The following is a 72089-nucleotide window of genomic DNA, read 5'->3' as shown; positions in this document are numbered from 1 at the left end:
TTACTACTGGTTTCGGAGACCCAAAAAAACTTCTGTCCTGGAAGGAGTGCCATTTGAAAGGGTCAGGCTCTCCCTGAGCTGCCACTGGCTGTGCTCTCTAAGGGGACACTTCATGCACAGAGCCCTGGGAGATGGAAATGGAGTTCCATCATACAATTTTTATGGAGTACATCTATATTTTAATATGCTTACACTGTTATGCAGCAGTCTACAATGTTTGTTTACCCAGTCTGTTGCTTGATATGAAACTTTTCTTGTTTTAGTGAGACTCCTGGCTTTTTTTGTGGATTAAAACAGTGTGTGCTGTGTGCCAAATCTTTCTTCTGCTCTTAGAGGATACTTCATCTGAACTAATACTCAGTTCTATTTGCAAGGTGCAGTTAACAGCAGAATAGAAAATTTTATCTCAGCTCATATTTACTGGGACCTGGCAACTTTCCTCTTATTTTGCCTTAAAATTCCGTTTTCAGTTACAAGTGCTCTATCAAGCTTTATTTTAGCTCGGAAGCTGCTTTTCACAGCTTATCAGCTACAGTCAAAAGAGAAGGAAACAGCTCAAGTCTTTGCATTTACAACTGCACATTTGAAGTGCTCTTTTGCACCTTTACTATTATTCCTACTTCTTGTTCTATTTTAAGAACTCTTCCCCAGAAAAATATGAGATATGAGGGAAGTGATCCTTCCGCTCTACTCAGCACTGGTAAGGTCATACCTGGAACTCTGTATCCATTTCTGAATTCATCAGTACAGGAGAGACATGGACATAATGAAGAGAGCCCAATCAAGGGTCATAAGATGATGAAGGGACTAAGTCATCTCTCCCCTGACAAAAGACTGAGAGAGCTGGGCCTGCTTATCCTAGAGAAGACTCAGGGATGTTTTTATTAATGGATAAAAATTGTTGATGGAACAGTGTAGAGGACAGAGAGAAGCTCTTTTCAGTGGTCTCCAGAGACAGGACCAAGGGGAACAAACACAAACTGAAAGACAGGAAGTTCCATGTGAACATAAGGAAACACTTCCCTGCTATGAGAGTGACCAAGCACTGGCACAGTTTTCCCAGAAAGATTGTGGAGTTTCCATTACTGGAGATATTCAAAAGCCATCTGAACATGGTCCAGGGCAGCCTGTTTTAGATGGCACTGCTTGAGCTGAGAGGTTGGACAAGATGACCTTGGATTCCTTTTCAATCTTAACCATTCTGTTGTTCTGTGCAATTCTGCACCCCATAACAAAGCAAAACCAGTTGCATTTGGTGGAGGCAGGGTCAACCAGATATGAGATCCAGGTGTGCAGGTGGTTTCTCCATGACATGCTCAGTGAGCCTTACATACCTAAAAATACTGTAGTAGTTGTAGTAGATGCAACCTGTGTAACACACTTTTATGCAGTAAAGCTAAACCTGCAAAAACATGCACTTTTCATATGGGAAAGAAAAACAAGGAAGGCACGACCCTATGAAAAATCCATAATCCAGAACTATTCATAAAACTTGGCATTTGAAAGTAATCTATAGGTCAAAGCAGACATTAATTAATTTTCAGCACTCCTTTGAGCAGTAGATGAGAAAATATTAGTTAAGGTGAAGAAAATAAACCAGTTAAATATTTCATCGCCTGAGGCTAAAGCATGAAATCTTATGCCCTGATATTTTTTTCTATTAGTATTTCTTCTAGGTTTATGTTAATCACATTAATTTACTATCAGTTCTGATTTCAGTACATCTGCTTATTTCTAAGCTATATTTCAGTTATAGCTGTGGGCCCACTGTAGAACTGCACAAAAAAGGCAGTATAACAATTTTTGCTCTGAAATGACAGCAGTAGGCAACAGTTGCTTACTTTGTGTGTTCTTTCCTTCCTGCTCCCATATTATTCATTAGATGTTATAACAGTGTCAGATGTAAGTCCCATTTAACTGGGTAGTATTTCACAAGCATCAACCATTTGGTAACCACACTAACCAGAAAATTGTAGTGATGAGGAATATCTTCTGCTCTACAAACCAATAGCTCTGTTACTCAGAACTGGCCTAGTCTGACAAGTGTCTTGCACATCCACATTAGCATCTGATACTCTTCCAGGGCTCAAGGAGTGGACATTCCACCCAATTTTTGAGCAGCCTGTCAGGATACGCCACACTACCCTCTCTATTATGGTACTCTTGTCTAAATCTTCTGCGTCAAGAGCTGTGAAAGTACAGAGGAATAATAAAATGCTGGCTTGCTAGCATTCTTCTCAGGCAAGCTTTAAAACAGGACCTCAGGTCCAATAAGAAAATCAGACAGGCTTTCAGACTGATGGAAAATTTTGTGATGGCACAGATCAAGTGGGTTGTCATCTGAATGCATAGCAGGCACAAGCCGTATTTTTAAAATTCCTTTGTTAGAAAAGGCTCTGGGGACATAATGACAGCTTTCTATTTGCACATGGACTCAAGGAATGCAAGAGTTGTGTTCTGTCCTGGCTGTGGTGGTAGTCCCTGCAGGCACATCCTCTAGAACAGGAAGGTGGGGGTCTCTGGATCCCACCCACACACCAACTGGCAGAGTTGGCAAGCTGGAGAGGAATCATTGCTGCCAGCCTTTGCAATTTTGTCTTGATCTTGATATATTTGATATTTTTCCTTAATCCCCCACACAGAGTTGAATGATTATCAGTAAATTTCCACTGTTTCTAGAAAAATAAAAAAGTCGTCTTGCTTGTGGAGGAAAGATGAAAGGTATGACCTAGAGATTAAGAAAAAAAAAAAAAGAGAAAAAATGTTTTATTGATCACAATATTTTGGGAGAGCTATCATGTTAAATGGTTGTATTGTCTGATATTAGAAGACTGCAACGTTCCATGAAGGGGAAAAGGTGCATTGTCCTGGACCCAGTGGTCTCAATGTTTTGATTATTGTGGGTTTTAACCCAGTACTCTCTTTATTACACAAAAATACTTTTCTTCCTACTGACTTCTAGTTTCAGAATAAAACACATCTCATTTTGAGTCTCTTCTTGTAACACAGAACTTGCAGCACTCAGTGTCAGAAATGAAAGTCATCCACAGAAACATTGCAAAGCCTCATTTCAGTGAACTGTAGCTAAAAATGTCGATTGGCTTTAGTCAAACCTTTCTCATTTGTGTCTAGCACCAGTTTGAGCAGTCATTTTAATCTGCTGCTCTTCTCATGCACAGAGTGAATATGGTGAAATGATTTAGAAGAGAATTGCTAGAAAGAGTTGAACTTTGCTAACATAGGCAGAAGGACAAGGGTTTAACATTAACAACTGGAGATGCATGCCTATGGATGTGGAAGGGGGGAAAATGCTTCATTTTATTAGAAATATAGTCAGCAAACACTGAGCACGGGAGTTTATATGTAATGCTCTAGACACAGAAAATCAGCAGTGAATTGTGCAAGAGCATGGCTCCAACAAGAGCTTAAAATTAAGTCAATCCCCTGGTTAGATATGTGCTTGTTACTTGTGCAATTAGCCTTGCAGTAGTACTAAGATGAGCTGAGAAGGATTTACTGACTGAGGCCAAACCTTATCAGAGCAGCCTTTTTGGGCCTAGATTAATGTGGAAATGACTTTTGCATGCCTCAGTAAACTGGTGCATTAGTAGTAAAGACTTTGCTAAAATGCATTACAAAGGCCATTTTGCCCTGTACTAGACAGAACAGTTTGCCCTTTCTGCAGCAGATGTTGTTGCAGATTGCCCCTGCTGACTGACTGCACTGGGATTTAAAAAGTGGAGGATTTAATAAAAATCTGCCTTTTAAAAAATTATTTCAGTTTTTATTAGGTAAAAGAAATGGAGTCTTGAAAAAAATCAGTTCCTGGTGATTGATAATATAATGTAAATAAATACTACCTGAAAAAGGAATGCACACAAGTTAAAGTATAGAATATTTATCAAAATGGGAGACCCAACTCTTAAACAGACAGAAAGTTGTGGGCAAGAACTGATAAAACAAGGACAGGCTAACAAATGAGAAAAGAAAGGGACAAATAAGTCATTAAACAGGGATGGCTAGCCACAGTCCAATGCTATGATAAAGAGTAAGGCATAATATATTTGGGCAGGGTTTTTGATGAAGTAGTTCAGGAAACACCGGTTGTGTTCATATTCCTATCCAATTTTTGACCAACTAAAAAGATGGTGAACAAGATTTTGAAATCTTAAACTAAATAATTTAAGAAGTTGTGAAGTAAATCACTTCAAAGTAAAAAGAAATATGATTTCTGTACCTTTGTATAGAATAGCCAGCACACCCACCATGGTGCTTCAGGAAAATGCCCACTTAATCTGTCAAATGCAAAAAAGAGATTTGAATTGCAGGTTCTTCTGAGGTGGGCAGCATGGCCTAAGCTATTACCTGTTTCTGGGAAATGCTCTCTGGCACCTGCTTGGTTATTCAGTTTTGAATACCAACATGTGCATTAAACAGTTGCTCAGCCCACATGAGTGATAGAAAATATAGGTTTGATCTGGTGGTGAAAACATCATGGAGAGGAGTAGCATTGATGTACTTGTGTGACCATGTAACACTTTGAGTCACAGATTTGTACAGGTTTCAGTAAAGAGTGAGTGAGCTCATGGAAAAGAAATCTTTAGAGAATTCTGTAACACATTGATGAGGGGGAATCTTAAATTGGAGTGGTTTCCAGAGCCTGGGGAAAAGGTATCACATATTTTTGCCTCATTCCTAGACTGCAACAATGTATGGACTGGGGTGCATTTACATGGCACTCCTCCACCATCTGTCCCTAGCCAGCCCTGTATGGACTCTGGCAGAGTATTGGGACAGAACTTTTACAGGAAAACCTTTTGTCTGTACTACGGTAGACTAGTCCATCTATCTCCAGTTCTAATGAAGATATCTGGGGACAAAAAAAAAAAAAATAAAATCAAGGATGGTGTTGATTTGTGCAAGGAAGAATGAAAAGGCATAAGAATTTCAAAGTCATGAACTATATATGAAAAATTCTTGCCTGACAGCCTCATAGTTAAAAATCGTTGAAAATTAGGTGCCATGCAGGTTTTTGCTCAGACAAGGGGAAGAAATGCCTTATTTCAGTGACCTCACCTTTTTTTTGACCTGAATGGGAAAGCAGCCTTAGAGCTTTAACATTTTTTTTTTCTAGAGATATCATTGCTGCTACTACTAAGAGCACTGAAAAGGCTGGCAAGTTTAAGAACAAGAAGAATTCTTCAGAAAAGTAAAGAATACATGCAGGAAATACCTCAATACAAGATCAGAATAACAAACATATAAATCAACTCCTTCTCATATTTCCACATGAAGGAAGCTGGATCAGCTGGATAAACTGAATTTGATTTGCTGACTATTCTACAGGAGAAATTTTGTTGCATGGGAATATAGCAGCAAAATACAGTGCCTAAATGCCACAAGGAGGCCCAGGTATTACCCAGGTATCCCAGATAATAGACTGCATCATGATTTGATAAGATAATCAGTTAATAAAATTGTCTGTTTCTATTAATAATATATAATTTAATAATAATAATAAAATAATATATAATAATAAAATAGCTGTTTCCAGCTATTAGACAGTGGGAATTGAGTGAGACTGTCCCATGGAATCTGGAGCCATCAGGGCAGATCAGAAAAGACATTCAGTAAAAGAGACCAGCATGAAAGCTTCTCATATGTTGTGTTCTCCAGAACTCACCCAGCCTCTTGATTATCTCCCTTGGAGCATGTTGCCTCTTCCTATAGACTGTACACGAAATCCATGATCTAGGAAGCTGATATGAATCACTGTCTCCTCTCTCTCTGCACTTATTTAGAAGAGAGGTCAGAAAAAACTGTAAAAATCAGTCTTATCGAATATTCATAGACCACAGATAAGCGACATTCATCTAAAACTGGAGTTTCACAAGCGCTTTAAGCTCAAGGCAACACTGTCAACACAAGGAACTGCACAAGGAGCTCCTTTTCACAATGACAGAACTGCTTGGCTCAGGCATGTCTGTCAGATGAAGAAAAAAGACAGGGAGGAAAAACAACACGTCTGAAGATGTAGTTTCATTTCCCAGCAGGGTCCATAGCTCATTCACACTTGCTAAATCACACCCTGTGCCTCCTTTCCCTGACTCATTCCTGTAGCTCTGGGTCCTGTTGGGAGACCCTGCAGAAGCAGAATAATTTCCTGGTTCAAAGCAGTAAAAGTTTCTGTTTCCTATGAACAGGGATCCTAACCCTCCCTCTTCCACTCTAGATTCACTCTAGATTTCTGATACATAGACCTGTTAAACAAGATTTCATTTAGTCCCCTCATTTGTCTGTAAATCTGGTGCATGTATTTCTTCTGTGTATAAAGCAAATTAAAATCATCTGACTAGCTACATTTGGTTACTGAACAGCAGTTAACTTTTTCCTTCTAAACAATGGGAATAGCAAAATTAATTAGAGAGGCCAAAGAATAGTTCCAAAGGGACCATTTCTCTGCTTAACAAAACTAATACTAAGGAAGAGTAAATATTTTTACTATAAACACTGGTTTTCAAGTACTCTTTTTCATTACTTTTATTCTAATACTTAATCTTTTATACCAAGGTATATGTAAATAATTTCTTTGTTTTTTCTTACATAAAGAAAAGCAGTATAACCATGTGACTTCAATTCTGATCTTAGTGGATAAATCATTTGATTGAAGACAGTAGGTTTGTTTTCTTTTACATTTTAAGAGCCAATAGCCATGGGACTTTGAGCACTTTGGCTTTTCAAATTCATCTGAAAAAAAATTTAAAACACGGAGAGCTTACTGACTGAAGAGATGCAACTTTGGTTGGGTTGCTGGTTTGTTTTTGTTGGTTGGTTGGTTGGTTGGTTGGTTTGGTTTTCATGCAGCATTGTAACACTTGCCATTTGAAATAGATGCATATCTTCTAGGTCACTCAAAAATATTTAACATCATTTTCATAGTTCTTTGCTATTTTTCATGTTCTGTAAAGGTTTACAGAGCAGTTTCTGGCTGGCTGGGGAGAGCATGGTGGTAAAGTGGTATTCCTGCTTCTTTTCAGCTGTTCTAAGAGCTGGAAAAGACTTCTGAAAAGAAAAAGTCAGCTTCTTCCTTTGTCTGTGACAAAGAATAAAAAGAAGAAGGCATCAAAAAAAATTTTAAGGAACAAAAACACTCTGGGGGGAGAGGACCAAAACTAAAAAAAAAAAAAAAAAAAAAAAAAGTTAATACCTGGAAACACAAAGGCAAATGAAAGTGCTTATGTGGGAAGAGATTGTACATTTTTGCTCATATGCTTAAATTTGACAATCCTCATAAACTCAGGAAGTTCAGTAAGATTATTCAAATGTTTAAGATCTCTCATTAAATTACAGTTTTGATATAGTTTTTGTGCTGTTAGTGGGATATACTTACATATAATTTATGGTATTATGAATAAAGCTTAATGGGAGATGAATTATAAAGATGAGTTAATGGACTTCTTTCCCACAGGATTAGAAATCCCACTGTGTATCCGTTAACGCCCCCTCCACACTGAATATCCCCTCATTACCAGTAGATTATAACTCTTCATGATGCACCTGGCTAACTAATATTTTCCAGCTTAATTCTAAAGAGAGAGTAGTCCTCCTTCAAATTTCTCATCAGTTGGTTAATCATTAGTCACTTGCACTAGAATTCTAATTTCACGGAGAACAACTCCATCCATCTCAAGTGGACTAAATCCCCCTCTACATGAGCTTGCTTCCATGGTGCATCTCTCAGACAACTCTTCAAGACTTAAAGACTCAGTAAATTTAGCTGTTTGTTCCTGAAATCTAGTGATTTCCCCATGCTTTCCTTACCTAGCTCAATTAGAATCTTTTTTTTTTTTGAGATCCAGCATGGACACTGCTGTTCAGTGAAAAAAAAAAAACAAAAACCATAAAATATTAATATTGTAATTAATAAAGCTGTATTTCAAGCTTGAGTGCAGCTCTGATCAAAATACTAGTTTCAGTTGCAAAGGAAAGTCTTTACTCTGAGTTCAAAATTGGTCAAAAACCAGTACTGTGAATGGAAAAAACCTTAAAATTTAAAACTAAATGTTTAAAGTCATGTTGCTTACATTATTAAATCATCCTTTTCCAAAATCAGTTGTAGAGTTCCATCAGAGAAAATTTGTTTTGAATCAAATCCAGAACCACAGACACACAACTCTAAGTATAGCAGCTCATTGTTAAACTTCATATAGACTTTGTGTGCATGTTGTTTCAATATTGCTTGTAGACTCTAAGTGGGGAATGATCCATGGAAAACAGTTTGTCTTCATATCAAAATGATAGTACCATAAACTTCAACCCATTTGTTTCTGATGTTCATATTCATTTTGGCCATTAAACCTTATCTTTCATTGCTCAGGGTTGGCTTCATTTTTCTTCTGTCCTTGCACTCTGCTTAAGTGATAACTCACCAACCATAAAACAATGACTGAGATATGGAACCTAGGGCAAATACTGTATAAAATTGTCATCAAAACCATGTCCTAAGGCACATCATCAGTGATTTAGGGACCATTTGCTTGTTAGATTTCAAGAATAAATTGTTGCTTCTTCATTAAACCATTAAGTTCCTACATATACATTTCCAAAGGGTCAGTACCACACCTGTCACAACACGCCCCTGTACGTGATGCAGCATTTCTGTCAAAAAATTTAATAACACTGGAAAATTCCAGTGAGCAATTCCACAGTAAAGGTGTTCCAAATACACTGTCACCGAGTGATACTGATACATGTATGTCAGGAAAAAATGTTTAAGCATAATAAATATTCCACTTATGTCTCTAGTCTCATTTTGCTTATGGTTCTTGCTCTTTCAAGAAAAATAATTAAATACCCAATACACTGGAAATACTACAACAATATTTTGATGAATCCCTCTATTCTCTATATAACTCTCAATTGGTTTGGGTTAAATTATTTCAGTATCTTTATCAGATGAATCAACATTCAAACAAATTTTAAGTTTCAATCAATTTATCAAATGCATAGATTAAATCTAAAACTAATTCAGCATCTTGATGGGAGGAGTTTAAATTCATTTTGGTATTTGATCAGATTTTATTTTTCCATCAAATCATATTTTATGCATCCATGTTGAGGTAGAATTTAATGATTAATAAGGCATACAACCATATAAATCAAGTATGAAAACATCAATCACGTTAGAAATCACACTGGACTATTTTATTTTGTTTAAAAATACATGATTGCATTGTTTTGACCATATTCTTCTTACAGGCATTTTACTTTGTTAGTTGTCAAGAAAAGCAGGTCACCTGCAGTTCTTAAATATTTCTCATTTGCATCCTGATTCTCCATAGTGTTACCTGAGGTTTTTCAACCATGTTGAGATGTCAAAGCATCTGTGAGCTTTGGTGAGAGCCAAAACCTCTCATAAATTAATTGATAAATATAAGAAAAAAGAATAATTCCAGTATTGTGGATGTGCTAGAACATAGAACAGTGTTTCGACATGTGACTACAGTTTATCAAAAATCAGTGTTGGAATTCAGGAGCATTTTAGAAAACATGTATGAAAGCTTTTCTTGCAAAAATGTTCAATAATACTCAACAAAGAAAGCCTTTGAATTTCAAATCAATCAGTCTAAAAATTTGCAAAACTTATTAGAATTTCAGAAAGAACTCCTCAGACTGACTTCTGCATACTTAAGTGTTATAGAAATATAGAAACAATGTGCTACAAGTTGTGTTGATATATAAGGGTAATGACTACAAGTGGTGAAGCCCATGACTTTGTTGAAATAAAGAAAACGTAATTTTCTCCTTAACTAAAACCAAGCTATCAAAATTGCAAGATAAGAGAGCCTATAGAGCTCCATGAGCATACTGCACCTGAAAAACTCCTAAAATATTCCCTATTCACAAAAAACCTTTGGATCATTTGCAAAAATATCTTTTTAGGCTTCTTGACATTGTCATGAAACCGCTGTTTAGTCAGTGCTTTTTCATTTCTACCATGTCTTTATGCCTATTTTCTCCTTAAAAAAATCATATCTTCATGCAAATAGGGAAAAATACAACACTTCAATAACTTTTAAACTTATTAAGGAGTTCTTGCAAAATACTAATCCAAATCTGCTGTAGAAATATAAGAATATGGGATTGGACATATCCTCTGTTTAGTGCTCTCCCTAAAGAATATATTTAACTTTTCCAAAACTATATTATCATTCATTATTTAGATCTATACACTCTTCTTACCAATTAAATAGGAAAGTTTTTATGACATTTTGTTAAACTCTTGGCCTCAAAGGCATGCTGTGGCAGTAAATTCCAAAGCCTGAAATTGCACTCTGTAAAAAAGTGTTTCTTTTCATCCTGACTTCCCATTTTTCAGTCTCACTAAGTGATTCCTTGTTCCTTTGTTGAAAAGAGAACTAGAGTTTCTCTCTTATCAACTCTTCACCAATTATCATTTTATATGCTTTTGTCATGAACCTTCTTAGTCCTTACCTTTCTGAGGCAAGTAATCCAAATCCATTAAGCCATCCTTTCAAAAAGGAACTTTCCAAGGCTGGTAATTATAGTTATTGCCAGTCACTGATGTTTTTTCCCTGGTTTTTTTTTTGATTTTTTTTTTTAGATAGAATGAAGGATACTCTATGATATCTTGGCTAAAAACAAATTTATAAAGAATGTTTTCTGTGGACAACTATAGGTATTTCTGGTGTCTACTTTTCCAAAATATTTTACTAAGCAGAGGTTTTCATTTAAATACTACAGCTTGAAAAAATACCATCATTTAGAGCCCATAAATTTTTGCATGTTCATACTTTTCCTTGAGTGTGAAGTACTTTCAGTTTATCAATAGCTCATGTCATGTGGCATTAAATTATATTTTCAGGCCACCCTGAAGTTCCTCACACTCTTTCTCAGAGTAAACTGTTATGGGTCATACTTGGTTCATTCAGCAAAATATTGTGAATTTGGTAGAACTTAGGTATTCCACTCTTTCCTTTAGCATATTTGGACAGTTTCTTTGAGTCCTGGTAAGATATGTTACAGGGGAATAGGTCAGAAAGCAGCTGGATGCAATTTTTCTCCAATTTATTGGAAGGTGTGAAGTGAAGCAGCTAAGATGTAGTGGAGAATTTGTTTAACAGACTTTATGTCACATAAAATATTTTAGTTACTAAAATGCAGTCTTATCTGGATTTTTTTTAAATAAATGATACAATGGCTTAAGGCAAAATTTCATCATCACTGGTTTATCCTACCCTGGACTTGCTTCTTCAAACTTCTCAGTTTTCCAGAAAAATCTTACTTAACAAGTGATGTCAGGAGAGATGTCTATGGGTTGATGTCTCTGCTGTTACAGGAATTGCTTAAAGAAGGAAAACAAGAGAGGCATTTACTTGTCAAACACATGAAATGTTAGTCTGTTAGCTTAATGGTGTTATTTCTACAGGTGTGGGTAACTGTGGTAAATCTGCCTCTTCCAAACTATGAATTTTTATTCTCTTTCAGGGACATGCCCCAGAGAGGGGCTCAGGAGCTGCCCTGCTGCCCTGTTCTGCCCTGGCTGCCAGACCCTGCCCTCCCATCCCTGGAATCCCCAGGCTCTGCAGCCCCTGGATGCCATTCTGCAAGCATAAACTCCAGAAACTCAGCACTGAGCCCAAACACCTCAATTTCATTACATTAGGGATGTTTGGGTTTGTTTTTTTAAATAGAGGCAACTGCTGGCCCAGTGTCACACTGTGTGCAGCAGCTCACAGCCTCAGGCAGCCGAAATGCTGACACTTTGACAGACAACCTGGGAAATGAATGTTGATCTTGGCAAGTGAGGGGGAGGCTGGCATCTCAGAAGCAAACCTTCCCCAAGTGGGAATAGCACCTGAAACCCCCAGTGCTGCCCTGTTGATGGCTATTGGTGGCTCTGACCCGCAGGATGGATCCTGCAGGGTCGTCAAATATTGCGAATTAGAGCAGCAGTGTTGTCTCTGCCTGCAGTCGATTTTCTAATACTTCACTACAGAGATACTTGCAGCACTGCTGATTTCAGTCAAAGATTTCCAATAGCAGCTGAACAGGATCACAGTTTAGAAAGTTTTTTTTTTTTATAGGCGGAACTGACAGGATAAAAAGGGGGGAAAAAAATATGACTTACATGAATCTTCTCTGCAAGCTTCCATTTGAATAAGAAAAATAAATATTTTCATTCCTCTGATATCACCAGAGGAAGGTGTAAGGAATTAAATTATAACTGAAAACTTAGCTCAGGAAAACTGTAGCTTTGAGTGGTAGTTAGCTGAGAGACTTTTAAATGTATTTTTCATTTCTATTACCACTAATTCTTTTGAAACAAAATCAATCCTTCTACAAGCTAGCTCCTCTCTGTGTTTTTCTTGGGCAAGGGGACTTTGCCTCATAGGAGAGAGAGGCCAGAACAGCTTTTTGTACTTTTTTTTAGGGCTTCAAGGCAGTGACGCTTGCCTGAGTTGTAAATCAGAGAAATCCAAGGGGACTTTCAATTTGCAGTGGCCTTCTAGGAGTTCAAAACTGCCCAGGATCTCCCACAGGGCCTGCAGTCAAGCCATTTCTTCATTTTTGGCATGCTCAGGAGATGCATATTGTCTTTGCATAGCCTGCACAATGAAATAGCTGTCCTTGGATCTCCATGCAGCTTTCAGGATTTTGGTTGTAGCATTTGTACTTGAAATAAGATACACTTGTATTAATAATTCTTTGTCAACTGAAATCTGGGAAGAATAGTTAACACTCTGTAGAGAAACTATATTGTGTTTCCTGTGTGTTTGTGAAAGTGAATCACTGTCTGACTGGTTCACAGGAGGATTACCTCGAGAAGGTGAAAATGCAGAAGTGGCATCTTCTGCATGCATATTCTCAGTTTTATTATAACTTATTTCAGATCAGCTGAAGTCCAGGTTACATGAACTCCAAGCAATTTCCTCCCTAAGCTTTCCTCCCTTAACTCTTTATTAGCTTCCTCTGAGGTGACATTTACTTGACAAGAGCTTGTTCAATGTCAGGGCCCTATTAGGGTTTATTGGTCCTGACCAGCCTCACCTGGGACTCCCCTAACCACCCTGCCCATGGTCCCAAGGGCTCTATTTAGGCTCTGCCTGGGCTCTTGGTTCCTTCTTTGGGTGATGCTGCAGTAATAGTTGTATTCAGCCTTGTTCTCTGCTCAGCCTGAGCTCCTTCAATTTTCTTGGAGCTGACTTTGTATCTCACCTTGCTTTCTGATCCCTGGATGTTTGGACCTGTTGATCTCACCAATCTTGCTCAGGTACTCTGGGTCTGTAGAAGAAGTGGTAGAGGGATCACCTTGACTCCTGGCTCATATTCCTCCTTCTGGAGCACCTTGACTTATTGCTCCACAACAAGGACATGGAAACAATTTATTTCCACTGCTATACGTTTTCAAGAAAAATATTTAGGGTACATGCCTAATTATTCCTCACACCATTACTCTAACCATCTCAGGAAGTTACCTCTTGCCACCAAACCTAGGTTTGTTACAGGAGTCCAGAGGGATGGAGGGAGATGAGTGTGTTGCCAGGCTTGCCTGGCAGGGCTGCTCTCCATCATCTCTTGGATTGCTTGCACGGCAGTGGTCTGGGAAGGAAAACATAGAAGAGTCATAAAACCAGTTTTATGTCATAAAAACATTTGTTTTAGTGATAGCTTTTTTGGGTTGCTGTTTGCTGTCATATTTCATTCCCAAAGAAGTCAATGTTCACTAAGATTTCTCACTGCAGCTCTGGAAGGAAGTTTAAATCAAGAGCCTATCAACTTTTTGTGTAGTGCTTGTCAGAGTGTGCATTTTGCAGAAGCAGAGTAAGAATTCTGTGTTGAAATGGTGATCTGTGGCATAACTGTCGGTCAGCTGCTGTATAATTCCACACTGATGAAAGAAATGCTGACTACTGCTAGTAAATGTATTTTCCTACAAAAAAGTAATAGAGAAGAAACTTCTGACTTTTAAGTATTTTCCTCTAAAAGTTTGAAATGGGCAATCCAGGAAAACACCAGATAGTAATTTTTAAAAAGAGGTTTTTTTCACAAATAAAAGTCTTCCTGAATAGGATGAAAATATTTCAGTGTGTCAGCAAGAGCTAAAACAGCTTGAATATTAAGTAATAAAAAAACCCTTCTCTTCTCTGTTGTAATATAATGGTATATGATAAAATAAGATTACAAAAGGGCTTTTGACCTTTTGTGATTCAGTCTGATATTCTTAAACTATTAGTTATGAAGGAAACAACATATGGGAGGAAAGAATTAAAGCTGCTAATAATTAAATCTATTTAGATGTTTACTACTATCTGTCCATAGAATTTGGAGACAGCAAAACATTACTGGGTAGTCTTTAATGTTTGTTTTCTAAGCAGACTTGACAGTGCATTGGTTTATGACCACCTATATTAGTTTGTAGACATGTTCTACAATTTTTGAATAATGTTTAAAATTAATATCTGGCAAATTACCCATCCACATAAATCATGAGTTTTTAAAGTCATTGAGAAGACTGTAAAAGGGAGCCAGAAGTAGTAAAGCTTGTTTTTGAAACTGTAGATTTTTTTTCTGAGGGCAATCAGAAGAAATGGTACAGGAAATTTTTGTTCACCGAGGTTCCAGCTAGCAGGTTCTCTGTACAGCTGGCTAGTCTGAAATAACTAAAGTGGTATTTCAATTATTAATGAGAAATTGCTCAACATCTCATTCTTTTTCCTGGTAAATCTGAACATCTTGTAGTCAAAATATCAGGTTTATCAGACATTTTGGAAATACCTCATTCTCCTTATATAAATCCTGGGCCATTGAGAAGGAAATCAGTTTTGTTTCTGACTGTCACAATATTGTCTCTTTTCAGGGTACTACTTTACAAAAATACTTTGTGAAACTATCACTCCTCTGGGTTTGTCTGTAAGTTGAGAATTGTTGGTGGCTATAATGGATTTCCATCCATTCGCATACATTGTCTCCAGAAAAGGATTGTCTTCCTGTGGCCTTTTACTTAGGTGGATAAAAATTATAGAATAAATCTTGTAGTACATGTTTTTTCCATGTAGTACAATTTAATGGGCTCAGGCACAAGAAATGTGGTTCCTATTTTTGTTTTTGTTCTGGTATGACTTAGTCCAAATCTCCTTAATTTCTGTTTTATATTTAGAAGAGTAAATAAGGATGTCAGCCTCTACACCACTGGGTAGAGGCTTTTTTGAATCCAAAAAATCCTGGGAAATTTTTTGTCGAGGACAGGAACAGGTGTTTTGAGTGTTTTTTATTGCTGGACCATCTGCAGTAAGAGTTGGCTGACCAAAACAAGTCATCTTAGTTGTCATTCAGAATGTTAAGCCTCAACTTGGGAGCTTCTAAAGTGGAATGGAGTTATAGTTTATCTCATGGGTATTAGGCACAGAAGTTTAAAGCTATAGTAAGTTGTTGAATTTCTGGTATAAATTGTTTTTCCTATATAGCATTCTTTAGAAACACCACTTTAAATGTGCTCAATGCTGAAACATCTTTCTATTTGATTATTTGACCCAGGTACCTTGCTACTGAAATGTGTCCACTGTTTTCAGTAACTGGACTAGACTGTCATGTGCATGAAAGTGAGTTCTCCAGCTCCTTCCTGAAAGGAATTTCTCCAAAGTCAATGTTCTTTGTATTGTTATTCACGTTTTTCTCTTTGAGTATCTATGCCTAATGAAATAAGAAATGTTTCCCCAGTGTGAGGCAGATGAGGAATTATTTTAAATGCATAGGAAGACTCTTTCTTTTACAGAAAGATCGCTAGAGGATTGGAGTTGAGAAGAAGCATATGGTGTTTGTTTCAGTACTCAGTGTTTCGAGCAAGTAGCTTGTCCCAGCAAAAGCAAATATCCAAGTATGTGGAATCATCCAGAAATAGAGGCCTTTAAAGAGGAGAAGAAAAATTTTCAGGCTAGTTCTGGAAAGGTATTTTTTGCAAGAGCAGTTGCCCTAGTGATTCATCTAAGCTAATAATAGCTGGGATTCCTTCCACCAGGGGGAGATGTGTGGCATGGTATGCTTATTCCGTATTCCTGCGATTTAATAAATTCATTATTGCATCTAAGTCCAAATATTGATCTGATAACTTTTTATGCGTTTATTTTTACTGTCAGTGAAACTTTGAGGGATTTGTAAGCATCATTTTTTTTTATTATTATTATTCCAGAAGCTTATGAAGATGTTTGTGTCTGTTAAGACAAAAGAGCCAAAATTGTCAGGGGCTATAGAGCTTGGTCAGTGTGGGTCCTTCTTGTGGTGTAACTCTTCCTTGGTAATAACTGGTACCAGTGACACAAAGCTCACCTGAAATTTCAAGGCAGAGTGCTTGATTTTTGTGATTCTTTAGCTTGGTGAAAGATCACACATTTCTTTATGACACACTGACTATCTGCCTTAGCAAGGTTTCATCCTGAGTCATAAAAGCTTGCCAAAATCTCAACTAATGTGAATAATTTACGTTGATAGTGTTACAAAATCCTAATTTAGCCATTTCATTTGTTCTGTCTGCAATGAATTCAGCAATGTATGTACCTTTCCAGTTAAAAATTAGTTAGAATTATGCTTGAACTTTTTTCAGAAAATTATAACACATTTTCCTGTGGAAATGTTTCACTGACTCATACATATATGTGTGTGTACATACATTCACACCAGTCTTGGAAATATGTATGTAGGTTGTTTTAACTGCAGGAACTGAGTGTGTCTGCTAAAAATTCCTGTGCTTGTCAACAAACACAGCAACATACTTAGAGTATTCATCAATGATGCTTCCAGTTATAAACTATTAAACAGAAAGTTAATAAATGTTGTATGGGAAAACATGTCATTAAGTGTCTGACTAGAATCTGCAGTGTGTCTCTATATGAATTGAAGTGCCTGAGATCTAATTATAAGCTCTTGAGCATAGAAAGAAAATGTCCATTAAAATCAGATGTTATTCTGCCTTTGGAAGGCCTCATAGAACACTTAATGTTGCTATTATGGAACAGGTTGCCCAGAGAAAGCTGTAGATGCCCCATCCCTGGTAATGCTCAAGGCTGGATTGGATGGGGCTCTGAACAGCCTGGTCTAGTGCAAGGTGTCCCTGCCCCGGGCAGAGAAGTTGGGATGACATGATTTTTAGGTCCTTTCCAATCCAAAGTACTCTGACTATATGATTAATTAAAAAATAATTCATTGTTGTCTGTAAATAGCAATATTAATAAACACCCCTTATGCAAAGTAAGGTAAAATATCTTCAGCTGCAATGTTCTCTTGTGGTTTATGTTTTTCTTGTCCAGACTTTGGATATAGTGACATAGCAGACAGAGGTGAACCTATGTATCAAGACAAGATGGTAACAGTTTATTACCGGGAGGTATGTTTCTGCTTTGTTCTTCATAATTCTTTCTTCTTTGCAGAGCACAGTGGTCAAGAGATAATTTTAGATATATTATTTAGCTGACCTGCTGGAGGTAAGGGGTTTTCAGTAAAGTTTAATTATCTTTAGTTTTATTTCCTTAAGCATACTGTTTTTTGGCCTGTGCATCCTGTGCAATATTATCAATGTGTTTTAACATTGCTGCTGATATTGGAAGTAAGAGATTTATTTTGGTTTTGAAATGTTTGTTCATTTCCCATCCTACCTTTAGAAATAGGATTAAACAACATGGTGTGTTTATATGTGAATGCTTTCTGTGCTATAGAAAAGGTTGACTCTGAAGTTACTATGAAAAATGGCTGTGCTGATATATGATTTTAGTTTTTATTAAAAGTTTGAGCTGCTTACTAGAGAATTAATAAAATTACGAAGTGAAAAGAAGAAATAACCTCTTTTTGTTTAAAATCTAACCAAGATGTGGAATATGTGGGCCCTAGCACTTTCTGTCTCTACTGTATTGAATCTCCTGCTGAAAACCACCTGCTGCTATCCTGTGAGTACAATAGGCTGTGGAAAGCAGTACAAAGACTTTGGGCTTGATATGTTTGCCTTGATGAGCTGCCTGAGTTAAGGATAAGCTGGAGGCTGTAGAAGGGACCTGTGTTGCTTACAGGTGAATATGGTGTGGTTTCCTCACGCTGGTATCCCTTCAGAATAATGGCAAAGAGATAGGGATGGCAACAGTGACAATAAAAACAAAGTCTGAGCAGCAGACAGAAGAACATGCTTTTATTAAAACACAACAATTGCACTAAAAATGGTTCTGTAGAAATCAGGTGTGGCATTCCATGGCCATATTTACCATGAGAAAGCTGATGAGAGAAAAATCTTTTTGCAAATAGAGGAACTTCTTCATTTTTTGGAGGGATGGTTTGGCGATTTCACTCTAATTAAGAGCCTTATAAATGAGCCCAGGTCCTGTAATGAAGGTAATTTTTCTTACGTGTGCTGAAGAATTGTCCAGGTAATATATCTGCAATGCACCTAACTCTGTGTCAGTGTATAAAGACTATGTATGTGTAGGAATGTGTGATTTTATTCATATCACTGTAGTACTACACTATATTTATACCAGTAATGTAGATCATCTAAATTTCTATCTTTCTTGTATTAAGACCACAGAAGACTGAATTTTTCTGTTTTAATTAGGCAAGTACCATCACCAAATAAGATAGAATATCTCATGATTTTTTTTTCTACAGTTATATTGTTCCTTTTCTTTCCCTGCCAAATTTTGTGAGATTTTGTTTGCACTGTTTCATCCTTAGTAATCTGAATAATAAATTGCACTCCTAATTTAAAGTCTTAACCCTATTTCATGAGTCTGCCAAGTATATCTATCCCTTTCCTGTTGACAGCTTATTTTAAGGAGCACTTGAGTAATTTACCTCTGTGAATAATTGCTAATCAAAATTTTCACATGTTTCAGAGGCTGATGAAAGTTTGGATTATTTTTCTTTGTGCTTTTTCTTACCTCCAACTAACAGCAGATACTGACAGATCTTTCAATTCACTGATATCAAATAAGTTTTAATAATTATTTCAAAGATTCATGCATACATATTGGCAGATATCTACTCACTGGTTCTTAGACTTCAGTATTTGAATCTGAGACACAAGTAGCATAGTAAAAGTCAGTTCAGAAACTTGTATTAGAATAACATAATATGAACATATGGTTTGGGATTTCACTGTCATAATCCCTGAAGTGGAACATTAAGCTGAAATCTTTTTTGCTCAGAAATTCCAAAACTCCAGTTTACTATTTACAGCTGTAACCCTAAATGGATGTTACTCACTTCACATACAATTATTTGATACAGCACCAATTGTTTTCACTGGAAAAAATACTCTCTTTTGCATGCAGATGAAAAATGTGGGTATGAAGTAGCACTCCATGAGCAGAAGCCTCAGTCACAACACAAAATATTTTGTGTTGTATCTTGCCCTTTTTTACACTTTTCCCACACACTTCTCTTTTTTAGAAAATTCTATAGTGAAGGTAAATGTTACCAATTAGTTTAAAAAAAAAGCTTGGCAATCTCTTTATGTGAGGACCTTGATGATAATCTGAGGTTAAGGTAAAAGTCAAACATTAATTCCTAGGGTTTACATTTAATGAGGCTAATAATAGATGCCTTTATAAAACTATTAAAAACTTTTTAATCTAAAGGTATTTTATTGCCCAAATTTTTGCTTGCAAAGTATTACAATAAAAAGAAAATTGAAGTACAATAATATCATATTTGGCAAATATGATGGGAAATAAATCCAGGAATACCAGATTTTATGCAAAACTCTCAGAGCTTGGCTTAGGACTCAAACATTATTCAAAATGGTGTCATGCCATAAATAACACTAAAATTCAAAAATTGTCATCTGAAGAGAAGATTCTTTGCATGTGTCCTGCCTTCCATTTGAGTCATTAATGTATAAAAGAAGGTCAGGAAGAGGAAGGGTAGCAGCAATATCTAAGTACAGCAATGCAAATTCATTTTTCAGGGTAGAAACAAGCCAGTAAGAGATGGACTGTTGAATTATCCCAAGCCAGCATTTCACAGAACACCACACACCTGGGGGACCAGACGAACGCTTTGGACAATAATTCATCTTGCAGCAGTTCTTGTCTGACAACGCACCATTAGGAAAAGCATAAATCATGTGCACTGGAAAAGGGAAGAAACAAAATGCCTGTGACCTTGATCTCTCAAATACATATGCTGGCATTTAAATTTATAATATTCTGTGAGCAGCTCCACCGAGATCATTGGGACCACGTCCTTAACTAAAATTTGGGATGGATGAGTTAGGCAGGCTTGTCTGTTGTTGCCACTCTTCTCACAGCTAATGAAACTAATCTTCTGAATGGGCCTTTGCAGGGTAAAGGTCTTGACCTCTCCATCCTTGAGGCAGGAACCCCTCTTTATGATCTACATCCAGCACCCAGCTGTGTACAGCAGAGCTGGAACAGCAGCTCAGGCTTTAATGCTTATGCATTAGGATGAAGTCGAACGTGAATACGAAATGAAGAATGTTATTAAGATATGCATGAATGTAGAAGGACAATTTAATTTTCAAATAGCTTGCAGTATTTTAGAACTCTTTTTCTGTGCCAACATTTAAGTTAAAATTTCTGCAGAACTGCTTCAGTAAAGGAGAGGATACTTCTAGGAGACCAGTAAAGCCCAGGTTCAGTTTCCTCTCTGAGTTAAACTAGGTTTTAATTCCCCAGAACAGAGGAATTTGATTTTTTTTTTTTTTAATTCACATTTTAAGCTTTAATCCAATATTATGTCTATAGATTGGCTATACAGGCTCAAGCGCATCTTTTAAGGCAAGATATACCCGCAGATGTTAAAATCTGTCTTTTTCAAAATAAAATGTGAATGTTAGTGCTTGGTAAAATCTGATTTCAAAAGACAATTGGTGGATAAGTTTCAAGAGCACATTGCCAATGGCCATGATACCTTCTTGACAAGGCACCTTGTCAAAATGAACATAAAAATCACTTTTTAAAATCTTTATTTGCTTTAAAAAGCTCCCATAATATTGAAAAGCTCCTTACAATATTTAGCTCATTCGATTAACAAGATCTCAAAAAACGTCGTGTACCAAGTGAAGTGAATGACGTTTCTCTTTGGTATAGACAATGTTTGACTGCCCAGTATATCCATGAAAATGTTAAACAGTGACAAACCGTGTCTCAGTCCCTTTGAAGTCTGGGTGGAAGCTGTCCTGTCACTCCACTCAACCACACTGGAGGATTAGTCAGTTATTTGGTGGTTTGTAGTTTGTGTCTTCTACTGATGTTGCATCTTTCTATATTTTTTACATGAATAAATATTGGGTATTACTATATCAAATGCAGAAGGTCATATACATATATATATATACATATATATATATATATACACACACATATATATAAGCATATATATATATATAAGCTTTAAAAAAATAACTTCCCAAACATGGAATGGTGAATTATTTTGCTGAAAGTATTTCTTTTGAAAATGTCTCAGCCTCTACTGAGAATTGCAGCATCTTATTTTTTTGTTGTGAAAGTTGGCACAATATTAACATTCATTAAGTGGTATAGGTTTCAACAGTTTCTCAATATTTATTTTACAATCTTCATAACATCAGATATCTTCAGCTGTTGGAGTTATTCTCCATTTGGTTTGTTAGTGTTTATCCATATCATAAGCTTTATAGCCATCTTCAATTGAAAATATTTTCTGAGCTTGTGGAATGAGGGTATATCAGACATCCAAATACAGAAATTGTTTGCTTAACACTTGTTTCTCCTGTGTTATTTTTGGCAGTTTGATTATTCTCATTTTGGTGAAAGTTTACATCTTTGCCATGTTTTTGCTACACTCAAATCCCTGATTGGCCCAACACCAAGTGACAGACCTTTTTCCTTGATATTTTAAATTTAATTAATTTTTACATTTTATTGGCTCATAGTTTATAAAATTGTGTACATTTTTACCATTAGCTAAGAGTTTGCTAACTTTTCATTTCCAGTTGCTGTTCTCTGAGTTAGGGGTAAGGTCTGGACAAAGCTGCTATTATTTTTGACTGTGGAATCATGATTTTATAGTCATACAAGAAATTTCTTTGTAAGAAGTGACTACAAAGGTGAAAGCTCCTACCCAACACAATTTGGTTAAAAATAAAACAAAGAAAACTAAGCTATATTAATTATTAATTCATTACTAATTCAATATCAGCAGAGAAAAATATTCTTTTGAATCCTGGAGTGGTGATATGCAATTACATATATATGAATTGTGTTGCATAAATTGTATCCAGTGAATTTTGGCATTTCGCATTGAATAAAATATTAACAAGTCAAGTTTGTTATTTATAAATTAGCTGAATCAATGAGTAAAATATTTATTCAAAATTATTCTACCATCAGGCTTTCCTCATAAACAGTTGAATAAATTATACATGAATGTTTTATATCTTTCCAAAGCTACTTAGTAAAATTCTGCCTATATTACTAAGGAGTAAAGCAACATGAGCATAAATTCACATACTGCTATTTAAATTTGAAAAACTTTGGGTTTCTACAAATATGCTAATTTAAGGCAGGGAGTGCTCTCCATTCTCTGTAGTTGACACCAATGATATGAAGGTTTAGTAACCTTTTTCTATTCTCCATCAAGATAGAAATTTTAAAAACGTGAAAAAAACAGCAGCAGATCCTGCAAGATAACTAGATATGCATGAACTCCCATGGATGATATGGAAACAGTAATTTTCTGCCTTGATTTTAGCCAGAAATTCTAACTTTTGTTGCAGTCCTTGTCAAAACTGACATATGCTTGTGGAAATTCAAGTTTTTAACAAATTAGGTCTTATCTGTATTTATAGAAATAACTTAGGTTGTAGTGATTTATAACAGGAGTCAACTTTGTTAGTCAGCATTTTGGTAGTGTGCAAGCACGCAGAGAGAGTGAAAGCAGAATGATGCAGCAGGAAAGATCTTGAAGGAAGAGATCATTATAATGAAAAAACGACATGGTGGCAGAGGAGGTACCACTAAAAATCATCCACTGGTCACACAGGTAGAGGTGTCATCTTGTACGGCTTCTGGAGCTGAGTTGCCTTTTGCAAGTTATTGGTAGAAGGTTTTATTTGTTTGTTTTGCATTTCTGCCTTGTTTTTTGTTAGAGTGACTGGGACATTTACAGAAATAGAAAACAAAGAAGCCAAACACAGCCCTCAAGAAAACCCCCCAAAACCAAACCCTCACCCCAAAAGCAACAGTCATATTGCAAGGATGAGGAATATGCTTAAAGTGTTGCTGTGTCCTGCTACCTACTAGTCTAGCAAATATAACTATAGCTCTCTATAGCAAAATGGCACATTTCCATATTATCACTATGCAAACATTTCTTCGTTAGTGTGACTACACAAGACAATTTAAACAATTCTTAGATCAAAATGTTGGCAACTTATTCATTCAGAAAGGAATGTCCTAAAGACAAAGGTCCAGATATTTACAGATCAAAGTGTACTGACTCATATAAACCTCTCTTAAGCCATGCCATGGATGTTTAATACTAAACTTCTCCTACCCACAGGCACTTCCCAAATGTCAGCCAATCATCAGCATCCATGTGATGAAATATCTCTGCCCACACTCTGAATGATAAAGACAACCACAATCTGGTTTGGATTAGTGACCCTTGAGATATCTTGTGTGTTTAGAAGGGATCTACTCCACAGAAATAAAGCTTGGAAGGCACTACAGAAATTCTCCAGGACACTGTTGATATGCAGGGGAAATATTTGGCATTTCCCAGGAAAGGCAGGTCTACTAAGGTGTTCAAGCAGAAAAAAATGGGACCCCTGTTAAAAGGTATTCCACAAACCGACATTTTCTTTTCCTTCTTCAATCTAAAATTCAGGAATCCTCAGAAATTTTGACCATGCATCTGAAAAGAATTTCATTTAACACACCTTTTATGGTGGAGTCTGTGAGTTGAACGCTAGATAGACTCCACTGTCCAATATCTGGGTGGATCCAATATTTCAGCTTTGCTGGGAAACTGAAAGGCCAGTTATTTGCAAAGTCCCTGAAGGGACTCAAATAGACAAAGTTTAATCTTTTGGAAGATGTCTACTTTGCTGCAAGCAAACACACTTTTTTCTCTTGAAACTGTATTTTAAGTCATGAAACACAAGCCCAGTGGTCTCTACAGAATTTCAATAAAGCTCTGGAGTTTCTTATGGGATGTGTGACTCTGTGGGTGAGAAGTGACTCTGTTGCCACTGTAAATCTGATGTTTAGCCAGGATATGGGGAAGGTGCATGGTTCTCAGTATGAGTCTTAATACGAAGATTCCTAAATGTATTTTATAATAGAGGCAAAGAGGAAGATAAGCATGGAAAATGGATTCAAAGAACAGAACATACAGTAGATACTTGTGGCATTCAGTGGACAGAAAATGTCAACGCTGCAGGCCATACCTCCCATGGGTCTTCTCTGCAGCCCATTAACTTGACAGGAAACTCCAATACACTCTGCATCTGGTTCTGGATCAGCAGATTGCACCTAGCAGTCATTTAATGTGCTCACTTTTATTAAAGTTTGGTAAAAACTAAACCTTCATGTATTCCTGTTTTTTTCTTAAGCACACTACTCTTAAACAGCTTTGGTTTTAATGTTGCTTCAGGCTTTTTTAGTCCTAAAGCTCTTGAAAAAAACATCAGCTATTGCTTACTACTATAGACTAGCAATATCACCCTTTATATAAATATACTTGGCATAAAACTTTCACATTTTCATTCTCAGGTAAGGGGCTTTTTTTTTTTTTTTTTTTTTTTTTTTCCTACAGTCTTCTTTTACATCTTCTAGCTATAGCAGAGTTTAAATTTTTTTCCTGTCTTACTGACAGGACCATTAGTGCCTTGAAGGCACAGTTTTCTGCTGGAATTATGCAGAGCTGCACTGTCATTGGGAAGCTCCTAAAAAGCGTCTGCTCTCACTTCCAGGTAGATACAGTTACTGATATGTAGTATGTAGACTTCATTACCTGCTTGTGGTGCTAATTTCTTCAAAATGCAGGTTTTGGAAGGGTAAGAATTAGAACCCTGACTCATCCCTAAGTGGAATATAAAATAATTGCTGTGTTATGGAAGTACAGGTACAGTGATCTCTATGACCCTGGATAAACCTGAAATAACATAGGATATTCGACCTCATTTATTGTTTGCTAAATTCCCTGGCAGTTCCTGGTGTCTGTTTACAGTGAAAATGTTATTAGCGCACGCACACTGTTCCAGGAATGAGGTCAAACAACAGAATTCAGCAGAGGAAGCATATTTTTCGAATATCAATGTGAACTGGGATCTGGCTACTTTAGAAATATACTGTGGCATATACTTGTAGTAATTAGAAAGAGGAATTTTTAAACCTTAAGTATCAGTGGAAAGATTATGACTTGGTGGTGAAAAAATCTGTCCACAAAACACTTTGATCTGACAAAATGTTATTGTTAATCCAGCAATACAGTGCTGTTGCTGCCAGTATCAGGCTGTTAATTTTGAACTGATTTTTCAAGGCTTCAGGACTGATGCTTCTCAGATTTGCTGTCTCAGAACTGCTCTGCAGATCTGAGTGGATGTGATGTTCAATCAGCTCACTGTTGCTCTTAGGAGAGTGTCTAGATGGAGCTCACCATCAATGGTGTTGAATATAGACTTTGGGATATCTGACTGCTCTCTAGAGTCTACCATGTTTTGATTTTTTTTATCACTTGAATAAAAAAAAATAGCAATTTTGATTCAATTTTTGGATAAAATTTATAGTTGCCAAGAAAACTCTTTACATTCTCAGAGATTCTTGTACGTAACACAAGGAAACTTTCAGCTTTTCAGGCACTCAGACTTTCCAAAAAATGCAATGATCACAGATGAAATGTATATTTTTGAGATACATCTATTTATGTAGACCAAACAAGTTTGTTCTAAGTATTGTCTTTGTTAAAACAGATTTATGGAATTTTCATTCTGATAAACAAGACTTATGGGTCAAATGTTTGTGCAGATGAAATTAACCCCAGGTAAAGTGTATTAAGAGTATAGTTGATCAAAAATAAAAATATGAAGCAGAATACATTTGAAAACTTTTTCAGCTACAGTGAGGTTTCTCTTTATTTTTTTGTCCAGTGCTAAGCAAAAAAGAGCAATAAAATATTGATTATGGTGCCACTTCTAAAATTCAAACATATTCTAGAAGACAGTCTTATGACATGTTCAAATTACCCCTAGTGGTAATACATTAATGCCAAATTATTAGTATTTTAACTTCTGGTGATTGTCAGAAATAATTGCATAAATAAAAAATGCTCCATAAGCTAAGGGAATCAAAAGAGTGTCAAAGGATCTTGTATGTTTTCTAACAGTCTTCTGATACTGTGTTCAGTGGCTGTGGTTAGTTGTTCCTTTTTCTTTTTGCTGAAGCAAACATAAAACATTCTGCAGCTTTTCTCTCTTCAGTGATCTGCTCCCAGAAGAAAATGAAAGGCTGAATTTCAGCAACGTTTTCTGTTTGATTCTTTCTTTAAACAGCTGTGTGTAAGACACACAACCTTTCTTTGTACCACCATTTTTACTCCAATTCCTGTTTGAAAATGCCTAAATCATAGTCCCTTCTTCTGAGGTTTTGTGCTCAACTACAAAGACAAGAAAGTATGAGCTAAAATTTTCCATTTTTCATGCATGCACCCAGTTTTTTCTAGATGCAGGTTGGTTCGAATCAAGACTTTCTTTTGTACTTTGTCAGAAGTTCATGCACACAGTCTGCCTTCACTCTCAAGGTGCTTCTGAAGCTGGGCTTTCTGTCCTTAACACAATCTTTGTTTGTACTTAATTCTTTCTGCTGTCACAAAGATCAGTTGATATGGCTTTGCTGCGCTTATTGTCGTTTGAGACTGGAAGTATTCAGATACGTCCTGAGCAGTTTTTCAATACCTTCTCTCCTTTTAGAGTGAAAAACCTTTTTTTTAAATGATTTTTCAGTTAGTGCATGGGGTTTGTGATCTTAAGCCAAAGGCTTTTTTTGGGGAAGCTCTCTTGAAACTCTAGACAGGTTTGTTTCAAAGCCATTACTGACTTAGTTTTTCCTCAGTCTGTAACAGTCTTGTGAAAAAGGAAGGAACACTTTAGTCCCTTTATGATGTCTCTCTAATTTTCCTCTTAATACCTCATTCCACGCACTATTGAAGTCAATGAGCAATTGATTATGCATTTGTAGGTTGCTCCTTGGGATAACCCAGTCCTTTTCAGTAAGACCTCTGTTGTATTTTTACGCAGGAAAACACTGTTGGTTACAGGATATATGGACAGCTGGACAGTTCATGAACTTCTCTTACCTTTTCACGTGGTCTGATCACAAATCTTGTTGAAGTATAGGACTTAAGTTATGGTATAATTTGTTGTGGGTGGTAATAGGGGTTTACCATTGCCTGTTAATTACTGGTGCATAGTGCACTTCTATGTGTTTTTCTCTATGAAGGACATTTCCTTTCAAGTGTGTATTTACAAGCTTGCTTGGCACAAAGATCAATTTAAAATGAGCCTTCTCCCATCCTGGTTAAAGAGTGGTAAAGTTTGACTCCAAGGATGTATTTTTAAATTTTAACTCCCAGAGCATGCACGAGTATACTGAAATGACTGCTGATGCCTCTGTTGGCAGGCATAACATTTCTTCTTCTTTTTTTTTTTTTTAATAATGGGAGATACCTATTTCCTATCTCTAGCAGTGCTACTTCAACAGCAGTGTTGTTTTGTGTAGTAGGTTATCTTGCTCCAATGTATTAGAGATACAATTCCTGACATCCCACTTCTGGTAAGCTGTCTGTATTTCTGCAGATTAGAGAGAATAATTCATTGCTAGGACAGTCCTAAATACTACTCTTCTTTTTTTTTTTCTTTTTTAATGGGAGGAAAAAAAAAATCTCCCTTTAGAATATGGATGCTGAAAGAATTCTATTTTTTCTCATGACAAAATCCCAAACTTTGAAGAAATGGTGCCTCCAGCCCCCAGCTTCCAACACCTTTAGATTAATTCTCAGTATCTTTCTGCTTAAAATGACAAGGAAATTTAGATAAACTGTACTTTTCACATTTAAAAACTACACTGTAAGGTGTCAAAATTTAAAAGTGAAAGTGTTACTTCCAGAGCAAAGCTGTTAAGTGTTGAAAAGAGAAACAGAGACAGCAAAACACTCAAAATAGCTGAAGATGGATCTTTTCAAGTTCATGAATAATACGTGGCATGGTTTCTTGCAACAGGACAGACACACATGATTCAGAGAGTTTATTTCTTTCTAAGAGTTTTTATTTGCTGTTTCCTAAAGCTATTGCAGTAAAATGTTGGAGAAAAAAAATCTGATTCTTTTTCCTATGCTGCTTTCCTTTTGGTACATTTGTGCCAGCATAAAGTGTCTAAACATGGAAAATACTTCCACAAGTTTAAACTGAAAAAGAGGTTTAAAAAAGACACTTCTAAACTTTCCTCTTATGTCCCTTTTATCTTTATAAAACCATTTTATATTTTTTGGTTTCAAATAAAGGAAACATTTATATGCAGTCTATTACCAAACTTTAGGAATGATCAATTTTTACTGCCTTCTCTGGCAGCAAGAAATGGAAGTTCGTTTCTTCTGTCATGAGCAACTGTGAGAGGTTGGTTGCAGTGCTGAAGAGGTCTTCAGTTTTGTCTTTTACTGACTAAATTTAGACATTTGGATTTGTGTTAAAACCTTCTTTGTTAGATTCAGCCAGATGGCAAATGACAATGAAATGTTAACAATCCGCTCCTCTTTCTTCTTCTGTCTTCCTTTTATTGCAGAATGTCTCCTCATTTCAGTGTAAAATCCTACTATTTACATGCAAGTTCACACGAGGGCTGTGCTTGTCCTGGAGTGGGAGGTTTCTCCATATGGAGTAGGAGAAATGTGTCATTTCAAAGCCCATTACCTTGATGGTGGGATGGAGCAGCAGCAATTTTTGGTGTAGTTTTCCTGCTATTAATGACTCTGAACATTTATCTTGCGATTTTGGTCACTCACATGTCTCTGTGTGGAGCTGGGTCACTACTCCCAAGCACTGGCCCACTGCCCCTGGAAGGAAGAGCTAAATTAGGGTTTGAGGCTTCCATGCCTGGCTATTTAAAGAACTTTTTGGAGAACGAGTGCAATGTGTATCTAGCAATCTAGCAATAGCTAGATCCTTAATGTCCTGAGGGAATGGATGGGAATAGTTATAGTTGCAGAATTATTCAGAATAATCAGAATATAAATGTCCTCAAGGAAGGTTTGGGAGAGAATCTCAAATATAAGCCAGGCACAGGGAGAATTCTCATGACAGGTGGTTTCTGTTTTAAATATATATATTAGTGCACACTGAGAAAAGTTAATATGTCACACATACACACTGAATTCTGTATTAAGTAACTTCAAGAAAACAAAGATAGGGTGAATGCAATGAAAACCTCTGTTTCTGAAAAAATACAGACTGGGGAAAATATGTCTGAAAAAAAAGATCTAATCAAAACTGAGATTCCTGATCAGATTTTTAATGGAAGGACAGTCTTTTGGAAAGTCAGCTCAATGTCTTAGATTTGTGCTCTCAGAAAATCTTGAATCCAGTCATTTGGCTCTTCTGCATTGAAGGGTGCTGACATTCTCTAAGGGACTCTCCCCCACCATAAGTACAGGACCACTCTAATAAGACATCAGATTGATACATGTAAAATGACAATGCATTTAATTCAAAGATGGCCCTCAAATTAGAGCTGGAAACCAGAAATACAGAATTTCTAGAATATAATAGCTTTTGTATCTCTTGCTACACTTCATCTGTGAAATGCATCCAGCTGGAAACTCGACCGAGAAATGTTTCATATTTGAGACCTGAAAGCAAAATATGAGCTGCAAATTCAGTAGACACATTTCATTGGTCCCTATTTTTGTTTGGTTTACACATTATGAATTAGATTTTTTATAAGTTAAACATGGATGCCCAGCTGTTATTTCTAGTGCAACATTACCACAGTGAACAGCCAATTCAAGTGAACTTGTCTTTGGAACAAGGGATCTCGAGCCATTCTTTTCCTTCACTTCACATGTATGTGAATATGCTGTTAGAGAGAAACACACCTTGATATTTTTTTTCTTCACTATTTATTCCAGGAAGGGTGGAAATGACAATTGATATAACTAATAGTTCAGCAGCGGGTTTTTCAAAGCTGGAATTGATCTCTTTTCTGTGTCATTCTGCAGCATAATGATTATTTTTACTATTTCCATTTTTCACATGGCAAAAATTATTAATTCTTTTGAGAATGCTGCTCCTTGTGCAATAAATTGTATATCTGTGGAAACTGAGTGGCTGTATGTTGAGAACCTTTTAAGTGACTATAATTCTTTATCAAGTTTTGAACTTGGTCACTATGCAAATTCACTCTATAATGAATAAAAGGGACTTCCATTTGCTTAAGTGTGTACAATGAACTGTCTTGGTTTGGCCCTTAGTGAACAGGGAGAGCCTGCAGTGCTAATTTGGTGTATAAATGTGAAATAAAACTTGGCACTGTGGTCATCACCATAGTGCCTTCCTCCTATTTTCTCTGCATGGCTCCTATTTTCCATATTACTGGCACTTTATGCCACCTAGGCACTGTAAGATCACACAGTTGGGACATCTCCTTTTTTTCTGTTCTTTAGGTTTTTATGTGCACTCAATCTTTCAGGCTTAGCTAAAAGTACTAAAAACCCATATAGCCCATACCTGACTGCATGTCCTTGTTTCAACTCTGCTAAACTTTACTGGGATTTCTGATCCTTTTCCAGTCCCAAAGGTACCAAATTTAATTGGACTCTCTTGCTGTATTTAAGCAAGCTTTCAAACAAAAAAAGTCACTCATACTCAGAGAAATGTTACATCTCTATGGATTCATAGCTATACTACATTGACTTGTCCTTTCTAAAACTTCCAGGTTTTACTATGACAATCCTTTTCTCTTGAATGAAAAGGGGAAAAAAGATCAATTTAGTGTTCACTTCAGTGTTTATGGAAATGGACCTATGTATCAGTCTGTGCTTGACTTTCTGCTCCCAATCTGCAAATGAAAACTGAGAGACAGGAGGCTGATTTTAAGAAAAGCAGTGGATGCCTTCACAAAAGGAAATCTGTTATGGTTGACACAATATGTTGGGACATTTTTCCATATACAGCAGACTTGCTTTGCAACAGGAATTTTTGGTCAGAAATCCTAGATATTTTCAACGTGATTTAGACTAGCAAATGAGCAGATCTAATTCTGAAAGTCATTAAGTCACTTTACTAAGTCATAGCAAAGAATTGTGATGCCTCATGTTAGACTTAGGCACCTCTATTGGCATGTGACTCCTATCATGGTGCTTAAAGAAACACCTTGTCAGAGCTGTATCACATTTTAATAATTTTACCTGGTGTTGCAGTCTGGTTTTTAAGTCATAAAGGTCATAATCCAGATGCTTTAAAATGAAACCATTGTACCAGCCTGCTGCACAAGATTTTTATACATATTTATATGTAGAATATAAAAGACATTTTTGGGGTGTGGTGGAATGGAGTGTTGCAAGACATACATCTTAAAATGCCTTAATCTTCTCTGTATTTTTCATTTAGAAAGTACTGTATGTGCCATATGTCCCCCTTCCTAAAAAATAGGTTTTTTTCCTCAGTTTTCGTAATTTTTGTTCATTAACTTCTACTGGAATCAGAAATTCCTATTAATTGAAAATATTATTTCTAATATTTCAAGAAAGTATTTTGTAATGAACTTGTTAAGAAACTGTCTATTCAACTCTTTGAAAAATGCATTTTAGAAAATATTGGTGGGAACTGTACAAATGGCAGAGTACAATGGGTGAGACAAATGCAGACAAACAGCATGAACATCCACCTTTTAGATTTTTTCTCCTCCCACTCACCTTTATATTCCACAATGGGTGGAAAAAACGGTCATTTTTCCTCCTTTCAGCCCAGCAGCATAACATCTAAAATTACAACATATTTCTTCATAGTTTTGCATGCAAAGTGCCTAGATACATTCCTATATTAATTACTAAGAAATATGTACTATTAACAGATGGAGAAACAAATACTTATCTGGCAATTTCCATTTTTTCCTGGATAAACCAGGAATATTTCCTTTTTCATTATGCAACTTCCATTAAATCTCCACCTGTAATAATTTGCTGTGGTGTTAACAGGTTATTTTCTAGAGGAAATAAATTTATATAAAGTAAACACAGACAAAACCTTTCAGGATATGTCTTAGCTGTACTTAAGCACCTATTGCAGATGTATTTCAATTCTATGAATGCAGCCAATAAAACCTGTGCTCTGTAAGAACAATCAGCAAAGTATTTATTATGCAGGTTTATAAGACAATAAACTTTAATTTAAAGAACTGATATTTCCTCAGAAAAAAGTTTGTTGTCTGGAGAACCTGATAAGGAAAAAAATAATTTCTGATCAGATGCTTGAGGCAAGCAACAGCAGTAAATAATCTTTTTTTACAGTAATGGTGGGGAACAAAATTGTAATTACAGCTGCAATGTTTGATGAGTATATGGGCTGATTTCACTGAAAACAATTTTTTTTTCCTTTTTAGTTTAGATAGAAATATGTTTGAGAATCATATTCAGAGTTTGAACTTTGGTAGGGTATGAGTAATAATATTTTGATGCACTTTAAAAATGGAGAAAATTATATAAAGATAATAAATAGTAGAAATATATAAACATAAAGAAGGTAGAATGTGATTTAATTTTAGCAATACCTAGACATTTCCTACTAATGAATTAAAAATCAGAAGATTTTATTATGATCATGGGCTGCTGAGCTTCAATGTAATTGTTTGAGTTTTAATAGCAGCCTGCATCTACTCATGTGCTGTGCAATTCTAAGACTTCCAATGGGATTTTGACATTTTCTGTTACTCCTTTCTAGATTGTTTATTGCTTTACTGACATTTTACCCACTATATATTTAGTAGGAAAACACAGTTCAATATATTTCTGTGAAATTAAAGAGCAAACAGTCTTGAGAAATAGTTGTGACTGAATACTGTAAAAAAATTTTTTAAGGTTGTGGCAATTAAATTTCCAGATGCAAGGAAGGCACTGAAAGCTGGGCTTATAAACCCTGCACACCTTTAAAGTGCTTGCAAATCTGACAAAAACAAGCAAAAAACAACACAATTGTCTTGAAGTTGCTGCAACCTCAGGCTTCCTAACTGCAGGCATTGTGGTAGAACTGTTATGGTATAGAGACTGTTGGAAACCAATCTATTTCTTATCTCAGATTTTGTATGTGAATATGTAGATACACACTCACACATCTATATTGCAAATATATTTTTGCAGTCAGGAAAACCCAGAATTTACTTATATTGTCCAGAAAGTAACTGGTATAAAACTCTCAGAACAAGCAACATTAAAATGAATTTATATGCAGAAGGAAGGGGTGGGGGGAGAAATCAACAATCATTAATTTATTTAAGCTAAAATGGCAAGAATGGTGATCTGCTGGTTTGAAGAGAGTTTCAACTGAAGGGCTCCCAGACCCTTTTACATATAAGCTAAATGACACAACAGTGCAAGCTTGGCTTCATCTTCTGGCAGAGGAATTCATGAGAAAACGTAGCCAGGCTTTACAAAGCAATGAGGCTCCATTTTGTGTTACTGTCTCCACTGGCAGAGTAAGAGGCTTCTGAGCTTATTCACAGTGCACTTCCTTTTGGTAGGGAACAGTAGGGCTCTTTTCTGTGTAGGGCAATTAATGCAGCCAGAAGCTCTTATTATTCAGGGGAAAAAAAAACCCAAAAAATCCCCAGAAGATAATTCATGTGAACTTGTGCACCTGCATAATTAACAAATTCTAAAAAAGAGAAAAGCATGGTTAGAGTAGATGCCTCTGCAAATACCCGGGGGGTGGAATGGACAAAACAGATAACTATATCTTTTAAATGGTCTTTATCTACTACAAATGGAAACAAAAGAAGCCCACAGAAAACACAGAGAATCGGTGAAAGAACGTAAGAAGACAGAGTCAGTTTTGTAACTGCTACAAATGTTTCGTGTTGCTTCTTTTTCCTTCTTTGGGAAAAATTTCTCATTGCAGTGGATCTGAAGGGGAAGATGTAGAGAATGTATTCAATTTTTTTTAAAAGGGGCTAAGTGTAATTTATAAAGTAGAGAATTTGGGAAATATGTATCATTTAGGACAAATGATAACAAAATTTTTGAATGAGAGTAGATGTGAAATGTGCACCAGGAGACAGGTTTGCTAATCTAGTCCTGGTTAATAAATGTATTTCTTCTACTGCAACTCACCAGTTTCTTGATCTGAGTTGTTTCTAATTCATTTTTTGTGTCTGATGAGAATAGTTAATGTAAAATGATTTAGGTTTGTTTGGTTTTATTATTGTTTGCTGAAAAATTCAGGATCCATGGCTAAATAATTCACAAAATTCAAGCCAAATTCAAATCAAATAATCCTATCGGGGAAAAGAAAATGGGGAATAAGCAAAACATTCAGTATTAAAATCCTTGAAATTCAATATAAAATTTGAAAGGAATTCATTTAACACAGAAAATAATAGAAATTGTATAAAAATTAAAATAGTTAAACTGTAATACAGAAATAAATTTCTTTTTCAGTAGAACTCTGCTCTGGCTTTTTTGGCAAGAAATACATTAAGAAGTTAAACTAAGGTCAATTAAAACTAAGTTTCTTCAAATATCCCTTCAGTCAGAAACTTAAAGTTATTCAGCATACTTTACATCTAAGTCCCAGGGACGTTTTATTGCTTCAAGTTAAGAAATCACTCAAGCATTTTTGAACTTTTTACACTTAACAATTTGATTGAATATATATGCACACTGGTCATTTATTTGAACACTTTAAACCTTTACTATGCTTAGAAATACTTGTTTATTTTCCTGTGGTTGGCACCTACTGCCTAGTAAGAAGCCATGTAATTAATCAACAAATTAAAGGTTCTTTTTAGGTCAATGCTTTGCAAAAAATATTTTCGTTTAGTTCAAAATTTTTTAAATTAGTTTTATTGTCAAATTGGCTGCAAGACTGTTCCAGTATTCAAGTGTCACTTTGTACTTTACGTTCAGGCTCCCTCAGATCCATTTTGCTTTCACCATCTGTTTTGACAGCAAAGTTCTTCATGGCATAATTTTTCATATTTGGTTTTTATATCCAAGATCCCACTTGGAACAAGTCCCTTAAAGTGAGCAGTTGTTTTGCTGGCAAACAGTAGCAGAGATTGGTGATGGAACACATAAGCAATAGTTTGGGCAAAGTGCAATTTAAACTTTTTTAAAAAAGCTCGATTATATTTCTAGTTCGCTGTTCTCTCAAGCAAAGGAAATCAATGAATAAATACTAATGAAGCATTTCTAGTAGGTAGAATTCTTGTGTTTTCTTTTTGCATTGCAGTGAATTTCCTTGAGTGGCTCAGCTGCCCATGGGGAAGAAGGAGAATAGAAACACAAGTAAGCACCAGTAATGTATTAGCATAATAGCTGAGCTTGAAAAGTATGTGGGTTTTGCAGAGTGATGTCACATAATTTATCGATGGATTAATAAATGCTGGTGGAACATTTTTATTGCTCTGTGGCCACAAATAGCATGAGTGTGGTCAGTGTAAACAAACATGAAGTACAGGGGCATAAAAAGGGAGAAGAGAGTTCTGGGAGGGACCATCGTGGGCAGCAATCCTGTGCTGGAAGTAATCCATGTATAAAATCATCATTAGACAGATGGTCTGTGCTGGCATACAGCTGGAAGAAGCCCTTAATAGGACAGGGCATCAGGGCTAAGTAGAGGGGAGGGAAGGAAACAAAGCAGGAAAATAGGAAATGCAGCATTGTTTTTTTTCCATGGGAAAGCCAAAAAACCTCTATTTTCAGAAACTATGGTGCAATATACACTGTCTAGAATTCTTGCAGATATTTGGCATTTGGATAAGCAGTGTGACAGGTATGAATAATTATGCTTGAATCGAGGTTACCAATAAGTCTCCCAAACCCCACTAATGACTTTTGATTTTAAGTGAGATTTTATATTTGAATTGTCATTTTCGTTATACTTCAGGAATCATACCAATTCCCAAGAGATGAACACAGTAAAATAACCTTCAGCTTGATATCAGCTGAGGTGTCTGTCCATGGCAGATTGATGGAATTGAGAGGTGTTAAGAGCAATGGACAGAGGACTAGGTATGAAGGAAGGGGGAGATGTCCCTCCTTAATGAGAAGGACTGTGGGATTTTAGCTGAATTGTTCTTATTCATGGTGTCTCAGGAAGGATGTGTTTGTCAGGCTTCAGGTGATTTAAGAGAGGTAGGCTTAGAGAAAGGACACACACATATCAGCAGAATTGCTGTCCCCAGCCCATAAATAAACCTGCAGAACAATAAACCTTCTTTTAAATGGAAAAGCAGGTCTTTTTCTGTTGAGGGAGTAGGTAACTGGGAGGAGCTCTAGTTGATAGCTTACTTCAGCCCAGCAGACTAAGAGCAGCTGACAAAATCAGGTAATCTGTGTGGAGACAGAATCACTACATGCACCTTTTCTTTACAAGATTTCAACTAATTAGGGCCACAGAAAAACCATCAATTTCTGAACACCAAATTTTATAAGGGAATCTATGATTAAATGCTGACTTTGGAGGTTTTTTGCTGATGAGTTTTCCAGTCTGAATATCCCTATCTTTTCTTTCCCTAGGAAAGTCCTTTTCTAAATAGAAGTGTGAATGAATGCCTGTATTTCTAAGCCACTGACCAAACCTTTACTAGGAAAATTCAAGGACCAGCAATTAAAGTGAACAAATTTGTGGGAAAATTGCTTACCAAACCAAATAAATTTTGTCACCAAAATCTGGAAATATGACTACTTGAATTGCTTTAATAGCTGAGAAAGGGGATGATCTAAATCACACATACTTTTGGTTGTGCCCAAGAACTTAAGTAATTCAGAACACTTGTTTCATAACATTTAGGAAAGGAGAAATTGTTTAATATAAGTTTAGTCAACTCTCAAAATGCATGATAGAATAGTAAATTTTGGCTTTTGCAAGATGTACTTTCAGACCTAAATTTTAAATTTAAGTAAGAAAAGGTCTCCACTGAAGTGGATATTTTAGTTCTCGGGGGAAAATTGACCGGATCTTAGTGTGGGAAAATTCTGTTTCGCTTCCTACCTTCTTTCCTAGTGAATTTGCAACTAGTGCTGTTTTCCTTATTAAGTAGTATAAAAATGTTCCCATTTCCCATGGTTGCAGTCCAATATTAACTTTTCCCCTCAACATTTGACCAGTACTGAGTCCTATAGTGTCCCTATATGTTGTTTGGATTCACCATTTCAAGTTTCTTATAAATATTTGTTTCTTTAACTTGTAATTTTTAATACTAAGGTTTACCTTCCAGAAATACCAAAAAATACATAATGAATTCAAATAAAATATAAATATTGTTGGAAGTGGAAATATCAGAGGGGTTTAGCCCAAGTAAGGACTGCAAATTGCAATGTCTAAGATCCTGTTGCATTCTCCTGTGGCCATGAGCACAACTGGAGAATAAACTCTGAATTATTGAGCGCTGTGGTAACTCTGGCTTCATCTGGAAATTTTAAGAGCTGTGGCAGTAGTACACAGTCTCCAAAAGAAGGTCTAAGTAGATAGAGGTAGTTATGGCATCATCAATAGGGATTTAAATACAAGGAAGTTGGAGATGTGAGTCTGAAAGCTCTTTTATTTATTACAACTCTGTTGCGCACTTAATGCTTTGAGAAGGATTTTATTACTTTCTAAAAGCAGTTGCACATTAAATCTTTAACTTCTGTCCTGCTTGAATATAAGCATCTTCTCCACTGGGCAGGAGTTCAACAAGACAGAGACAAGAGAACTTTGAAGCTTTAGATGATACGATGACTGCTCCAAACTATCTCCAAACCTGCACTTCCAGTACACAAATTTACAGTTCACAGATTTACCTTAAGAGTGCTGATGAGAATTCCATGTTAATGCTTAGGATTTTTCTTCCTTTTCTTTATGCTCCATCACATTTTCCTGAATTCACTTTATGCCCTAACTTCCTTCATTCAAGCTTGCAAGCCAAAATTAAGCGAGTTTTGTGTTAAAGAGCAGTTGCCTGTCTCCCTGGGAAGCAGAACACAACCACTGTAATGCTCAACTGGAGGTATTCCATAGTAAGTTTATATCAGCAATCACCACCTAGCCAGAGCTTACAGGGAGTTTAGCTTTGGTTAATTGTCTTCCAAAAAGAAGTAAGAGGAAAAAAAACCTGGAGGTTGCTCTCATGGACAGGAAAAATACTGCCAGAAGATACAACTGAAAACAAAAAAAGGTGTCAGGAAAAAAAAAATCTCCCTTTCTCAGCTATGCTAAAAGCCATTTCTTCAGCTCTTTGCTCTACAAATCTTTAAAATATTGCTGCAAATATTCTTCCCCCTAGAAAAATATCGATGAAAGATCTAAACCCAAAATATTTCACTTTGAAAAGTTACCTTGCTGCTCTCTGGGACTATAATTCAGCAATTGTGTTTCCATTCTCTTGTCCATTATGGTCTTAAGTTGGGTTATATCTCCTGTGGTACCTATCTGTCAGTCCTCGTACAGATTTGGTGATTATAGTTGATCATGGGGAATATGTGCATGGAAGTGAAGCTCTCTACAGACAATGAAAACATTGAGAAGAAGAAAAATAGGTCCCCTGAGGTATTATAACTGTAAATTTCTGTTGGCAAAATCTTTTAATGAATTAAAAATGAATCCATGGAAAGCTAGCAATTTCTGTTTTAAAACGTGGTTTTAGTAGGAACCTGGTGTTTTTACTGAAGAGCTGTTTAGCAAGCTGATTGGAAATATGTGACCTAAAATTTATTTTGTGCTTGGAGATGTTACAAGATGTAGGTGCCAAGACACGATCCAGAAATTATCTGTGTCTACTCTGTCAGGGGAACATAACCAGTTGCTGAGCCCCAGATATGGCACTTTTTTCTCTCTTGGTGGTTTCACAGAGCCTTCTCCACTGACCAGAGAGCATCGATGGTGAAATTCTTCATGAAGAACTGGAGGAGAGTGAATTATCTTTCTTGTTGCTTCTGCATAGGGCCTTTCTGAGCATTTGGGGGGTGTGTGTTTGTGAGTGGAAGGGGATTGGAAACAAAGAGTAGCCAAAAGATTTGTACTGATCTGCTTATGACACTAAGTTGAGCTACCTTTACTATGCCTTTACTTGTGTCGCAGGTATGCCCGTTTCTCCTGAGGTCTCAGTCACTGAAAATAGCTTGTATGAGAAGAAAAAAATTGCCAAAACTTGGAAAATTCCCATTGATGCAAATTCCCATCATATTTTTTTTTTTGTCCTACTTGTCAGACGCATACACTGCTTATATGTCAATTGAGGATAGACCACAACAGGAAGCAGTGATCTGTAGCACTTATCCTGTCTTCAAATAGATCATTGACACGACTGGGTTGTTTAAAGAATCATTTGTCTTCCAGGATCTTCTAGGATGCTGGAGAAATGTGCCTGAATTGATTATTTTAATGTTACTGAGAATTAATTGCAATATTTATGGTGTATTAGGGTACCTAGAGCCTGGTACATCTCCCTTTCAGTAGTTCTTTAAAAGAAAGTAGAATACAACATATATTGATGTCTTTAGACCTCTTCTTATTTGCATACTTAAAAAATAATTGTTGTTGTCTCAAACATCACTGGCCAATTTCAAGTCTAATTAAGCTTAAGCCTTCTGTGTCTTCTTCCTGCACAAATGCACCTCAGCTCTGTGCTCTGTCTGCAAATCCTGACCTTGCTTCCAAAGATGGTACAATTTCTTTTTCCTCTTGAGCATCACAGGATGTTCCTTCCCTGTTCAGCCAAGCTGGTCATCTGCTCAGCTCACTTGATTTACAACACAGTGGAATTGCCTGGGATTGTAATATTAAGGAAGTAAACAGGCAAATTTATTTTTATCTTTCTGGAGTCCTAATGAGTGTAAGTTACTTAGAGCTGATTGTCTCTTCAAGTTCTCATAACCAGAAGCAAAGATAACATCCTCCCCAGGCAGGTTTGGGCCACCTTCAACGATCACAGAATCACAGAATGGATAGGCTTGAAAGGGACCATGAGGTCATCTGATCCAATAAGTGTCACTCAGAGCAGATAACTCAGGATTGTGTCTGTACAGCTTTTGAATATCTGCAATGAGGGAGATTCCACAACTTCTTTGGGCAATCTGTTCCCCAGTCACCCTCACTGTACTGAAGTTCTCATCATCATTCAGATGGAACCTCCTTGTGCATTAGTTTGTCCCTGTTCCATTTTGTCCTGTTACTCAGCGCACCAAAAAGAGCCTGGATCCATCTTCTTGACACCTGCCCTTCAAATACTCATATATATTGAGGAGGTCTCCTCTCAGTCTTCTCTTCAGGAGAAGCAGGCCCAGTTCCTCCAGCCTTTTCTCGTAAGTGAGGTGCTCAAGTTCTCTGGTCACCTTCATAGCCCTCCACTGAACCTGCTCCAGGAGCTCCATGTCTCTCTTGCCCTGAGGAGCCCAGAATTGGACACAGCACTCCAGATGTGCCTCACCAGGGCTGAGTAGAGGGGCAGCATCACCTCCCTTGACCTGCTGGCAATTCTATTCCTAAAGCTCCCCACGATCCCACTGGCCTTCTTTGCCCCAGGGGCACCCTTCTGGCTCATGGACAGCTTGTTGTCCACCAGCACCCCCAGGACCTTTTCTGCCAAGCTGCTCCCCACAAGGTCAGCCCTGAGCCTGTGCTGGTGCCTGGGGTTGTTCCTCCTCAGGTGCAGGATCACACACAGAAAACTACAGAAATCAAGCATTTTGTAGTCTGTGGGAAGTTTTATTTAGCTGATTTAATCAACTTGCTGTTCTAGGTCTTTGGGTGGTATGTTTATGCCCAAAATTTAAATTAACAGGGATTCAGGTACATAACAGTATTACCATAGCATGCAATGGCTTTGCCACCGCAAGAACACCATCAGCAAAGGACTGCATTTGTTTTCAGTCAGGGCTATCATGGCCCTAAACGTATGTGTGGCCCTTTAAGAGATCCCTGGATAAGGTTAATGTTTCAGAGAGGATAAACTGGAAAGATCAGATAATGACCTTAGTGTTAGAGAGGCTTAAGGTTTTAGCATTAGAGTAGATACAGAGACCACAAATAAAGGATTATAGTTATGAAGCATCATAATGGAATTGAGCAATGTCAGAAAATGCCTTAAAAATCAAGACAATATCATAAACTATGGAACTAAAAATGGATGAGCCTGCCTTTTTTGTCCATGAGTTTACAATCCTTTGCAAATTTTGCTTGCCAGTAACAGTATTTAATTTTTAACCTGGTTAAATCAGGTCTGTTGCAATTTTAATTCCAATCCAGCCATTTGGGAGCTATTTTGTATTGCCTTGCAAGTGTTTTTTTCTCTCTCTCTTTTTTTTTTTTTCTTCTGTAAAACCCAGCAGGTAATTCAAGATGGAAATTAACTTTGGTTACCTATTTCTCTGGGCTGCAAAAATGCCCTCCTAGAACTATCAGGTTTGTAAGTACATATAAAGACTTATTATTCATTAACTATAGAAATCTAAAATCAAACAAGAAATTATTAAGTTTTTTCTCTTCTCAGTTCTTCATCATTTGCTAGACACGAATTAGTGAGGACACACATAATGAAAGAGTGTCTGAGTTTCTATTTGTGTGAGTTTGCTGAACTCTATTGCATTCAACAGACCTGTAACAACCATCCCATATGAGAAAAAACCCCAATCTTTCCATATAGATTATCTGTTCAATGCTTTTTTCTTTTATTATTGATTTTAAACGGGGAAACAGCCATCATTCATGCTTGTTGTCTTTCTAAAAGCTGAAAACACATCACCTGTAAAACACACTTTGAAATAACTCTGCCCTTTTTTATATCTGGAAACTCTACAGGGATCAGTTATCTATAGCTACCAGGTTCACATTCCTTTTTACTTTTTTTTCAGAATAGGGTAAATTTGAACAGTCTGAATAGTTTAAGAGCACATTATCATTACAATTTAGAGGCAAACCAGAGGGGGGATGCACTATAGAATAGCCAATCCTGACACCATGTCTCAGCAGTCTAGGTGGTAGCTTATTGATCTTACTGTACATAAGAGACCAGGACTTGATTTCCCAGATCACTAGTTGAGAATTGAAACACAGGGTAATTAGCAGCCAGTTTTCAGATCTCAGTTTACTGAGCAAGCAAGTTAGAATAGTTCTCTCCTGGGAAGATGGGAAAACAAGTGAGGGAAATCAGAGGAATAGTTTCTGGATTGCATCTCAGGGAAAAACTAGCAAATCTGATTTACAGTGTCTGTGGCTGAATTTCTACAATTTATGGCACTAGGCAATACTTATTGTGAATGCCATAAACTTAAAAATTTCTACACTTGTGCCCTGACAAATGTGATTTCATGCAGCTGTAAGCATCTTTTGGGGGGGGGGGGGTTACTTTATCACACCAAGACAGATCAGAATTACTTATTTGTGTTGACTGAAGCAGTATGCCAGGATTCCTACCACCAAATATTCATGGGAATGTTTGACAGCTGCTGCCTGGCGAATTCCAACACAGTGATTCACTTCTTTGTTTTCCAGAGCTTCTCTGGGGCTGAAGTTTGCATGCCCAGGTTACACTTCACTGCCTGTGAAAATTCAGAGTGCCATTTGGGAGCCCAGCCTTATTGAAGCTATTGGAAGTTTTGCCACTGACTCATCGGAGCCAGGAATTTGCCCACAGTTTACAGAATCATATCAGAAGACCTTTTGTTTCTTTGTTTGTTTGTTTTCTCTGTCTTATAAACCAAACCTGCCTGGTCCTTATAGTAAGCCACAAGACCAGTATGACCCTGCATGTTTAAAACCACAACTCATTACTACAAAGTTTGCCTTTACAAACAGAGAGATGTGCAAAAAGCATCTTCAAGCCAATTCTAACTGGTAGATTGACCCACCAATGATTGTATTTGCTGGATTCTCTGAAAATGAAGTCTATTAAATGCGCAAGTAATAAAATAAGGATACCATGTGCATCATTTTAGTGTTGTGATCTTTGGGTTTGGTGCTTGTTTTGGGATTTTAGGGAGTTTTTTTTTTTTCCTCTCAAGATGTATATTGGTATATCATTTGAGAGCAACTGTGAGTTACAGGAGGAAAAGTGTATTTTTGAAATGTTCTCAGATTATGAGATTTCTTGCACTGCCTCCTTGCTTATGCTCTTTACTTCTGAAGCTCTGCATCTCTGTAAATTCAGCCAATTATATTTTGATGCATAAACAGTTGCCTGATTGCTCTGCATCCTCATTTTCCTGTGTGATGGATTGAATGTATGGCAGCTGTCCCCAGAGGCCATCCTGAAAAGAAGATGTTGCAGATCATGAGTTTATCCAAGTGAATAAAACTGAAAATATCTCATAAGTACACAGAATTTTTTTTTTTTTTTTAATTTCTTGTTAGTAAAGAGAGATTAACATACAATAGTATCTGTCACATAGGGGAAACTTCTTAAAATACCTGAGCCCATTTTAAAAATGTGGAAGTTGGGACATGCGTTGTGTACTGATAGCAGGGTGTCACCATGGACACCAACAGAGAAAAGTCAAATATGATGAAAGAGAGAAAAGAGAAAAAGAAGATGTAGTATCCATGACAACAAGTAGAAAAGAGTAAGACTTAAAAAAGTTTAAATCCCCATTCTTGTCTCTATTATCAAAATGAAATTTGCAAAGTTAGACACACATACAACATTATTTCTGTGTAGCTGGATTTTGTGCAAGTAGTCGGTGTCAGGCAGGTACAGAGGAGGTTCGGATGGTGCATGGATGTCTCCTGTTGTTTTTGTGTATCCCTGGAGTGATTTGTGTGACACCAAATGGCAGCTGGATGGACAGTGGAGATCAGATCCAGTTATCTTTGTATGGACATATGCACATACACGAGCCTGTCTTCAGCCCGAGTGTCTGCTCTGGCACATTGCAAATGTGGGTAACTGCCTGTAAATTCAGTATGATCTGAAGTAAAACAATGTGGGATGAAGAGATGAGCTGAATGGACTAAGAAATGCTGTTTTCTTCTCATGTGACAGGAGCTTTCCTTTTGAAGCTGGAGTGTGCAGTTTGAAGCAAGTGCAAGGGACAGAAAGAGTGACAGAAAAAGCCCAGAGGAGACTGTACATTTATGTCTCTGTGAAATATTTTGAGCAGCCCTCCACACACACAAATGGAACTGGTTTGCATTTGCTTCATCATATTTGATTTTACCTTTTGGAGCTCTAGCATGTAGTCCATGTGATGTTGTAATGCCCTCCTGCAGGGTTTTGAGACTTGAACTGATGTAATGGTGAATGTATCATTGCAGAATTTATCTCCTAAAATGTAACTCTTCAGCAAAAGATGTTTTTATACAAGTAGAAATAATGAGATTTTTCTATTTTTTTTTTAACATTACACTCCATGTCATTGTAGAAATACTTAAAAATATTATTCAGTAAAGAAAGGTTACATTAAAATTTGCTGGTGTTGAATTCAGGAATATGCAGCAAACCTCCTAAAAACATTTGTGAAAGATGGGGTTCTCTTATGTTCAGTGAGAGCTTGCATCCTCAAACAGCATGGAACAAGAGAACATTTTTATTTAAATTCCAACTGTGTCCCTCCAAAACCTAGGTCCAGTATTTAAGTAGATTTAAGATACTGATTAGTACAATTTTCAGGATATTTTTTGATGTATTTTATAGTCTAGGGCTTGTGTTCACATGAGCTTGCAAAAATGTTAATGAAAAACAATTTAGACTTTTTTTGTATACCAAAAGCCTTAATTTGGGAAAATATCTGCCAGTGTGATTTGAAATGTCCTGGAGAAGAAGAGTACTCCGTGGATGAATTTTGCATGGAGGGATTTTTGGGACAAGAAAATGAACATCCAGAATAAGCGGCTAAGCAGAGACAGAGGAGAATTGTTCAGGGACAAGAAATAGAAGGAACCTTTCTTTCCAATAACAGGCTTTTCCCTGTGTTTGGAATGGAGATGAAATTAACACGACTGTATTTGTGATCATGCTCCAGCACTGCTAATTAGATGAGAAGAGTTCCCAGAGGAGAGTGATTTTGGTTAACTGTTAAGGCAAGAGTGCAAACAGAGCAGAAAGCTTTCTTCTGAAAAGCGATGGGAAAGTTAGTTTGGTTTCTGTTCCACTTTGGACCCTAAGATCTGAAATGCATGGCAGCACCTCTTGGAAAAGGGAAGGAATAATTCAGCCTGGTGAAACAATAGAATTCTGTGCTTAAAAATAGCTTTCCACATTTCATATTTTAATTAGTGACTTAAAAGCAGACGGGTGTCAGACAAGCATGGAAGCGTAATTAGTACTAAAGGGAAAGCAGACGTGGAACACAGGAAATAATTTTATTCATCATCTTGGTTTGGAAAACTTTCCTGGTATCTAGAAAAATAGATGAGAAATATTTCTTCTTTGTTTTTATAAATAACACTTCTATCTTTTCTCTCTCTGTGATGTTCAATAATTTGCTAAAAGTTTTTCATATAGTGGGACAAAATCTCAGCAGCTGTAAATTATAATGTCTCTAACAACTTTATTACTGTAAATGCAGTTCACCCTATTGATTAATTTGTTGTTCTGCAAACAATCCCAGTTTATATGATTAAGAATACAATTTTTGAAAGGCAAACACATACACTTATGGCATGGATACAGTATATAGAATAGGTGTATTTTATTCCTTTGTGAATTCGCAGTTCCTTGTATTGCAAAACTTGACCTTGTCCCATGGCACTAGAAATCTAGTGGAAAAACCCACCCAAGAGCATATCTGAGGATGTGATCAAACTTCCTATTCTGGATGCAGCTGAGTAGCTTCCTAGATCACTGGCTTGGGTGGTTTCTTGCTGTCTCCTCTGTACCCTGTGTCTTTGTAAGGAGAATTTATCACCCTTTGGATCTGACAGCTTAACTATGCATCTGGTTCCCTCTCATCCCATCTGTGGTTTGTTGTGTTGCTTTTTTTTTTTAAACTCAGCCCCTTTGACAGAACTGGAGCAGGCAGAGACTCTGCTGCAATACCGGCTGACCTGCAGCAGTTGCCTTCTGAGAGGAGCAACAGGCACCCCCTCAAGAGGTTGAGCCGTAACCTCTTAACCCAGTATTTGTGACATGAGAGCTCTTTCTTTGGCTGAGTTCATGAAGGGAAGGGGGAACTGAAATGGTGTGATGTGTGTCCTCTGCGTTATGCAAAGTTTTGACACGTATCGTATTGCAGAGTGTAAGGCATAAGGATCAACCTCTAGACAAGTAATTCTGCATGCCAGAGTAATTCTTAGTTTGTGCTCTCCTAGGATAGTACAAAATGGAACACAAGGCCTCAGCCAACTAATAAAAAAAACCCCCAAGCCCAAGCTAAAGAAAGGCTGCTGAAGCAAAATGTGTTTTGTATTCTCTTCTGCTGGCTCAGAGAAGCAGATATAGACCTGCTGCTCCTATAAATGGGAAATGAAACTTAGGAAGCAAGTATCTTCAGGACAGCTGTAAGAAATGCAGTGTGAATGAGTTTGTGAGCTGGTTTCTATGAATTCTCTGGTGGGAATTCAAGCTACTATCCCTCATAAATTTTCAAGTTATATCAATCATCAAAACCCCCAAACTCTTGGGTTTTCTCTATTTCTTTGGGGGGCAGGGAGAGAAGATGACTTTCTGTCAAAGTTGAATCCACACTGAAATAGGGAATTCTGCAATTAATTATCAAATTATATTGATTACCAAATATTATTTCCATGGTCCAGCAGGCATCTGCTGCAATTTGAAGGATTCAGGTTCAAGTACTATCTCTTGAGTACAAATGAATTTTGTAATTGATAAGATTCTTTCTTAGCTGATCTGTTCCATTTGGTCTGCATGCTTAAATAATACTTCCCTCTGTGGGTATCTTGTAAAAGTATTTATAACTGTTGTGTGAAACTGCAAACACTTTTGCAGTTTCACGCAGCAGTTACAAATACTTTTCCAGGATATATTTTTAAAAGTACTTCCCTCTTTTTTAGAACTTTTACTTTACTAGAAACTGGCAGGAATATAAAAAAATAGGAAAATGATAACTTAGTGTAACGTTTAAAAACAAGAACCTCACCACAAACTTGCTGAAGTCACTGAAAATAATCCTTCTGCTTTTCAGCAATATTCATTATACATCTTGCAGTACCTCTGCAGCAGTTCACTTTTGTTCTTGCTGCTGTTTGACTACAGAGACGGCCACAGTTTAGTGAGGTAGATATGTCAAAAGAGTGTAAAATTCACGTGTATTGGCAGTTATGTGGAGAATACAGATCATGGGCATTGAGTGACTTAAACATAACGCTTCAGTGATCCAGAATTTGAGTGGTGTTCGCCCTGTGAAGAGGGGCAATTTTGCTCAGAGTTTTTAATGTGCTTCCATTTATCACTATCAAAGTATTTGCCATTTCTAAAAGAAATGGCTGTCACTACTCAAGCTTTGAAATCCAATCATTTATTAGAAACACTCGATTTTAATATCAATGATACATACAACAGTGGATGTTCTGAAGGCAGCCAGTAACAACTGACTAATTATTTGAGTTATATCTTAGGAAGAAAGATTTGGTTAATGCAAGAGCATGAGAAGGATTTTTTGTTTTATTACCTGAAAACCATTAATTCCTCTACAGTTTCCTTTCTAATCAGAACACAGCATGGCTTCTGCTGAAAATAATAGATTTCTTTTAGGAAGTCTTAAAAGACAGCACTGAGAAATGCAAGAAATGATTACAAGACAGAATGGAGTGAGATTTATTTGGAAAACTGTCATATAGAGTATCAGCCTGTCTCTGAGGCAGGAACGTGTTTCAGGTAAATGATGTCATACATTCCAGAGCCACTTTTTCATTGTCAGGTATTACAAATGAGTCTCCTTCACAGTTTTCAATGGAAAAAAGAAATAATATCCCATGTATTGACACTTGCTTAAGAATATGAATGCTGAAAAACTGTGTTTTTCACAGGAAAGGCTGGGATACAGTGGGGCAGGCAAAGCTTCAGGACTCTCCCCTCCCCCATGAATGATTTTGTAAACAAGTGTTTCCTGTGTCAAAACAAACAATATCTGTCACTCATGTGGTAGTCAAATTCTTTATTTTCTGTTCATGTCACCATCCATATTTTTTTTGCCCATATTTTTAAACCCAGTTAAATATACCAGCTAATTGGCAATGAAACTGCCTTACCTTGCCAGATATAATGGGCTTTTGGCTCGTACAACAACAATGAAAGTCAAGAAAAGCCCTCTGGGTTTTACAGTACCACAGCAGAGAAATCTTGTCTTTCAACCCATGAAAAAAAGGTCTATCACAACAGAAAAAAACCCCCTCTCTTAAAATTCAAGTTGCAAAGTAATTAATCCAAATGTATTCCAATAAATTAATTATAATATGCTAATACCAGCCATATAAATTTTTTTAAGTGAGGAAAACCATGAAGTATTTTAAATTTGATTCCTTTATGAAAGTACAACTATGCACACCTGTGCATTGAGGAGGTTATTTCAGGACCCAGGGTTAGAGGTGTGTTGCAGTGGGGATCCTGCAACACGCATATATCAAACCAGGAGTCCCGTGGAAAGGAAATATATATAGACAGACAGATTCTTGCTAGCTGTTTCAGAGATGTTTATTTCTCCAGCCGCATGGCCGGAGCTCTGCCCAGGAACTGTTCCAGTCACGGGACCAAGGGTCCTTCTGCCCGCGCAGGGAACACAAACCAACCAATGGGAACGAGGCTGAGCAGGGGCAGGGAAGCCCCGTGTCTGTGCCCTCAGGGCCCCTCTCCCAGGGCTACACGGCAGGGGAGGGACCCCAACACCTCACCCGTTTTATTTTAATAAAAGGAGAATGAAAACAACTGGATAAACATAACAAGAACAGTTTCAAAACAAAACAAGCCACCCTCCTGAGTCTTTAAATGTCCAAACAGATTCTCTGGAACATCTTAGGGCTGACAGAAGGGAGACAGAATTCTCTGAGCATGCTTTGTGGGGAAACTGAGGCAGGAGAGGGTTTAACTTCTTCCCTCCCCCTTTTCATCCCCCACTCGGCATTGGAAAGGGATTTTTGGGGAAACAATTGGCAAAAGCATGGTTTTGTGAGGGAAACCATGGATGAAAAAACGGATTGGGAATACACTGGGGGTAATAGGACATAGGGTAAAAGGGAAAGGTGGGATTAGGAAAGGGAAACTGTAGGGGGGGCTTACAATGGAGATACTGTCTAACATGACTACGATTTTTTGCATATATACTGCCTTTTACAGGAACACCATCAGGCCCAGTGACCTGCGATGCTTGTAACCCTTTTCTCCCTAGTACAATATTAAATTCCACCACTTCTCCATCTCCCAAGCTTGGGATGCATTTTTCAGGGTTATTCTTTTTAATAGCAGTTCTATGCACGAATATGTCTTGCTGGTTGTCATACCTTGTTATAAAACCATAATTTTGCTTAACATTATACCATTTTACTATCCCTAAGGTCTTAGTTGCTATGATCTTTTCCTTTTTTCGAGTGGCTGCTGTTTTCTGTCTCGCTGCGTCTTTGCTCTCTCCTTCGGTCGCTCCCGTGTTGGAATTCTCGGGGCTGCTGGTGCCTGCGCGCTCTTCCCGGGGTCGCGTTCGGGGCTGTGCGGGCCGGGCCGGGCCCCGCCGCTCAGTTCTCCGTGCGTCGCCTCCTCTGGTCGCAGCTTCGCTGCCGCTGCCGGGCGCTGCACACACGTCTCGGCCGGGCCCCCGAGCGACGACTCCCCCGCGCCCTGCTCCAGCGCGTGTCTCGGCTGGGCGCGGCTCCGCTCCACCGCCATCGCCGCCAGCCGCCGCCCGCGTGCCGCCCCTCTCGGTCGGGCGTTCACGGGGCTCGCTCCACCACGCGCTGCACAGGACCGGGCAGGCACCGCCGGGTCCCGCCGCTCCCCGCTCCGCCACCGACACTGCGGCTCGCGTGGCTCCGCCCGCGCGCGGGAACTGCCTCGCTGCTGCTCGCAGAGCGCTCGGTGCACGTGGCCTGGGCCGCACGGTCCCTGCGCCAGGCTTCCCTTCGCCAGGACACAGCTGACATTGCTCAACAGTCTCGGTAACTAAATAATATTCACGAAAATATTCTTCCATCGGCATATATTTTGACTCCAGTATTAACTGTGTCCAAACGGTTTTCCAAAAGCCCTTGGTAAGAATTAAATCCCAAGAAACATAGAAAAAGTTCTTAAACAACCATGCCAGGAAGTGTTTCAGTTCTTTTTGAGCTTGAATCAAGCTAAAATTTACAAATCGTTGTTCAAGAATCATTTTAAGTTTAAGATAAATGTCCATATGCGGCTCTGAGAGCCAAGAGTCTTCCCACGGTTCCTCCATAGTTCAGATATGGAATAGCAAAGCAAAACCAAGAAGAGGAATCCAAAGTTTCCAGGGTTTACTCACACAAATCAGTCGCTTAGGGATCGGGGATCGTTCTGCTCACAAATCTCCACCATTTGTTGCAGTGGGGATCCTGCAACACGCATATATCAAACCAGGAGTCCCGTGGAAAGGAAATATATATAGACAGACAGATTCTTGCTAGCTGTTTCAGAGATGTTTATTTCTCCAGCCGCATGGCCGGAGCTCTGCCCAGGAACTGTCCCAGTCACGGGACCAAGGGTCCTTCTGCCCGCGCAGGGGACACAAACCAACCAATGGGAACGAGGCTGAGCAGGGACAGGGTAGCCCCGTGTCTGTGCCCTCAGGGCCCCTCTCCCAGGGCTACACGGCAGGGGAAGGACTCCAACAGAGGTGTAGAATGTGTTTGGTGTGATATGCTGTGTAGCACATGTGTGTAGAGATATAACAAGCTGAGCTCCTGCAAATTACTGTGCCCTGAGCAGAAAGGAAGTGACCTGATGAGGTTACTTCCAGTCTCAATCATCCTACGACCCTTGATAAAACCAAAGCTGAAACCCAAGAAATGTAGCTGAAAGAGGCCACATTATTCAGGGACAGAATATCTTTTACCAGTATTGCTCAGTGGCTGAGGTTTCAATATAGGCATCTCTTTCATCTTTGAAAGTTCAGTGGGAAAGTTTAACCTTTTACCAGGGTTTCACACAGAGTAGCCTTGAAATTGTGTAATATTTCCCAAAAAGTCTCAGACAAACTGTTCTTTCCTATTCAACAGAATATAAAATTGTGGTACAAGAGAACTGTAATTTCAACACCAGATATATGGCATTTCTCTAAGCACTTGCTCCATCACTCCCTCTGAATTCAGCTCCACACATAAAAATTATGCACATGAATGAATTGATTTTGATGTTTGCTTTGTTATGAAACACGAAGGTATCCCAAATAACCTTCTATAACACAAATTCTAGCAAGTGTGGGAGAGGAAAAATGGAGCTTAGTCCAAGAAAGTCATATAAGTATTGACGAGGTAAATTTTTGTGTAAAATCCTTACATTTACAATAATGGTAAAATTTCTATTTGCTTCATTGAAAATACAATTTCATCCGTGTTTGTAGAGAAAGTTCTTATATTTAAAGTGCTCCCTATAAGTATTCTTTAAGATTACTTAAAGACTCCATTAACACTGGGAATGTAGCAGACACATCTTGACTTGGTACAGAAGGCATCTTCCGAGGATTCATTTATCCAGATTAAGCTTTTGTTCAAGATGACTTTAATATTTTCTGAAAACTTGAATTTCTAAAAGTTAAAAGCTCTACTTTAAAAAGCAGCTCAAGTGTACAAAAGGTGAAGCCACTCAGGTTTGCTCAAAAAATGTTTGCTTTAGGAAAATTCACCTTTGGGTATGAATTCCCATGGTAAAAAATACTTGAGACTACCAACTCACCAGATAATTTTTTTTTTTAGCTTACACTTTTCTTTCCTTTTAGCATATCTGCACTGAGATTTTTTTTTTCTTTTAAAAAAGATATCAGCAGAGAGATAAGAGCTAAATTGAAGAGGAGGTTTGAACATTATCATTTGAGAGGTTAGAAAGAGAACATATGGTGTTACCTCAGCTAACAGCACTTTTCCACCAGGATTTTTATCCTGTCTGTTAAGACCTTTCTGCATGTGTGTGTTTCAGTTCTTTGCAACACTGATACTGTTTACCTTTTTTTTGAGTTACACTTCCAAATAAAGTGGGAAAAATATTGACTCTTTTTCCTTCCTCCAATTACAAATAAACTTGAGCCCCTCCCAAGAGACAACTTCTCTCTCCAATGAATTTTAAATCAAATCTGCCTCTGAAAACACAGCACAGATGTACCAGGAACACTTTTTCTTGTTTGCTGTTGTTTTGTATTCACTCTTCATATGAAGGGGTTTAGCTTCAATGAGACATTGAGGACAAATTATATTTAGTTTCACTTTTAGAATATAAATTGTGTTATTTTTCAGTGAATCAAAACAAAATCAAGCCAGAAGTTCTAGCAAATAATTCCAGTTTATGACAGTTAATTACAGAAAGCAAAATACTGAGGAGTTTTTTGTAGACAAAACAGAAAAAATTCAGGTAAAAAAGTGTCAATTACGAAAGTAGGAATTACTGCAACAACTCTTTCCCGTCTTCCTTTGGACAATAAAAAAAAAATCCCTTGCTAATTAACACTTTCAGGTAGTATATTGATTTGTTAGTTAGTTGTTACAAGAATCTGTCCCAGTTGCTAGAATCTGCTACCAGCTCAGGTCCTTTCCAAAGGACTGTAAATCAATGCAGCTCTCTCTTCATGGGAAGGAACTTTTCAGGATGAGTTAGTGAGGAGAGGTAGAGCTGATTTATTGCAGTGTGGAGTTGGCTTCACAGCTGAAATCACAGGGCTGGTGCCAGTTACAGAACTCCTGCTCAGCACAGTTAATTTCATTTACTAAAATGTTCATTTTTCACATTTCGTTTAGGTGACTCCCATAGACTGAGATCCTCTAAGTAATATTTACACTGCAAACTTATAGTAAGAAGATTTAAGATTATTTTGGTAAACTCAGTGGTCTCCCATTGTAGTGCAGCAAATGAAGGAGAAAATTAGTGTAGTTATATTAAAAAAAAGATAAAATAATTAATCTGTTGCATTCTGGGAGGAAACATAATAGTTGTGGTATTGTCTTACCTCTTGTCCTTTTGTCCTGTTGTCAGATATGAATGAAGATACAGCCTGACTAATAACAAGAAGATGTTAAAACAATTATTCCGAATTAGGTATTAATGAAGAGTTTGCCTGAAGGATTTGTCTTAAGGACAATGGTGTCGACTGATTAATCACACCGTTCAAACAAGTTTAATTTAGAGGTAGGATTGAAGAACTCATCATGTGTCACAGGAAACCATCAAAAATTCATGGAAACATTTCTGGGCCACACCCCGACAGTGGATGTGTAAATTAAAGAGCTGATGGGCCATGAGTTGAGTTAAAAAATAGGTATTTTCCTAAATCTCTTTCTAGTGTCAGTATTCTCTGAACTTCTTTTATTTGAAACTTTAATGATATAGTAAAAAAGGATTATAGCTCTTATACAAGCTACCTATCAGTCACAAGGATAAAGGTATTAATTATGGTAAATTGTGTAGCATTCCCAATAATTCATTTTTTTCCCTCACTTATAGATTTTCATGAGATGGTAAATATTGAAAAACTTCAAATTTTTAATATAAGGAACAGCTGCTAATACATCCTGAATCAGCCAGTAAAGTGTACATCCCCATAGCTACTGATTCAGTCTCCCTACAAACTCAGTCCATTATTTCTGTATGACCAAGAATGGATTGATATTTTTTGTGATCAAAGACTGAACTCTTTGCAGCTAATGAACATGAGTATAAAGTGGAGCAGGTGAGCTGAACAAGTGAGAGACATTTGACTGCTCCTGGGATATTGGCACAGGAATTTAATGCCAGGTTGTCAGCCTCTGAAAAAGACTGTGACAGTAAGATAGAATTGCTGCCTAGACAGAGGGTATTAAGGATCACCACTTGAGGCTCAGAAAAGGCAGACTTTTAAATTGTAATTTCCTATTGCTACTGATGTGTTTTTTCCTCTGCTTGTATTGCTGAGGGCCACTCAGCAGTAGTTGATGAGAAGAATTTTCCCCTTCCCCACCTCTCTAAACTTGAGAGAAATTGAAAAATGTGCCATAAATCTCTTGACAAAGATTATTACATATTGTGAAAGTGAATTATGATAATTTCTTACTGATTTTAGCAGGGAAGAACGTGTTCAGAGAGATACAGAGAATAAGACTACAAAGGTCTCTGCATCAGTGCATTGGCAGGGACTTTGAAGGGATATCCATGCTGTCTGAGGTGCTTTGTCTCTTGCATAGCTGTGCAATGGATCTGTGCTATGTTGGAGTTTGATCCCATTGCTCCCAAGAGTCACACAGGAGACTATCTCAGGTAAACCAGTGGGAAGTGATCAAGATAAATTATTTTCTGTCTTGGCCTATTTTTATTCTTTCTTTTGACACTGGTGTTTCAGTGCGACACATTGTCACACCTCTGAGTAAGACAGCTCCTGGGATTTTGCCATGGAGAAAATATCATTGATAAACTCTCTATGAAACTCATTTCCTCTACACTTCTGAGTGAAAAAGCATCAAAAAGAATGGCGTGACAAGCTGTCTTTCCAAGAATTTCACCAAGTTTAATCGAAACCCAAATGAGAAGACAAATATGTACTGTTTTCCTCCTTCCCTGTCTTCTGCAGAATCTTTGTCTGAAGCTATAAAATCTCACAGACCAAAGATGTGATCAGGCATGTGAATCTTGAATTCCAAAAGACTGTGGTTTTTCCAGTGAGTAGGCTCTGGGATTTAGGAGGAAACTATTAACTGCTGGGGAACTTACATCATGACTTTTACTTAAGGCATAATTGGTTGAAGGTAAAGGAAAAATTCAAGCAGAATCCAAAGAGAAACAGTCTGAAGGTGAAAAGTCTGTGGAGAATATACATGAGGGACACGGTGATACACCAGACAAAGAGGAAGGAAACCATTATCATGTGGATATACAACCTCAGGTAATATAAAAGGGTACTTTAAGCTACTTAAAGTGACTTGAAGGACACATTTTATATTGAGATAGGCATTTCCTCACAAGCTCTGTTTTGCTGAAAGGTTGTTGCATATGTGCTCTGGGCCATCCTCTCAGGGTTCATATGGAATTCTTGCCACATATTATACTCTCAAGGGCATATTTACAAATAAATGAAAACTTTAACTAGAAGAAAATTTGAAATAATAAACATGAGAGTGGGAACACAGCTTAAATGGAAGGTAATACCAATTTTTTTTTTTTTTTAATGAAAGTTACATTCTTCTATTTAGATTGGTCTTTGATTAAGGTAGGCTTTATGGAAAATCCTATTCCTGCAGGGTTTTTTTAACATGAGCAGGTATCAAGAGGCAGAAAAACCTTCTATTTCCTTGTCAGCTGAGGCCTTAGGTGCTCTGCACTTGCTGATGGAGATCAGGTTTTCCCGCTTTATCAACATCCAGCAACTCCCATTGAAATACTTATGACCAGACAACATTTTGTAAACTATAGTCAAGTTGAACATTTTGAGTTCTACTTATTTTCCTCAACATCCAAAAAGGGGGTTTGACAGACCTAAAACGTAAATCTTAGATTTTCAGAGAATTTTTTAAAAATCAGACTTAAACCAAACAAAGTACTCTAACAATGTTTCTGATCTGGAATTTTATTACACAAACATTAGAAAAGGGACAATTGAGCCCATGCCTTGAGAAACGAGATAAATCCAGTTCTATTTTTCTTAAAAACACTTTCCATGTGAAGCAGATCCAGTACGACAATGAAAATAGCCTTAAAATAATAATGAAAAATTAAAAACCCTATCCCATATCCTCAAATCTGTTTAATTCATTACCTGGGTACCTAAGGGTATATGTTAAATTTAGAGCAGAACACTTTAATTAAAATCTCATAAACTCATGAGCTTTGAAAGTTGCATTTTTTAAAGTAGGTTTGCTCATTAGTTAAGACCTTATAAATACCTGACTGTTATTTACTTATTGAATCTGGACTCCATTTAACCCTACACCTATTAGATAATACCCCTATTCATAAAGATGATTTAAAACCCACTACAGGTATTATCAACCTACAGATTGAGGGTCCTTTTTCATTCTTTATACTGTAGTGGCATACGAAACGTGAGGGGGTTTATATCAGTTATTTGGTTTGGACTAGGTGAAAATAAAAAGAGCTGTAGTGACTTTATATAATGAAAGTGTCTCGAGGCTGTTCCAGAATTCAGGTGGTTCAAACTAGATAAGTTTAGGGACACTCTTAGGCTGTAATCATGTACTAGAGAAGGATTTGAAGCAAGACATAGCTGGGGAAGGAAAAGTTCAGCTGCTTTTCTGTTGTAATAATGTGCTTAGCAAACATACCGTGATGTTAATGCCTCTATGTAAGTGAATGTGTTATTTGTTTTTTTTCTATTTGATGCTACTGAGTGGTCATTAATGTATTGTGAGAAAAAAAAAAAAATTAAAAATGTCAAAATTTATACATATTATTTTAAATTTTTAATGATTATATGACTGAATATATAAAGAATCATGCTTGCTGCTGAAAAAGTCTACTGGAGGCAAAACCACATGCAGTGTTACTTCTAAACACCACAGTTCATCACTGAAGTGATGTAGACTGCTAGAAATTTCCCTATTTTCTCAAACCTCTTTGCTTCCAAGATGCTCAAATCTATTCCTCCTTTTATATCCTGTATCTGAAATGAGGGAGGACTGTTTCTTTAGTACACAGCCTTTTTTAATGATTTAATTTGTGTCAATAATAAAGCAGAAACAGACGACCAAAATATCTCTTATAAGCCACCCCTGTCTAAGCAAGAATTTGAGGACTGAGTTCTGCATATGGACTTAGAAAATATTAGGATAAGCCTTAGTGTCCAAAGGATCACTTTTACTGGTGTTGGGGTTGTTCCATTTTATCACAGCTGAATTTCTGCCAATTTTTAATCTCTACTATGGTAGAGAGATAGGAAAATATTCTGGAAGGTCAGCTCAGTGCTTTATACAGTTATTTGCTTTGTGCTGACAATTGGGTACAGGAGGAAGCTCTTCGTAACACCTCGTAAAGCAACACTTCTAATTATTATCGTCTTATAATTATGTGTAAAAATCAAAGAAAAATCTAAAAATCCCTCAAAGCAAACTTTCATCTTTTATAAACTTACTGGTAATTCCAAAGCATCTACTAAAAGAAAATATTTTCCCTGCTTGTTTATCTTTCTTTTTGTTCTTAAAATACATTCAATTAACTGTTAATCTTGGGGTTTTTGTGCCACCTGATGTTGTGAAAAAGGTTTTCCAGACACTCAAAATGGGGGAAAATTGGCCACAAAAGAGGCAAATGCATTTATTTGTCTTCTTCCGTGAGGTGTCTCAACTGCTTCACCTATATTCTATAAATTCACTCATTTTTGCCTGGAAAACTACTGTTTCTCCAGATTCCAAACAATTTTTGGGGGAAGCAGAAGTGCTTTCTCTCCTGAAGATGCCTCTGCTCTCCTGTGCAGTGTTTTGAAGCTTTGTAATGGGAGCCATGCTGAATGTAAGGTCTGTTGCCATTAGTGCTGGCTGGAAAGTGCTTGAAATTGAGTTTGTCACCACCAGCCCTGACAGCTCCATGTGACAGTGACTAAGCAGCTTCAATAAAGTTCACTGATAAACTCTCAGCCCTGTAGAAGATATTTAAGCCTTTTTGTTTGGGGTTTTTTTCCCCTACCTTTAAGTCTTTCAAAACAAAACAAGTGATAACAGTTAATTGGTATTTTAGTAAGAAGAGAAAATCTATTTTACATTTATTCATCCATTTCCTTGGATGGCTCTGTTGACATTTTGGGCTTCAAAAGCTGGCTCTGCCTACCTGCATATTAAAAAAACCACCCTCCAGCAGATAAGGAGGGTGTTACTGCTGTGCTATCATACAGGTGGAATGCAGTTTAACTTGCATAATTTGTAAGAGCTTACAAATCCAACAGCTTCATGAGGTACAGGCTGCAAACTATTCTCTTCTGCTGAAGAGTCAGACTTACCTCTACTGCAGTCAGTTCAAAACCCAGTGAAATCAGTGGGGCTTCAGCAGATCCTGTTAGCAACAGCCAGATCCTCTCAGTTGTACCATTCACTTACCCTGAGCTCACTCTGTACTCCCTGCTTCCACTGCTGCAGGAAGGAAATGTTATAACTGAATTATTTCCTGGCTATTCCCAAACTCTGTGTGTTGGGAAATTCACACCTATTTTCTGATATGCTTGCATGGGCTCAACAGGATAAAACAGGGGAGAGTTTTCAATGCTGGCTTGCCAACCCACCCTTGAAAAAGGGGATGCAAAACCAAACTGAATTTAAGTCTTGAAAAAAGAAGTCAAATTGCACTGCCTGCATTCAGAATATTTTCCTTTTCAAAGCAGGAATAGAAATTTTCTTAGTGGGAAGTCTGGTGACAACAGAAACAAACAATCTCTCTAAGGCTTGTTTTCTTGTTTTGAAATGCATTTCACACCTATCCTAAAATGGAGCTCTTTTCACATATTTACATCAATTGCTCTATTAGTAACATGTAAAACTGTTCAGCTTGCATGTTGTGAAGTAAATGACAGAGAGTTTTCCACTTAAAATTATTTGTTGGCTTTTGTTATTTGTGTCATATTCCTAATTTTCTTGTTGTGTAGTTTTTTGCTGAGCATAAAATTTCATTCCTTCACAAATACCTTTTCAAAGACAAGTAAATTCTGACTTTGCAAGCCTCTTCTTGTCTAAAAGGAGTGTAGTTTTCTGTCTACATAATTTGTTTCTGTTTATGAATGCTGCAGTTGAAACAGAGTAACTGAAATCAGCAGAGTGGTACAAAGTCTGCTTTGGCAGTCTTCCTATGTCTATAAATCAATCCTGAATGCAATAGCAGCAATTTGCAAAAACAGACAGTTCTGCAAATAACAGAGTATTGTATATACTTGTGTAACCATTTAAAATAAATTGTTATTATGAAATATGCCAAATAGTTAACTTTGAAGATTAAAAACCCTCTACAGAACAGAAACAGAAATTCTTTATCTGCTGGGAGGGTGCAGGCATTCATCTGAGGTGAAATAATTTGTCATCTCTGTGTCTGTGCCTGAATGTGTGACTTGTGAGTGTAACAAGCTCAGTGATAGTTCTTATGCTCTTTTTCACCAAAGTAATAAAAATAAGGTTGATCACCGTCTTTTTCTGACTTCTCTTCTTTGAATTTTGAAGCAGCTTTTTTTTCATTCGAGATACTTTTGTAAGAGCAACATTTTTATTACACAGCAAATACATTGGCTCCTTCTGCTCTAAAACCATTGCATATAAGGACTGGGGCTCATCTGCTGCTGCTTCTGTTAATAAGGATTTTACTATGAGAGACTTCCTTCTATGAGCTTGTGTCTGTTTGTATAATGAAGTAGCTGGTGATTTTACTTTGATCCATCTCATCCATGGCCAATGTTTGAAATGAAGAACTACAAATCTCTTGTGAGGAAGGGTCTGAGAGGAGGGATCCATTAACTGTTGCAAAGCCAGCAGCAGTGGAATGAGAACTGAGATATGCGTGGGCACCACTGGCTGATAAGGAAAAGGGGGTGCAGACAAAGTGTGTTACTAAAGCTGTGATTCAAAATAAATGCAAGAAGAACATGGGAAAAAGAGAACTATTTAAAAGTTCTTTACTATGCCATCCATGATGACACCTGTTAATAACAATGGTTATTTTAGGGAGCAAGTAAAATTAATGTTTTTATTTTCAATTGTGCTCCTTCACATTCACTCACATTTCAGGAAGTTAATCAGCTTTGCTGTCCTTTTCATCTCATTTTAAAGTATTTAATAGACAACCAACTCAAGTTTTCATTTAAGCATTCTGTCCAATACTAAAAAAAACCCAAGCCAATATACTTTGTTTCAATACCAAGCATGCTAAAGTAGCCTGTGATTGTTTGATGTTTCCTTACAAAACATTTTATAACATATGTTGATGTATATCTCAGTATCTTCAAATAATCTCAGAGCAAATAAATTAGAAGAAAAAAAAAAGAAAAATTGTGATTTATTTGTAGGAGAGCCTAATTTTTATTCAGTTCTTATTATGGTTCTGTGTTGGATAATTCTTGATGAACCTCTGACAAACTCAACAAGTTGTGTCTCTTGAATATCTTTATGATGATGTTGACCACATAAAAATAATGGTTTCTTAGTAAATGTTCACAGTCCTTGGAAGCTGGTACTTGTCAAAAACCTTGAAGGAATCACTTCTGTTCAGCTTTGTTTCATTTCAGAGTGAAAACTAAGCTTATCCAAGGTTTTTGATGCATGAAAGAAAGAGAGAAATGTATTTCTCCTGTACCAAAGAATATAAAGAACAGTGAAAAAATTTAATTATTTTCCTGGAACTTCTTCCTGAGAAATCTTACCTTTCAAATATTAAATTAGATTTTTATTAGCAACTTCCATTGCAAGAACCATTTGTAGGATAAAATTTTTTTTTTTAATATTTGATTCCCTCTTCCTTTTCTCAAAGGTCAGTCTTTTCATATGCAGACAAGCTGCTTGATATGAATCAGGCACCAATCTGCAGGAAAGATTTGTTATATGCACTGATTTTGGACAGCATGTACAATTTGAACTTTCCTATGCCACTGAGGGTCATGGTGTAAATACTTTTTTTTTTAATTTAAGCACACAGGATCTTAAAAAAGAGTTATCAAAAGAATAATAAGCACAGTTCAGATTATTAATTGATTATTTATAGAGTGGGTTTTTTTCTTGAGACCATAACACATTAACATGAAATAATGAAGAATTTCAAAATAGTGTAATTCTCTGGGGTAAGCAATGTTTATTCTGAGTAATAGAAATCAATGTCAATGTTCTGTTTGGATTAATATGTTTTCCTTGAAAAGCAATAAATCATATCTAAAAAAGACACCTTTGGAATTCAGAAATATACCTTATTAGTGCTCCTGCCTCTTTAACTTGAAGAAACTTCAAAAATACTTTGAGGGCTGAGAAAAAAATCCCTTGATTAGAATTGCAGCCTTTTCAGTTCTCATGATAAAGTTCTCTACCCATCTTTTGAGCAAATTCGGTGTTCTTGTATTGAGTCTTTTAGTCAAGGAAGGTTTAGCCTGGGAAGTGGCAGTGATCTGTTGTGAATATTCATCACTTATAAGAGGTCACTTCCTCACTGGAGTTGTTTTTCTGACTGCAATTTTTATGGCATCATCAACTTTCTCCCTGGAAGGAGAAGCAGCATTCTGAATACTTTTTTGGTTGTATTAGTACCAGGTTGGGATAACATCATAATGGGATTTTTCCAAGTATGAGAGGTTTATATTTTATTGAGCATTAACAACAACAGCAAAATATCTACTCCCTAGATGTACTTTTAAATTCTATAATACAAAATATTTATTCTGATCTCAGAACAGACTTTATCTCTGGTAAAATGGCTTAGCAATTCTCTTAGCTTTATTTAGTGTGAGCTAACAGTGAAATTTTGGGACCATGTCAGGTTCTGCCAGCAGCTCACACAGCCTCCAGATATGCCCTGTGCTTTTGCCTGGCAGGTGGGAAACAAATTATTCCAAGCTTATTTTATGAAGTTTCTGATATTTCTGAGACAAGGTATTGGTAGATTTCAGGGTGTTGGTTTTTTTTTTTTCATGTGTTTGGATTTAATTTTTATTAGATACATACATTTTCAGGAATTTTGGATTAATCAACATTTAGTTTCTTAGCCAGGGAGATTATTTATTTTGTTAAACTTTTGTTTTGTTAAACTTGCGTTATATTTAACTATGGTATAAACAGAAATGAACAAGCAAATCACTTGCATCTGTGTCTCTTAAATATGCTATCTGTATGTTAATTTACATTTGAATTGGAGGATTCACATGCAATTAAACTACTCACTCTACTGCTAAATGAATTGTTAAACTGGTCTATAATTTTTCGTTTCCAAAGGCTCTTGGTTGCCTCTCACAGAATCGTTTACAAATGTTCTAGGAGTTCACTGGAAGTGCAATGATAACACATCTGTAATTGCTTCCCTTGTTGTGCATGTGTGTGCTTGCTCATGGGTCAAAGGCTTCAGTGTACCACTTCTCCAGCCAAGCACAAACAAGTGGAATTATCAGGACATTATGTAGTTACTGGGAAAAAGCACCTACTGATTAGTGCCACCCAGTATTTGGCAGGAAGACAGTTAAAGACAAAAAGTTTATCCTTGCTCCGTCATCCACATTTCTCCTCTGTTGCATTATTTGTACCAAAATCGGCCTGTTTAGAAGCAAGAGAGATGTTTTTGTAATGGAATCAGAGCAACTGGTTGTTTGTTTTTTTCTAAAATTCAAGTAAGCCATCTCTATAACTTTCTATAGCTTAATTTTGCTTCACTGGAATCAAGCCTGACACCCTACTGAGCAGAATGCTGTGCCTTTGTTGTCCAATATGCAAAATGTTTACTTTTGGAGAGGAGTGAGGGGGTAGTGGTTCGTAGGCTAAATGTTGTGCTTCCTCTTACATTTGATGAACTTGCAGATTCCTCTAAAGCCACCAAGCAGAAAGTCTTTAAAAGAAACTAGGATCTTATTCTGATAGCAGCTTGTGTCTAGAGTGATAAATACTTTGAAAACAGCCACAGACCCATGTTTATGAGGTTACTTTCTCTCATTTTGTGTGCCAGCCTGGATTCTACCTGCTTTTCTCACATCTAAGAACAGTGTAGTATTCTGATTTATATCAAAACTCAATATATGAAGGCACTGGGCTTCTTGGGGTGCATTTGTAAGTGCTTGCACTGATGGAATATGAAACTGAATATCTGATATATAACTGATATAATTTTGCAGAAATAGAGATTGGTTACTGAAGAACTTCTAGATGTTTCTGACTTTAAATACTTTGTGCTTTGTGACCACAAGCAGAGCATCAACATTCAAAGAGAGTTTTTGAGTTAAAGATACATTTGTGACAAAGAAAACCATATGCAGATAAACAATTGCCAAGAAGGGTGTTCATTAGAAAATTCACCAAATTTTTCATTGATATAAAAAAGTCAAAGGGATGGAATTTGTATTTCCTGTAAACTGACACAGGTCCTTGGAACTCGGGGCAGATACACTCATATTCAGGGGATCCATCTCCTTCAGAAGCTATTACACTCCAAGGAAAGTGGAGTCCCACAAGACTTCGCAAGGATGATATTTCATTTTCATCTCAAGATTATTGTAGTAGGTCATCAGCTTTGACTGTATGATAAAGCTACTTCTGGGATGTTACTTTCCTTGCAGAGAGCCTAAAGCAAACAAAGCCTGCTTTTTCAAAAGTGGATATCCATTTTGACAAGAAAATGGAATCAACTCTAATAAAACTAGGAGAGAAGGGGAAAAACTATTACTTGCAGGCTGAGGATTGAAAACTACTCTGACTGTTCTTGCTGCTTTGATTTTTAAAGGAAGCCTGATTGGGTTTTGGGTTAGTTTTGTTGTTGTTTTATTTTTGTTTTTCCCTCAACGGGGGAAAAAATATACCAACTTGAAGATTTTCTGTTCTCTGTAAGAAACACACCATAGAGTATCCTTTGTGGTTAAAATGTGATTTATGATTTTATGTTGAGTATTTAGCAGAGTGGTTTTTTCCCCTATTCTAAATAATATGGAACATATTGAAGCTTGTTTTTTAATGGAATTTGATTCTCCTGTAAAGTCAGTTTCTGATTCTTCCACAGGTTTCCCGAGTGACTTCCTAAGCCACAGTTTGTCACCTTGTAACACTGAATTAATTTGTTCCATATTTTAGAGGTCTTCTGAGAATAGATCTACATATTCATGTAAAGTGGCAAGATATTAAGTGATGACTATCCCTTTTTAGAGAAAAAAATCTATAAATAAAGAAACCCCCATAAGACTGCAGCATCTTAACACAATCAATTTTTTGTGAATGAATTTTTTTCTTCCTTGTTCCAGTCTAACAGATCACTGATTTTTATTAGGAAAGAAAGGCTATGATTACCAAGTACTGGAATGATTCGTGATCCAGTCTAACTTCCAGTAATGTTAACAGAACCTTCTCATTGCTATTGGAAGAGAAAATTGGGTACCCTTATTCTGCAAAACACTTCGCCATCTAAACAAGGAGTTACTTCTTCAGCAACAGCTATATTTGTGCTAGAAGTCTGAAAAATATTGTACCAGATTCAGATGTCCTGGATCATTCCCCAGCTCCATATTCATTTATAACGTTAACTATTGAGCTATAACAAAAAAAAAAAAAAATCAATTTTATACCTTTTACAATTACCTAAAAGCAAAATGCAAGTCTATTTTGAGTTTTCAGAATAAGTTGCCCCATTTCCTAGAGCAGTCAAATTGTGTGATTGGATATGACAAAAATTTTGTTTAGAACGACAGTAACGTATTATGCAATATCTCAGCATTTCGCTGAGGCACACTGTAAATGCACTCTGTGGTTAATCCCAATTGATCAATTTCTGATGGAGTCAGTGAAAATGTTTTCAATTATTTTACCGCAAATTTTGTCAGGTTACTAATATTTAAAGTGGGAAGAATGAAAATATTAACATAGTTCTAAAATATCTCAGAAAATACGAGGTTATATATATGCAAGAAATTTATATTTTTTGGAAAAATAGAGAGTGGCAGAGATAATATTGGCTTAAAGGTGTTAATGCTGAATTTCACACTTTGTAGGTGTGTTTCCTTGTCCCATAAATATATGATACATCATACAACTGTTTTTACAGTATTTTCATGTAAGAAAAACTCATTTTAAGCAAGCAGAAAAGAGATATCAAGAAAACAAATTAAATGTAACACTGAGAACTTGAGATAATTCAAGTATGAATTTAATTGCGGATGTACTGCAATTCTGGAGAAACTATTTTGACTTCCACACTTAAAACCAAAAAATAAATCTAAGTTACTAAGACAAAACCTGACAATTAATTTCTATTCACCTACTCATCAAACCTAATTAATTTAGAGAGAGGAATCTGAAGAAACAGGACGGATCATTCTGAAAGGAAAGACAATTATTCATGAGTCTGTGTGTCTGCCTATGCTTAGCAAAATCAACCTACAGAAAGTTATATAGATGGCTTACTTGAATTTCACAAATGTCTAATTCAGATAATTTAGGAGTTATGTAACTTAAATTTGTATTAAATATTCTCAACTGCATATGCAATATTTGCTGTTGTGGGTCTTAATATAACCTAGAGATTTCTGCTTTTAAAAATTAATCGAGTGTGCTGGTAGCTCTGATATCATATATTTTTTTCCTTCTATTTAAAGAAGGAAATAATATCCTTTCACATCCTCCAAGGCATCTTTCCAGTATTCTCAAGGCTTAAATGCTAGCTGTAAAGAATGGGACACAATGTGAATATTAATGTCCTGGTTGAGCTGACAAATGTGTTCTCTTTGGGCCGGGGCCAGACATGAGCATTCAAAGTATGGAACTAGTCCAGGAGGCTGAGATTTTCAGAGGATCTGGGGAAAAGCCTGCCAAAAGTGCTCAGCAGCTTCCCCATAAAGAGATTGCTCTAGAAATCTGCAATGTGTGGGTGAAAAAAAAAAAAATGAGTTGTGACAGGACTGGAATGAGTTGAAACTGCTCAGGATGGTGAAGGAGGACAAGGTTTCTGGTGCATCAGGACATGGACAAAGTGGGAATGACAGGTGAACTAAAGCACAAGAAGGTAAACTTTGCCATGGTTGGTTGCAGGGAAATGTTTGAAAATAGCTAAACATTTCACCATGTTCTAGATTTCACCAGTGCTACAAAGATCAGGCAGATTATTTGAACTTTTTAAATAATATTAATTTATTTTCCTGTACAACCAAGTCTGCTCCAGTGGTGTGCTGACCTTAAGAGGGATTTGGTAGTGAAATCAGTAATCCTATCACGTCTTTCACTGGAAATGGCAGAATTAAGGTCAGGGGGCTTGTAAAGGGAGCTGCCAAAAGACATCTTTCTCCTGTATCCTTTTGGACATCCATGTGCATAGAAGACCTTCTTAAACCACCCTTTGTACAAAATTCCCAAAGTCTGTAGGAAACTATGGCATAATATGAGGGCAGAGATGGCTCATTAGACCCTCCAATGAGTACAAATTAGGAAGTGTGTCCCCAGAGGGACGTGCAGAGAGGATTTAAGACATTACTCCAAAGAAAAGGTGCTCTTGGAACAGACAAGCAATTTAGAAATTTTGTCTGAAAGCCACTCAAACATTTCAGCAACAGGGAAAACTTGCTGCCTCTATCAAGCTTAGGTTGGAATTACATCTCTCTACACTCTCCTTCTGTGTTTCCAGCCTTCATTTTTGCTGATTACTTCCCTCTGCTTATATTCACACACTGGGAAGGTCAACTTGCTAGGTAAAAGGTAAAATATCTTTTACCACCAGGGTATATGTTTGTGAATATATCTTTTAGCCAGATCATAAAGGTATTCTGATTCACAAGAAAGGTGCCTGGCCTCTATGAACATTTCATGGGAACTGCTACTCTCATTCTCAAAACAGGAGAACATATGCTGATATTAGGAGGGGGGAAAAAAGCTAGGTAGAAGTTCAGCTCTCTGAAACCTTATTCACTCCCTCATATGAGCAGTTCTTTATTCCCCAGCTCAAAGGTCACCTGAGATTCACTAATTTTTAGTTGGTTTTTTTTTCCCCTTCAGAAGTCTACATCTAATTTGTTTGGCCAAGTCTTTGCAGTAAATGGAGTAGTCTTGCTCTGACAAAATCACAAGGACTTTGGCAGACAAATTTTTGATCCTTCTTTCTCAGAAATCCCCTTCCTTCTTATTTTTTGCAATGCAGGTGCTCGACAAATTTCCTCCATGTTTTATTCTAAAATTCATAAATTCTTGCTGCAAAGAAAGTGCTTTATTTTAATTCTACAGACAAGGAATGTTTTTCTTTCACTGTTCCATGCTGAGAGGCCCTTCACATGTCACAGGCTGCTCAGAAGCCAAGCTCTGTAGTGACTGCACTAGATTTTTTGTAGGAATGCTCAGTGAGCATGTATCCTAGGGTAAAACACTGAAATCATCCCAGATGTGTGTGTTCATTCCTCACCTTTCTTCTAGATGTTGAGATTAGCTTCAGTTCAGCAAAATGCATCAACAGGAGGTACAGATGTAATTTTTAAAGGCAGGTCTTCGTCTGTTAAAAGCAAATTTTTAGGCCTGACTCTTCTGGGCAAACTACAACTTTTATATACAGTCCAAGCTTAAGTTTAGAAACTTTGGTATCCAGTTTCCAAGCTGGCTTTCCACTTACAGGGTCTGTATTCAGAATTTACCTTATCCTAGTCTTCCAAACAGACAAAACATAAAGGGAAATGTGCAACCAGCTGGTGAAAGATGCAGCCTGTGGGATGTAGAAGCATCTAGGGAGGCTGATCACAAACTGAACAATTGGAAGAAAGGAAGGACCCTTGCAACAGCACAATACTGAATACAAGAAAAACGTAAATACTTAGTAGTGAGGAGAAGAGCAAAATTGCTAATAAAAATAAAATTTCCCAACTCACCCAAACCTGGGTTTTATTAGTCATTGTTTTGATTCAGGCTCATTAAAATGAGGGGCTTTGCAAACAATTAAACTTGCCTGATTTCTTTCTATGTATTCATTCATTTGCCCCCCCCCAAAAAAGGCCCAAACCCAGAAAAACAACAACAGAAGAAAAACCAAACCAAACCAAAAAACAACAACAAAAGCAACAACAAAAAAATCCACAATTTTTTTTCTAATAGCCCCACTGGTATTCTGACACAGTTTTTTTGTGAAATAAGATGAAGTATTAGGAAAAAATTTTGTTCTCTCCTTGATATTGATATAAATGTCTTATGAGTTAAAAGTTGTCAAATCAGTTTATTTCCCAGTGCTTTGTTAATAACCAGAAGGATAGGAAAGAACAGAAATATTATGCATTGCCTCATATAACGTCACAGAAAAATCCTTAAGATTTCAACAATTGTTCTGAAATTACAAGTATTAAAGGAAAAGATCTCATAATTTTTGAGATTACTGGTGCATAAATGTACATAATTGCTATTCTGGTTTGATGCTTGTCTGGTTAGCCTGTGATTTTTTAATGAAAACGTTAGCAACTACTGGCCTGGGTTGCCCAGTAAATAGTAATGACAACCTGTGGTGGAAATTAAAGGGACAATACTGACACATAATAAAAAACAGCAGTTGGTGAACCAAGGGGAAACAACACAAAAGAAATAAAGTAGGTGATCATTAGGTGGACTGGCTACCGGTACATTTTACAGATTACAAATGCTATTTTCTAAACATAGCTTTTAATGTGACCAAACTGTGCATAAAAATGGTTTGAGAAGACACTGATATTGATCCACGCTGACCTTTCTCAACATGACAAAGCAGCATTTAATTCATTAGATCTTGCATTACAGCCCACCCAATGCATTTAATGATGTGCAGTATCGTACAGTTATAAGCGATTTCCATAGCAATACTAGAAATCTTTTAACAGGACAAGCTGGAAAAGAGGACTTCTGCTGTGATCCCCCTTCTGGTGTATCATTAAAGTTAAAAATTTCCCCTCAGCACTTAGCAATGACAAATGTTACAACCTTGGGAGAAGGGTTTCAGATTGATAAGTGGAATGACTCCTTTCATGCAAAGTGCTCTTCCCACTGTATTGCTAGAGGGAAATTTATTAAGTTTGAAGCTTAAGGACGTGTTCTTTTATTCATTTGGGAGCATATTCTCAGGCCAGATGCAGTCTTCCATGCCATGCTGTTATGTAAGCAAAGTTTTAAAACTGTTTCTATTGTAAGATTTTAAAGGAACTCTTAAGGGGTGTTGCTGATGTTGTTCTATAAACATTCCTGACAAGGCAATTTAAGGCTCTGAATCAAACGTCAGATCCTAAACTGTATACTTTGCAACTTACATCATTATAGTTTGTCAGAAAGGTCTTCAAATAGTAATCATGCTTTTTACTGAAGACTTAACTTAAGCACTTGCTATATAAGTCAGGAAAAGAGACTTGATGAGTACATCTCTTATCTTCAAAACAAGTAACTTAACTGCAAAACTTGTAGATAATCTAAAGTATGAGTATACCCTTCTCCCCTTTACCTTCAGTCATTATTCATTATAGCAGGGATCCTGGCTCTGAGTGTTTTAAATGGAATAGCAGGGCCTCTGTGCTCTGATAAAATTTTATCTTTATAATTTGTCAAAAGGTCCCTGTCTCCCATGACCTACTTTTGGGTGCAATTCTAACCTCATATGTGGCTAAGTTAGGATAGTATCTTGAACTTGATGTTCCTATTCCTAGGCAATGCCCCAGTAACCAGCAATAAAGTGACAAAAGGATGCAGTCTTTACCCTCTACTATCTGGCAATTAGGAAGAAAATAATGAGCTGTGATGGGGCTCATTGTGAGGCAGTAGTGAAAGAGATGGATATCAATCAGCTGACATTACTTCAGTCCATGCCTCTTCATATAAATAGTAATTACACACTGGTTGAAATACTGTTGAAAAAATAATTTCTGTGTTAGCTTTTATGTTTTCTCTGTTCTATGTATTTTTAATGTAAAAATGTAGATATATACCTTTGGAGGCTCCTATGGCAAATTACTTTCAGCTTTACTTAGGTTTTTATTTATATTTACCAAGGTTACATGATTTACAATGGATTTACCATTCCATGGTTAAATGACCTGATGAGCATTCCATACAAAACATTAAAATTAGGTTATTTTGCAAATATAATTATGATACAATCAAGTTAACAACAGCATACACAGGTGTATGTATAGATGCAGAGCATAGATGCAGTCATATATTAGTCTCATTCGCATTTATACAAAGTCAAGTTCAAAGGACAAATTTAAACTTCTTTAACTGTATTTCAAGAATATGGATAATTTTTTTCAGGTGGATGAGATGCTTCACTGAGACTAGTTTAGTAAAAATTCAGTCAGCAAATACATGGTAACATTTTTTTTTTAAATAATTGCATACAAGAGCTAAGTGTTGGAAGATTCTCTTGCACTTTCTGTCTTGATAACAAAACATTTTAGGTCTTAAACCAGTTTTTGCTGGAGTCAGTACCTTTGCTTTCAAAGGGTGTCAGCATGTGGCACAGACTATTGTATTCTGAGTAATATTTTTAAAGGTTTAGTACAATACTGGTTCTGCTAATATTAGAAAATTTCACATTTGTGCAATGATGCACTGTTATCTACCACCTTTCCCCATGTACTTAATTTTAGGGAATAAATGGTTCTTTTCCTTTTGTTACAAGGCACAGCACATTGTTGCTCCAGTTTTAGAATTGAAGGAATATTAATAGATTTTACACTGCCAATTTCTTTTTATCTGTGTATAGAATAATTTAACATTCCTAAGACTGTTTCCATGCCATGAATGAGTTGCAGATGCATGCTCAGTATCAGTAGGTCAGCTTTGTTAAGGTGGAGAAACTGTCAATAATTCTGATGAAAAGAATCCAGGGAATATGAAATGTGTCGAGGTATATTAGGTATATGGGTTAGAATGTGGTTTGGAGTAAACATTTAAGGGGTAAGAGAAAATAAAAGAAAAAATGTTAGTTGATTATTTTAGGTACATTTAAAAATATTTTGATACAGCTTGTGACAGTCATTGGCAATGCTATATTCCACTTTATAAAAAAAACTTATTATGAGGTAAGTGTCAAGAGGTAAATGGCTACTTTCACAGAGAGTTCTTAAATAAATCCCCTCTTATTAACAGAATGAATCAGTTTTAAATAAGAAAATTAGCTTCCAACAGTACATGTTGATAATAGCCCTAAAAAGTGCTCTGCAGCTGTCTAAGCAGGGATGGCAATGAGCTAATAAACTATTATTTTCTTTTTCAAATCTGACATAATTTTTTTAAAAAGTTAAAAATTCAGCATCAATATAAATATTTAACATCAAAAATATTTAGCATCAAAGTAATTTGCAAATTGCATCTGGCATAAGGTGAATGGGACATGATTCCTCCATACATTCACTAAGAAGTGAATCATACCAACCCTTAAGTTCACATAATTCCAAGTACATGAGTAGACCAAATTAAGTCACCTGGATTAGTCACATTTGTAGAATTAGGAAGATGCAAAAGCTCTAAAATTGAGCTAAAATTTAATGTTCTGTCTCATAAATATAGGGAAGCATTTTATTACTGGAACACTGTTTTCTAACAACTGAAAGCTGGTCTCTCCCTTGTCTATAGTATTGAGGGCTTATATGTCTTCAATGTGTTTTAAAACAACAGCTACCTCTATTAGTTTGTCAAGGAAACATTGCCTTTCAATTTCTCCTTCAACTGCCAAACCTTCTGGATAATTAGAAGTCAGTAAGGGGTGATCAATACATATATTGTATACATGCAATATATATAAAGTAAAATGTGATATGGATTTAAATTGAAAAAAAATGCATGTCCTCACTACACTATTCAAGTCTTAACCCATTAAATACCTGATTCAGCTGAATTTTATATCAGAATGCCTGCAAAAGCTTACCAAAGACTCCACACTCATTAGCCTCTTAGTAAAGCTGCTTTAAAAAGTGTTTTGGGAAAAATTGTAGCAGAGCTGATAGCATTAGATAGCTTTCTTTCGCTACTTTCTTCAAATTTTGCCTGTAAAAATCATACCACCTCCTGCTGCATGCAAACTTTAAAGCTCATTTTATTCCTTCAGTCAAAGCAACCGTTCCCTGCATTCTGCAAAGTCCATGATCACACATAATTCCCCTCATAGGTGCTATGAATCTTGTTCCAGATCACAGGGAAT

General features: G+C 36.8%; 1 long non-coding RNA gene across 1 annotated transcript; it reads left to right on the top strand.

Moving 5' to 3' along the window:
- Positions 1 to 33945: 33945 nt before the first annotated feature.
- LOC125323787 lies at positions 33946 to 43150 on the top strand. Its single transcript, XR_007202647.1, has 3 exons — positions 33946 to 34076; positions 35495 to 35550; positions 42737 to 43150. It is a non-coding gene; the product is annotated as an uncharacterized LOC125323787 (long non-coding RNA).
- The last annotated feature ends 28939 nt before the right edge of the window (positions 43151 to 72089 follow it).

This window comes from Corvus hawaiiensis, chromosome 3 (genome assembly GCF_020740725.1).
Source record: "Corvus hawaiiensis isolate bCorHaw1 chromosome 3, bCorHaw1.pri.cur, whole genome shotgun sequence".
Lineage (NCBI taxonomy): Eukaryota > Metazoa > Chordata > Aves > Passeriformes > Corvidae > Corvus > Corvus hawaiiensis.
This window is presented reverse-complemented; position numbering and strand designations above follow the sequence as displayed.